We start from the raw sequence: 54191 nt of genomic DNA, 5'->3' as shown, positions 1-54191 counted from the left end.
GTGAGCAGAGGTCCCATAGAGCAGAGCTGGTGGAAGGGGTTGATTTTAATGCCAACAGAGCTGCCACAAAACACAGAGCTCTTGGCATCCACAGAGCTGCTTGGCCAGCCTTCAGAAATAAACCCATCTCACAGAAATCATAAAGGCGAATTCCTCTGGTCTCTGAAGGGAACATTCAGGAAGTGCCCACTGCCTTTGAACCCAAACATCCTGGAACTGTTCTCCTGAAGCACCAACACCTCAGTCCATTCCCTGAGCTGGTTTGTAACTCACCTGGGTTTAAATTCCATGAGCTGGTCTCACCTCTGCCTCAGCCTGCACAATCACCAAGGTTCAGCTCTCTTTAAGCCCCATCTAATTATGCAATTTAACTGCAGCAAGAACAACAGCTTTGCTGAATACGCAACAGCCTCCTCATTGTGTTTTGATGGGGGGAGACAGAAGGAAAAGGCAATTTCGTTTAAAGTTCAGGCATTTCTATGAGGCTTGTCCAATGTGAAGGAGACAGAGGCCTCTCTGTGTCAGGTGAATCTGGAGTCAGAGACATTTTCCTGGTGTGCCTCGGGTGCAGCCACAGCTACCTGAACACAATGGCACAAACCCTGGCGTTTTTCCTGCTCATTTTTCTTCAGGACTGTAGTTCATTAACTCCAGTAACGCAGTTTCATTAATGTGCATTAACCAATGACTTTCCCATTACTGCTGCTGTCTCCAATCAAAGACTCATTTATGGAAAACAAGGGCAGAGGGAACAACATGCTTTGGCAGCTGTAAGATCATACGCCCAGAGCTTTATACCCTCTGTCTTATATTTTTACGTTAAAGTATCACGAGCTATTACCATATTTTTCATTATTATTTGTGGCACTAAATACTGCAGCTCCCAGTGCCAGATGGCAAATATTCAGAATAAAAATAATGCAAGGCCAATCTTAGAAAGACTCAATGTGAGTGTAACAGCATGTATTCATCCTCCTTTCCTAATGCACATGGTTAAAATATTAGCAGACTTAAAATCTGGTTTTCCAATTTAGAGGAGTCACATATTACAGAATGATATGCATGCATATATACATATATTTAAATATGTACATATAAAATTTTTAATTTCTTTCCATTCTATTTGCATGTTTCAAGGGTCTTAACATAATACATGGACACATCATCTTTCACTCTTCAGGAGGTTATTTTAACCAGGAAAGAAAACCAAATAGTTTCAAAATGGAACATAAGCAAAACCCTTTTTCTAGAAATTGTTATTGGTACAAAATACTTTTTTTTTTAATATATAAACAGCTTGAGTCCTAAACTTAACCAGATGGAAACGTGCCTACAAAGCGTTGGATCTAATTCAGAAGAGACTGACAGCCAACAGATGAGCCAATTTAGCCCATCCCATGCCAAAAATGGTCAATCATGTTATCTTATGTGTGACTCGACTCTGGCAGATGCCAACTCTATCCAAACAACTTCAAGCATCTTTTTGGAAGACTGGATTATTTTACACACACTTTTAAAAAATCATAATAATGCTCAATTTTTCTGGAAACCTTCCACTTAGCTTCAGCATTTTCACAAGAGATTTTTGATTAATTTATTTTAAGGATGAATCCTTTTATTTTATAGCCTAACGGAAGAAATGCTTTCCAACCCAACAAAGCCTGATTAAAAAAATTACTAAATTGCAGTTCAGTGACAGACCCCCATTTGTTTAAATATTCATACAAGGAAAGCTCTACACCTGTGCAAATCTTCCTTAAGCCAAATGTTTGCTTTCAACAACACAAAGAATCATGACAGGAAGCACAAGTTAAAGGTCCTTCCTGTATCCTTCATTACCTTCCCCAAAATTAAGAATAAAGTAAAAACTAAAGGAGTTTTTTACATGCTGAGTGACTACAACTAAGGATTAAAAAAAAAATTAATTCATAATCTCTCAGTGAATTTTCTTTTGTTGCTTATCAGAAGACCTATCAATCACCTGCCTCCACCTTCAACAGGACAGGACTTCCACCTCAGTGTCCTCTGCAACCCACACACTCTGGGCAACACAGTACTGGTATACTGGTTTTTCCTTGCCCCTAATTTGAATAATAAAAAGGAAAAAAAAATACTTATTCAGTGATTACTCCATCACTGACAGCACAGGACCATTCAACCCCCCTCCAGTGCTAAGCCCTGTATCTGCTGTCAGCTTGGGCTCTGCTTAAATTCAGTCTGAATTTTACCTTCCCACTAGCACCCTGGGAGGTCTCAGGTGATGAGAGTCCTCTGTTAGACTGAGAGCTGCAGAAACCACTGCAAACACTTAGCAGCTCATCATCTTTCACTGGAAACCTTGAAAGGGCACATTTTAAAAGATGGACATTTTCAAATCCATTGTTTCCAGAGAACAGTGCCAGCTTTCCTGCCACACAGAGGGCAGAGGTTCTGCTCATAGCCAGCACTTTGGGTTGTCTTCTTGGCAATCACACACAAGGTTGCAATTTCATTTTCCATTTGTCCAGGAGGTAATTGCAATGCCTGTGTGAAGTGACCTTCGTGCACACGGAGCCAGGTAATTATCCATGGGACTTGCAGCAGCCTCTCCATTTCCAACCTTTTTATAGAGCCCTTTGTGATGGCAGGCCCAAGATTTTGAGATCCACAGACATTCATCTAGGCTGAAGTCAGGACATTTTTAGAGATTTTCCTTCTAGGACAAACAGATATTCTCAGCTGTGTGAGCATTTCCTTACATTGGTCCTACTCCTCAGAAATAAGATGGTGTCAGGGTGTGTTTGACCAAGGGACTTGGCTGCAGGTGTTCACCTTGGACTTGAGGCAACTCTTACAGAAAAGGTCACACACATTTGAAGGATTCACTTCTGCACCTCCCAAGCAAAAAACACTCTGGTTTCAGTGGATTGAAACACCAGGGTTTAGGTAACCACACCTTTCTTGCATCAAACTTGTCCCTAATTCATCCTAGCTAATGTATAGATTATAAAACCATGGAATCATGGAATTGTTTAGGTGGGAAAAGACCTTCAAGATAGAGGATTTATAGATTATATTGTTCTCATACATTGTCAGCCTTAAGGCTGGTGGGAAGGTATGGAGTCCTTGGAAAGAATCACAAACTGCTGGAGAAGCCTTTGGAAAAAATGGAAAAATTCAATTTTATCCTCTAGGTCGGTTTGGGTTTTTTAAATAACAGTTATTTCATTTCCTCTGTTTATGGATATTTAGCCAGTGGGTAACCAAACACTTCAATCAGCCTCAGCCAGGCTGATCCCAGCTTCTCATGGGCCCAGATGAGCTCTGGCTGAACAGCAGCTCAGCACTCAGTGCCAAGGGCTTCCCTTCGTACTCACTGCCACACTCACAGCCACTGCCCACCTCTGCTGTACGGCCTGCAGTGCAAAAACTGGGTCTGGGATTCAAAAACTCAGCAACAGTTGGGTGGTTCAGCAAGTATAGTTTTTTCTACAGCCATGGTCTTTTCTGCACCTATTTTAAAGAGCAGCACTGGCTGAATTGGTTGTTGTGTGCTGTCAAACCAATGTTTCCTTCTGTTCCTGCCACCACTCCCACAGGTCTTACAGCAGGTTCAGTAAGAACTTCAGGCCAAGTGTGCATTAAAACAAGTAGATGGTACTTACAAAATACTTCATGAACTTCAGCTGCACTGCAAGGAGCCCTGTATTCAGTCACAGGGCACAACAGACTCATCCAGGGAATCTTCTTTAGAAAGACACAGCTCTTCTCCTTGGCTGCTCACACTTATGCCTTGTGTGAGTTCCCCAGATACACAGGTGCACCTGTGAGTTTACAGCTCTCCTGCCAGTGCCCATTTCAGTTTGAGTCAGGGCTGAGTTGCTGTGAACCATGAAGTCATTAGTGAGTGTTCACTCCCCACACAGCCAGTGCTGGGCACCCCAGAGCACTCAGCAGCCACGGCTTCACCAGCCTCCTCCACCTCCTGCTCCTGCAGAGTTCATTGGTCATTGTTTTCACTTCATTACCTCCTGCAGTCAGGGAGGAACAATCTGTCCAGAAACTTCCTTTTAATCTGGCTCAAGTACTGGGATGTGATCATTTGTATAGAAATTCACCTGCATGGTGGCGTGGGTCCTCGAGGGAACCGCTTTGGGACACAACCATTCCTTCTCCATGAAATATCACTGGATCTTGCTGCAGTCAGTGGGGATAAAAACAAGTGTGTTTAACAGATGTCACAAACCGTTCCCAGGCTGTCACAGCTTTCCAACATTTTCCAGTGGATTGTTATTACCAGATCCCTGCAAGTCAGCAGCAAGCAATGCCGCCTCTGACTGCGCTCATCCCGCTCCGACTGATGACGTGAGCTGTCAGACTGTAAACTCAAGAGTTGTCACAGAGCTGTAATTTGCAGATTTAGTAAAAGAGCTTAACATTCCTTTGAGTAAAGTACTTAAGAGATGTATTCCATGGGATTTATGGGCTGTGAAAGTCTGTGTGGTTTTCAGCTAGAGCGGGATCTCCATAGGACAGCTCGAGTGTCACTAAAGCAGCTTTGGCCTAAATCAGAGACTGCCATTAGATGTGAGCTTATATCCACTGAAGGAATTTCCACAGGGACTCTGCTATCAAGTCTGAAAACAGCCCTTTGGAGGATTTGCTTTTCTAGATACCTACTGGAATCACATGGGCATTTATTTACTGGAACTTGACTGTTTCCCAGCAGGCTACATAGTAGTTAGAAAGTTTAGGGCCTTCAATTATATTAAACAAATCCCACAAAATAATCAACAAAACCCACTTTTTTTTCAGCTTCCAGAGCTGATCATCCACTAAAAAGTTTTTTTTTATGGCTCCCCTTTGTTTTCATGAGTGTTATTTGCATTTGACCTGCTGTCAATGATTCCTGGACCATTTCCATCAGGAAATAATTGCAGGGCTGCAGCCCAGCTTCTGTTGTTCCCTTCTCACTGGATATACTCAGTACATTTATACATACCAGGGCTCGATGGTGTGGCATTTCCTGTATGAACTGGGAGTTGAGATCATTACTCACCTGTGAATCACACACACACCTCCTGAGGGAAGATACAAAGTGTTGGAAACACCCCAGACCAGCACATGCTGGACACATGGCTGTTGTGCCAATAAATTCTTCCCAGCTTCGATGCCATTGCATCATGGACATATTCAGCTAAATCTGGCAGAATTAAAGTAATTCATGTACAAACCTAAGAGAGAAGTTGCACAAAGTCTCAGGAATATTTAAGCAACTTTCAGCCACTTTTTGGTACAACATATTTTGATTTGAGAATTCATTAACTGTTCAAAGTTCCAACTACCAGTTTTGCTGGGAGCATAGCTCAGGCAACAGCAACTATTAAAAATCCCACCTAATGGGCTAAATCTTGCTCATGCTGCTCTTCAGGAGGTAACATTTTAGCCATGGAGTTCTACATTTGGTGACAGAAGGTTTCTGTGGTTAGCTGGAGATTCCTAACATCAAAAATTCCAGGGACTGATAAGAAAGCAGAAGACTGAATGCAATTGCTCCACATATGGCAGCAGCACAGCACCCAAACACACCTTCAGCAGCCAGGTTTGTTCTCTGCAGCAGCACTAAGCAGGGTTCTTGTAAACACTGAGTTTTAGTGGATGTGGCATTCAAATGGATCTTTCCACGCTCTGGCAATCATGTGCACAGGCTGCTGTCTGCAAAGCTCCCTGAGCATTCTGGAAGCACAGCTACCTCACCCAGACATGCTGCTGAAAATGAGACACCTGGAGAAGCCCAGTACCACCTGAGCCCAACAGGCAGGAACCACCTGGGGCAGGCTGTTGGAGAGGCTGCTGGTTCAGGTGACCTGAAGGCCAAACTGGAATTTGCAGAGGCTGTGACACAGCTCCCCAAGCAGCATTTCACTGAACAAACCTCTCCCTGCAAGGCTGTGCCTGCAGATGTCCAAAGGCAGCACAGGAGCCTTCACAGTGCCCCATTCCACTGAGGGCACCTCTGGAGGCAGCACCTCTCCACAGAACATGTGGGATAAAGCCCAGCCCTAAGACTGAAGCTGCAAATGCTCCCTCCAGTTTATAGACAGGAAGTGTTTCAGGGAGAATTAGGGAATTACAGCCCCAATAAGGGGAGAGGGAGGAAGATGAGGCACAAGGTAAGGTCATGTCTAAGGAGGACAGATCAACTCTCACACAAAGCCCAAGGGACCCCTGCACATGGCCACCGTCATGCAGGGCCCAGATTAGCACTCACTGTTGGGAGTGAAAGGATTGAATGGAGAAAACCTTCCTTCTCCACTAACCCAAGCTCAGCACTCTGCATTTCCCTTCCTCTGACATTTACCTACTGTAAAAAATATTGTTTTTCTTAAAAAAGTCTCTGTACTGTACAACATGAGGTCATTAATTTTTACCCCGTAGATTTCAGAAACATTGTGTGTGTGTGTTACCATCATAGTCCTTGTGTGGGCTTTGAAGTGAAGCAATTTCCACAAGGCAGAAGGAACAACTCCAGCCTAAAATACTTGTGCCTTGTGCTCTTCCCCCTCCCTTGTATCCTGCCAAGTATCCTACGTTCCTGCAATCGCAAGTAGCGGCATTGACACGCGCTATCACTCATCACCTTTTACAGATTCTGCAAACACTGTTTTCCCCAGAGAACATTCCCTGGTTTTAATTGTAAATAAGCTGAATCTTTTATCTGTGTTCTTCAAAAGCCAGGAAGATTTTCAATTCACTGAAGAAATAAAGATTTTTACAACTCTGTGAGCAAACATATGAAGATGCATTTCCATGTTTTAAAAGCTCAGAGCCCATTCCGTAATTCCTCCACTGCTGTTCTTGAATGGTTCCCTCCCAACTACACACTGACCTTCACATTCCATTTTCTCTGACAAGTGCAATAGGCAAACTTTTCATCTGTTCAACCTCACTTTTCTAAATATTCGTTGGTGTGTACAAGGCCAGTAAAATCTTCAGCTGACACTTGCACAAGGCACTCAAAGACACCCCACCACCTGATTTACTCTGCTCCAGGCTCTTTATTCTTCGCCATAATAGAGGGGAAGAACTTGTCTCCTTTTCCCTCTCCAGTACAAGGCTGAGAGCTTTACAAGTTTATGTTGGTGTGACTTAAAATGCTTTACGTGACAATTTTATAAAGGGCATTAGAAACTGGAAATTAATGTGGGGGAGCTGAGATGTTACATGACTCTTTCAGCTTTGGGGATGCTGTTTTAAATTCTGCCCAAAGACACCAGTAAAGCATTTGGCTCTTTTTCTTTTAACTAATAAATCCACTGTGCCATCTAGTACAACTGACACTTCTCACCTGGAGGAGATCCCACACCCCAGCCTGAAGACCTGCCGCTGGAAAAGTCTTCTCTCAAGGTTTCTGCTGGTTTTCCAGGCTGGGTAAGGCTATTCCCTGAGTTTAGTCCCAACATCTGCAGAAAGGTTAAAAGTCACCTGGGAGGAATTTAAAAGATAGTTTTCAAGAACTAACCATTCAAGGATTTTCTTATAAAGACATCAGATTTATCCACTAAAGTCAAGAAGTAGATGAATTCTATCTGTTCTATACATTATTATATATCAATCTACAATTTACCTCTTGTCCTTCCATCTGTGATGTGGCCATTCCATTCATGTCAATAACATTTATGGAACACTCCTGCACTGTACCATTACAGGATTTGAAGGCAGAACAAATGAACACTTAAAAACAGCAGCTGAAAGTTCATCCAGTCAGACCTGAAACACCCCAGGCTGCTCTAGGATCTGCCTGCCAGCCATCCATCCATCCATCCATCCATCCATCCTGCACCACACCCTGTGCACAAGCTGACAGAGCTCAGTGACAGCAGGACAGTGGCTGTTGTGGCTCAGATCAATACAGTGCAGTAATTAATAATAATATAATAATAAATGTTTCCTGCATTCTGCTTTGATAATGAGCTATAGCTGCAATTAGAAATCCAGTCAGTGATTACACTGTCATGTCAAGGGTTCAAGCAGATTCTTAAAACTGCTCTACTTTGAGTGAGCACACGTTAAGAGATTACATTTGTAAAAACAGAGTGTTTTAAAAGCAAGACACAGTCAGGCTTCTCACCAGCACGTTCATTCCCATCAGGGGATGCAGCCAACACGAGCTCCTCACCTGCTTTTGCAGCTCCACACACAAAAGCTGAGTGGGGGCAGAATTCAGGTGTGATCCATGAACTCACCCTGATGGATCCCTGGAATTCAGTCACCTTATGCCAATCCACACCCCAGGATTGGTTACCTGCTCCACTGGCACCACCAAGCACCACAAACAATTGCTGAATTAAGACTCACATTCCACAGCAGTGACTGTTTCCTCTGGGGATTGCTGCAAAGCTGAAAGAGCTGTTGTGACAGGACAGCCATTTCTATTCACAAAGATAAATCCTTTATTTAGTAAGAATTATCTACACACAGATGAAGGACAGGAGTGGGGTAAGGAGTCTTCCAGCAGAAGGGTTACACAATCTCAGCTGAGCTTTGTGTTGTTCTGGAACATGTCACCTTCCTGTACAAGGTAAGTTTTACATTTCCATTCTGAAAAGAAGCTTGAACAAAATCTCAGTGTTGAGAGATGTAGGTGACTATACCTCCATGGAACAGAGAGCTGAGATAACCTGAGGCATCATCTGCAAGGCATAAGCTTTGAACATCCACTTGGAAAAAGCACAACCTCTCTGCCAATAACTCGTTAAGTTTCCTAACTTGGAGGTTAAAATAGCCCAAACTTTGTGTGTTGTGACTTGATACCCTGAGCTTAAAAAGTTTTTACATGGAAATTAGGATTGATTTCTCTAAGTTCACAGTTAGCAGATCACTACACACTGCAAGCAGCAGCCCATTTTTAAAGTCCATTTTCTACAAACACATTTCCTCTAAAAACAGAAAGTGAAGAGACAAAAAAATATAAATGTCTTTTTCTACTCTAAAATTGCAGGTAAAGATTTTATAATGGGAGTAGATAACTTGAATTTTGAACAACATCCAGCTAGGAGTCCAGAATTTGAAAAGCTGCTGTTTAGAAAAGGGATGTTTCAGTTTGCAGCAGAGCACAATTGCCAAGATCCACTGAGGCTGGGAGAGAGCCCCCAGACCAATCTGTCTCTGTGGGAATTGTAAGGCTTTTCTGAGAGGTGCCAGGCAGACTGTCCTAAGGGTCACTGAGTCTCTCCAAAGCCACCACTCTCCCATTCAGTGCTTTGAGCATCTGCTTCAGTGGTGACACTCTGGAGTCACAGTACAGGAATAAAAACCTCAAATTTAAATGAAAAAAAAAATAAAAAGAGCACAAGTTTGACTCTGCAGCAGACAGGAGACTCAGCCAGTAGTGCTGCAGCTTCTCCATAGCAATTCACCCCAATACAGCCACCACTAAGCCAAGAAAGTTTACCCAGCAATTCCAAGACATGAGGAAGTTTTCAATCATCTCCAGAAACTCAGTGCACTTCTTCAGAATACACATTTTAGTGTATGAGCAGGTTTAGGAACTGCCATTGTCCAGAGTTCCCTCCTGCCATTCCATGTGAAATTGGCCAGAGCTGCAGCACATCCACTGGCACCAAAGGGATGGCAGAGACAGGTAATGGCCTCAGACCTGCAAACCCTATGGATTTAAACAATTATTGATCACTCCTGGCATTAACCACCTGAAAACCACCCTCATTCCAAACCTGTACTGCCCAAGACTCTCAGTCCTTGCTAAGTCCATCCCCAGTGATAAATCCATCAGCTTTCATCTGAAATTGTCCCTCACAAACACAATCAGACTTGGCATTAAAGTGGGTTTTGATTCCAGACATTTCACAGACAATTCCTGATTCTGTGCACCCTGTAGGGACCTTCTGGGATGCCCAAGCCCAGGAACATGGAAACCTCTTCGCTGAGAAAAGCCCTTTCCCTCCACATTTCAGACCAGAGTAATTTCTTATCTTTGTGCCAAAAGGAAAACAATCTTAGGATTGCAATATTATTCTTTACAGCTTTTGCCTGTTACCTGCTGCATGAACAGCAGACAGATTAATTCCAAAAATCACCTCTTGCAGAGCAGGGGGAGAGCCACAGTTTGGGGTTTGTCACAATGCAGGAAAGGGAGATTCCTCATAAATAAGATTTTCAATAAACCTTTGCTATTTCTGGCAGCTGGGAGATAACTGCACCATTACAGTCCCCTCACTGCTGTCAGCAGCTCAACCAGGAGACAATTAAGTAAAATAAAGGGAAGGTTGTAAGCTGGAATTCTGCACTGCCACTACATTAACTGGACTTCATTTTGCTTCTGCACTCCAAGGATGAAAATTAAAGTGCTTTTAGAATCATTTTTAACTGGAGATTGATGCCAGCGTGGTTTTCCATCCATCATTTTAAGAGAGAGAAAACAAGTAGCTAGAAAAGGTTTCACTCCTTTTAAGTTATGTTCCTATTTTTAGTTGTAGGGGAGGGGTATAACAAAAAAATAAACGCTATTTGCAATTAAATTTCCAGAAGCACCAAATTCAACCCTTCCCTAGTGCCCACACTGAGAAATCTTGCATCTGATTTACAAATGTAATTATATCAATGTAATTATACTGGTGTAATTCCTCAGAAATAACAAAGTTGTTTTTCAGCATCCAAGAGAAAGATTTTAATTCTTAAATTTAACATGAAGAATTACACCAGGATAGCTCATGCTAAAGAGATGGTGAACTTCCCTGGAGAGACAAGGCCTAAAAATACAACCCTGTTGTGGTGGGATGACCCTGGCTGGATGCTGGGTGCCCACACAGCTGGGCAGGGAGAGAACACAACAAAAGGCTCATGGGAAAGGCAGGGATAGGGAGAGACCACTCAACAATTACTGTCATGGGCAAAACAGACTCCACTTGGGGAAATTAACTTCATTTACTGCAAATTAGAAGTGTGAGTTGGGTAATGAGAAAATGAAATAAAATCTTAAAACACCTTCCTTCCATCCCTGCTTTCTTCCCAGGCTCAACTTCACTTCAGAATTCCCCCCTCCTTCCAAGCAGTGCAGGGGATGGTCAGTGGAGGCTGTGGTCAGTTCATCACGTTGTCCCTGCTGCTCCTTCCTCCTCATTCTCTTCCCCTGCCTCTATGTGTTTTTTCCATGTGTCCTCTTGCCACAGGGTGCAGTCCTTCAGGAAAAAGTTGCTCCAGCATGGGCCCCCCACGGGGTCACAGCAAATCTGCTGCACCACCAGCTCCTCTGTCCACGGCTTCTGCCAGGAGCCTGATCCAGTGTGGGCTTCCCCAGGGCCAGAGCCTCCTCTGGGAACATCCCCCTGGCTCCAGCATGGACTCCTTTCTAGGGTGCAGGTGCATCCCTGCTCCATGCAGGGCTCCTTCCCAGGCTGCAGGTGCATCCCTGCTCCATGCAGGGCTCCTTCCCAGGGTGCATCTCTGCTCCATGCAGGGCTCCTTCCCAGGCTGCAGGTGCATCTCTGCTCCATGCAGGGCTCCTGGTGCATCTCTGCTCCATGCAGGGCTCCTTCCCAGGCTGCAGGTGCATTTCTGCTCCACTGTGGACCCCCATGGGCTGCAGGGAATCTCGGCTCCAGTGCCTGGAGCTCCTCTTGCCCCTCCTTCTTCCCTGCCCTTGTGTCTGCAGGGCTGCTCCTCTCCCATTTCCCGCTCCTCTCTCTGGCTGCAGTTGCTCTTACACTTACAAGGCTTTCCCTCCTTTCCCAATCTGTGATCCCAGCAGTGCATTGCCCTGTTGGTGAGGTGCTCAGCCTTGGCTCTGCTGGACACAGGAGAAGCTTCTGGCACCTTCTCCCAGACGTGACCCCTGCAGCCCCCCCAAACCTGACACACCCCCAGCGTCCTGCAGACCCCAGAGTCTGAGGTTTCCATCCACTGGAGAAGTTTTGGCTGTTGAAATGAGGAGATTATTACAGCAATGCTTTCAGCATTATCCAGGTCATTTTCTCATACATTAATGAGATAATAGAAATTTATGGAAGTCTTTATTGAATCTTAATTGCTCCCTAAGACCATGACTGAACTAGAAAGAGCGACTTCATTCTGCTTTGGCTACTACAGCAGATGGTGAGGATACAGAATCCTGAACTTAGAATTGTTCATTTTTCACCTAAAAATGCTGTTAGTTTTCCTTTAGAATAATACCAATCCATTTCCTGATAGTGCAGTATGAAAGGTGCTTCTGGAAGGTGAGAGGGGTAATTCCAATATTTAGTTTGCTACTAGAAGTCTAATGTTTTGTTGAGGCTGTTCTTACTCTCTACAAGGAAGATTTTTAAACCAGAACACCACTGAAGAATTTAAAAGGCATCTTCCTCACTAGCAAATGAGTTCAAATTAGCCCAATTACAATTAAAACATGACGCATTTATCAACCATCAATGATGAGAAATAATGTAAATCAGGGACAAATCTGTTTACAATTTAATAATCCACATCAGGCAACTACCAGGAGAATTTATCAATGCCTAAAAATTGCCATAAATTACACCCTTGGTTGGGAAGTTTAAAGTTTTTGAAAAAGCTCAGCTCTTGCAGATGCCACTGAATATTAGAGATTCCTAAAGATGCAAAAATAGAACTCCTTTGGTTGAAATTATGTCCCTCTGTGAAACTGTAAAATCCAAAAATTGCAAAACCCAGAAGTTTTTGAATGCTGACTTAAAAACAAGAGCTGTATTTCACTGTATTCTTGTGCATTTTTAACCTGCTATACAAGATCCAGGATCCTATTCAGCACGAACAGTTCCCACAGCCTTTCACACTGTTGATAATTTCTTCTTCTAGCTTCTTCCTTTCCTCCTCTTTGGACGTGTGGCTATGTCTCTCCTCCCAGTCTGGGTGGTTGTGACTGTGGAGCACTTTGCTGCTCTGTGTGTGCCACATCTCATAGTAGAGATTGCTGGGGTTTGCCAGGAGCTCTGCGTGCCTGCCACGTTCTGCGACTTTACCCTGCAAAACAAGGGCAGGAAGTCAGGAACCCACACTCCCAGATCTTTAGCAACAGGCCAGCCTATGGACCACAGTTTCACAGTATGGATTAGAGCAGTTATAAATGAGGAAGAGCTTGAAACAGCAAGGAAGGATGGACTGCACAGTGCACTCACTTGTGTGGGCACTGCCAGCTGAAACAAGGAGCTGTGCTCTTCTCAGACTGTGGGTGCCTTTTGTCCATCTGGACAAAATCTAAAGTAGCATGGAAAGTTTCCTATCTAAACTGGAGGAGTTATCTAAAGTAAAGTTTCCTATCTAAACTGGAGGAGTTATCTAAAGTAAATGTGGAATCTAAAGTAAATATGGACCTCTATAGGAGGAGCAAGGTGTTCAACTACTCCTGCAAAGTGACATCAATGTACCAAAATAAACACAGATTTATCTTTGCTCAGTAACAAACACAGGTGAGGAAGCTAAAAGAGAAGAGCAGACAGAGAGGGGTTTATATTAGACAAGCAAAGCACATCTAAGATCAAATCCTGAAAACAATTAGTGCAAACTGCTTTTATGGGTGCTCTGTAGCTTGTGTCACTGCAATCACCACCATGAAAATTGTGTGAGCTGTTCAGTTTTCTGGGCTGTTCTCAGGAGCAGAGATGATTTATTGACTATCAGCATGGAAAGGAAGAGTTGGAGAGGAGAATCCCATGAGAACTCCAACCCTACAGAGAAATACCATCACTCTTTAAAAACCAAACTAATTTTCTACTTTGAGAGACACATTCACTGACTTCAAATTAAACTGATACATTAATTCATTCTCCAGCTACTTTTCCTTCTCATTATACAGACAACTACATGGATTTGATATCAGTTCTAAATTCTGATTTACAATTAAATCTACCTCCTTGTGACATCTGCTGATGGACAAGCTGGGAAAGAATTTGTGTCTTGGCACTTCTATTAGTAGTTGTGCCAGTGGAATCTGAACAAACATACACTTGATCAACAGAACTGCAGAATTTACTTAAATTCTTTAAATGATTAATTTGGAGTAGAGAGCAGGTTTTGAATGTTGGCTTTTTTTTTAGTAAGTCTTGACCAATCCTAAAAATGGAACTTCTCTGCTCAGCTCTACAGCATCAGGATCTGTATCATTATTCCAACATTTACTCACCCAGGAATGATTCTGATTTTACCTCAGCAAAGGTGCTGGAATTGTGATTCCCTGATTACCATTGCTAAGTAAAACCAGGCACAATCACCCTGTGTCATCCCTGCTCCTGATCCTGAGTTACCTGGCTGCTAACACATCAATCCTGCTGGGATGGCAGAGGCACAAGGCAGTGCTGCCTCCCTCATCCACAATTCCATCCTTCAGCAAAGGAAGCACCCTGGCTCCCTCACAGTTCAAGGCTGTGCTTTTATTTTTAATTTAACAGTTACACTACAACACAAAACACGCTCTCAGGAAGCTGTGAAAAATTGCATGGAAAACAAAAAGCTGCCAATTGCCTTGTGACACGTTACAAAATGTTTGTGAGATGTTTTAACGTGCACTTGTAGGAAGGATACACCTTAGGAGAGGGTTTTTCAGCAAAAGCTGAAAAAACAAAGCAGATCAAAAACAAATAAAAACTCCATGGAGCACTGCAAGTGATTTATTCCACTACTTCATCCTGAGATTCATATAAAGCTGAGTTTTGTGTAGCAAATGTCACTATTTCATAAAGATATGGTTCTAATTGTCCCTGAAATCACTGAATGTAGTGTAAGAATAATTTATTTGCTTTTAGATGTGTATTTTAAGTCACTAAAGACACCTATGAGCACAAGCTTATAAATAGCAACTGATAAAAAAGAATGCAGAGATAAATTTAACATCTATTATCAGCAGATCAGAGCACTGTACTTTCAGCATTATCAGTTAAAAGAATAATTATGAAGTTATCTTAAGGACATTTGTTTATTTTAAATCTCTTGCCAGATATGGATAATAGAGAAAAAATGGACTTTGGGTGAGTATGAGGTAACAGCTGAACACTGATATTAGGGAATCAAATGTTGAGACATGTTGGTTTTTTCTTACAAAAGAAGCCTACAGAAAGGGAACAATCACACTTTTCTACAGGTACAACAGAGAATGGTGCTCAGATTTTTAACATAATGAGGCTGAACAATCCTGCAATAGTTCTGTCTGCATGGAAACGGAACACGCTGTCCTCTCTCCTTCCGCTGAGAGGAAAAATGGATGTATGTGAAAAACAGACACTGAGCAATGAGAGCGAAGCATAAATTGGGGGAACACATTAGGAAATTTCAGATGACAGAAGCATGCAAAAAATTAGATTAAAAACATGCAACAGTAAGGCATAAAAACAACAACATACAAGAGAGTCACACATGCCAAGCTTGGGATGGAATTTTCAAACATGTTCATTTCCAAAGAAAAAACTTCTAGCAGCTTGGTGGGAGTGTAACAATTCAAACTGGACACACAGAGTCCCTAAACCAAACCCTGACATGATGTGAATATCCCACAGCACCAGGGGAGCCCTCACCTGATCCAGCACGATGATCTCATCTGCATCCACCACCGTGGACAACCTGTGGGCAATGAAAATCGACGTCCGGTGCTTCACCATGTCCCTCATGGCTTTGAGAATGTTCTGCAAGAATGGAATAGACACAAACTCTTACACACTCCTGAGTGAGATGAGGAGAGATAAAATGCTGCTGGAAATATGCAAATTACTGTAAATAAGTTTTGAAAATCATATCTGGTACTGCTACAGCTTCCCAATAACAAACGGCCACGAGTACGTACAGGAGAAACAGAAGAGTCCCAAACATGAAATATCTGTGGTTTTGCTAAAGCCTCAAACTGAAAAAAAAGCTTGTATTCACAGAAAAACACAGCTATCCCCAGGGACACAGGAAGAGAAGTGTCACTTCATTTCAGGAAAAAACTTCCCCACGGAGCCATGCTACACAAGCAGCAAACAGCAGTAAAAGCATCTGAAAATAAGAACTCCTCGTGGTTGTAATATTAATGCTTTCCCATGATTGTTAAAGAAAAAAATCCCTCTCAGTATTATGCTAATGTGGAACAAGGGCAGAGCAATTCTGGGAATTATCTATCTATCCATCCAGTGTTTCCTATGTGAGCTCTATGTCACCTTCCAAACCACATCCCTCTGCAAGGAGCACTGACGGGGAATTTGTGCCCTCACTACCAGAAGTGAAGTGTCCACTTTATTTCTCTGAAAATTTTTGTCAGAAAAGATTTCCATTTCCAGGCATACTCTTGTGGAAAAGCCTCATTTTCATTTGCTGTCTTCCAAGTGATTTCTACTCTGAAACTTTCTGCTTTGCTTATGACTCTTGCACAGATACAGCAAATCAAGAGAGGAAAAATGTGAGAACTCAGAGTGATGTGGACATTTCTGGCCCACGAGGAAGCTGTGCTACATTTCAGAGCTGTGCTATATGGATGTACAGTTCATCCTCTGGATTCTTTGCATCTGGAAAATGAAAGCAATTTAGTGATTACAGGTCAATAAATTCACTCAATCTGCATAAGTGAACAGAGCCATAGCTTAACTCATTTTTGATGACATCAGTTTGGGAAATTACTGCTGGTGCTGAGAGTTTTGTGCTTAAACAAAGATGTTGTTATGAAGGCTGATGCAGCTCCTGTCACAGTGCCACCACATGCATGTCACAGCTCTTCCTGTGGAATGAGCACAAATGAACAGCAGCACTGCAGGTCACACCCACATCACCTGCATCTGCACAACAAACCAGGGGGGTTTGTCCTGCATTATATCTCAATTATTTAGAGGGATTTTTTAGCTGCACCAGCTTCAAGGTATGAATGTGTCAAGAGTGGAAACAGAAAATATCCCAGAGACAGCTGATATCCCTCACTCTCTCCATGGAGATGGACTGAGCATCTCTGCTCCACATTTTAGGACAACAGCTTCAACACAGCATCTCTTAATAATATTGAGAAAACACTTGAAAAAGAACAGAATTCTGAGAGGAAAAGAACAAGGAAAAGCATCAGAATCAAACATCATTGTATCACCTAAATTTTAGAATTTTTATCCCAATTTACCTCTTCTGTAATTGAATCTAAAGATGATGTGGCTTCATCATAGAGAAAAATAAGTGGCTCCTTTAACATTGCTCTGGCAATTGCAACTCTTTGCTTTTCTCCTCCTGAATGAGGGGGAAAGAGGAAAAAAAAGAAAAAAGATTAAGTTACAATTGTGATAGTCTAAATTCAACAGCAGACATGATTTTGAAGGGTTGGTTGTTGGGTTTTTTCTCCTTTTTTTAATAGACATCAGAGTCACTGCTGACAAATGTCTGACACGTTACATAAGATAGCACACAAGTTCCTGCTCTCTGGTAAATTTAGTGATTCAAGATTGCTCATCCTTTTGGAAAAGGACAGAGAACTATTTTATATCTGCTCCAAGGCAAGAGTCTGACACAGGTGAGTAACAATGCTGTACAGTTACTCATTCTGTACACCTGGGAGTAGGAGCCCATTCAACCTGGCCTAAGCTCTGCTCCATTTAGGAACTCTGCACACACAAATCCAGTTTTCTCTCACCACTGTTCTCTCCACACCTGCTGTATTGGATTTCAGGCATTTTGCTCACACATTGTGTCTTTCAGGTCTCTCCTTGATATTCATCCAACTTCCTACCCCAAAATGGCAAATTTCACTCAAGAACAGTTAATATTGTACTGCAAACCACCATCAGCCTGCAATCTACAGCCTGCTGGTTTCTGATATAACCCAGTTTCAGACTAGTTTCCTTCCTAAACAATTCTTACAGCCAACATCTACTCAAGAATAACTCAGGGCAACTTTTACAGACAGGAAAACAGGTGCGTTTGAGAACTTAAAATCTGCTAAACATTTGGTACGCGACGCAAACACATCACATTTGTGCACTTGTCCTCCTTTGTTTTATGCAAGACTTCAAAACATTCCATTTAATACCATTATATTCTTGTTAATGTTCCATTCCTATCAGGAGAGAACATGCTTTCATAAACCATTTAAAAGGCTGGTGGTAATGCTGCAGTTCACATTTTAAACTGTCTTTGGCAGAACTCGGGAGCAATTAGAACTGTATGATTTACTCAGTCTGTTTTAGTGTGCTCTCCCTCCCTCCCCTGTACAGCATCTTCAAAACTCACAGCTTGACAATATCCATGTTTGAAAGACATATTTCAGTAACCAGATCCCCCATATTTGCAGGGAATGTTGTTCCCCATTCACACTCAGGGCAGCAGCACAGAAATTGTTCCATTCACAGAGTCAGGGATTTGCAGCTCTGCCTATTACACATCTATTAGCCAACACTGATATGGGTTCTAATTGGAACAACCCAAACAACTTGTTTTTCACTCTTTACTCTTGATGAATCAATCCTTGAGAACAGTAAGAACTGCACAAAATGCTACATCACCACTTAAATTGGCAAATCTGTCATTGCAGCTAAAATCTTGTTTTTCCATTGTGCACACAAACCCCTGGATTTTAAAGAGAATCACTTCAATTCACGCAGCTTTTACTCACCCTATTCCTGCCACAAAGTAACACAACAAAGCAGGACTTTGTGTTCTCCTTAGACTTGAGGAAGCCTCACCCAACTTAAAAAAACCCCAGAAACTGATTCTGAAATGAATCCAATACATATCTTTATAAGGATTTAGGGAGCCAATCTACTATTGAGAGAACTATAGATTCCAATTAGCAGTAGCATTTTACACAGCCACTGAAGGAACTCAGAGCTTTCCATTTGGTATCTCCAATCCTTTGAACAATGACACCAGTTCTGAGAGCACTGGCCTGAGACTCCTGTACCCTGGCTGCACACATTCCTGAAGCTTGTTTACAACTGGGATTTGTCAATATTCACCTAATTGTTGAAAATAAGAAACTGAAGCTGTTCTTTCAGTGACAGATGCTTATTCAGAGCTCGAAAGAATTCCATTGTCTTTCTCCTGAGTATTTTACATACTCTTTCTTTGTTAAATACAAACAAAGCAGTAAAAGAACACAATTCCCTTCCCTTTCTCAACACCATCTTTGTGGAAGTACTGGCAGGTGGGTGCTTATGACCATCCCAGTGGCAGCACACACTGAAGGATGGAGGAAAGGCAGAACCATTTTCTGAAAGGCTCTGTTACAGGAGTCACGAGGTCAGAAGGAAACTCCAACATACCCACACACAATGCTCCAGACTCAGAAAGGGACACAGAGTCATGCAGGTTGGAAAAGCCCCACAAGACCATGGAGCCCAACTGTTCCCCCAGCCACCATGGTCACCACTGACCCATGTCCCCAAGTGCCACATCCACACAGCTGTAAAATCCCTCCAGGCATGAGGAGTCCACCACTGCCCTGAGAAGCCTGATCAAATCTTTGGATGAAGAGATTTTTCCTAAAAGCCAATCTAAACCTCAACATAAGTTCTAAGGCACGGAGCAACCTGGTCTAGTGAAAGATGCCCCTGCTCGCAGCAGGAGGGTTGGTTTAGATGATTTTTAGAAGATTCCCTCCAACTGAAACCATTCTATTCTTCTATCAACACCAAGACATTTCAAACCTATTTGTCAGTCAAATCCTCTTTCCAGCAATTATGAGTGTGGGGAGACAGGCAGCACAAGACAAATCTTTCATTGTTAGCACGACTCTCTTCAGTTCTGCCAGTACCTATTTAGCACCTTCTATTCCCTCACCCAGATCTGTGCTTCACATACTTTATTTCTCTTTTAGGTCTCTGCATAATCCCCTTCTGCAGCATGCACACTTTCTCCTGCACTCACGTTCTGGGTACAGCCTGTACCCTCTGACCCCCTTTTTCAAAGGCACCAGGACTCCTGACTGCAGCAGCTGCAGAGAAAGAAATCCCCCTCAGAACTGTCTCTGCAACAGGCAGCACCTCTGTCTGCACCCACTGCATCCCTCAAAACACACAAAGTGCCCAATTCTAGTCCACTACCCAAACAGATCATGAGAAAAATAATTTTTACTTAGATGCACCACCAGCCTCACTTACAACCTCAATTAACACTATCCCCTGAAAATACATTCCTTTGAACATCTTGCAGACTACAGCTGCCTTAAACTGCACACCTTCATATTAATATTCAGCCTTTCCAGGTAGGTATTTTGGGGAGGACATTAAGGGGCTGGAGAGTGTCCAGAGAAGAGAATGGAGCTGGGGAAGGGCCTGGAACATAAATCCTATGAGGGGCAGCTGAGGGAGCTGGAAAGGGGCTCAGCCTGGAGCAAAGGAGGCTCAGGGGGGATCTTGTGGCTCTGCACAACTCCTGACAGGAGGGGACAGCTGGGGGGGCCTGGGCTCTGCTCCCAGGGAACAGGGACAGGAGGAGAGGGAACAGCCTCAGGCTGGGCCAGGGGAGGTTCAGGTTGGATGATAGGCAAGATTTCTTCACTGAAGGGTCATACATTGGATCAGGCTGCCCTGGGCAGTGGTGGAGTCACCATCCCTGGAAGCCAAAAAGGAATGGATGTGGCACTTGGTGATGCAGTTTAATGGGCATGGTGGGATTTACTCACAGGCTGGACCTGATCTTGGAGATCTTCTCCCACCTTAATGATTCTGTATGATAAACTAAATAAACTAAAAGCAAACCTGAGGACTAAACTCTGCATGAAACTTTGAGGCAGCAAAAGGGATACAAAGAAGCTGGAAGCCCACCTGAGAGTTTGAGTCCTCGCTCCCCAACCTGGGTGTTGTAGCCATTGGGCATCCTCAGGATGGCATCATGGATCCCTGCCAGCCTGGCCACCGCGTACACCTCCTCTGCTGTGGCCTCTGTGTTGCCATAGAGCAGGTTGTAGTAGATGGTGTTATGGAAGAGAACAGCATCCTGCATTGGCGGGAAGCAAATTTAAAGAAGAAATTATGAACATCAGCTTCAGAACTGTCCCCTAAATCAGCCTTGCTGGGTTCAGGGTGTCCCCAGCAGGCTGCAGGGTCTGGATAGCTCAGTCCTCTTATGGGACAGACTGTCCCAATTCCCAAGCAGTTCTCAGCCACAGGCAACCTTAGCAAGCTTAAGGGATATCAGCTCTTTAGTGATTATCAGCTCTTTAGTGATTATCAGCTCTTCAGCTTGCAAGGTGCCCAGGCAGGCAGACACAGGGAAAGAGAGAAGGCCATGTGGGGTCCCACAATGATGTCTTTATTGGTTCTTCTGAGAAAGGTTCCAGTGACAGCTCTTCTATCAAAACCAGGCTAAAACAGCCCTTTATATAGGGTACAGGGGATCAGAAATGTTCCAATGGCAAAGGTTAAAGGAAAGTGACCTACAGGGTTACAGAGAGATAAGCAGGGGTCCAAAGGTGGAATAGGGTCTTTCTAGCCCATTCACCATGGCTTGGCATTTCCTATCTTTAGGTTTGTGCACACCATGGGGCCCTTGCAAAACCAGGGCCTGTTACAGTCCCCAGCCTGTGAAAGAATCCATACAGAATGGTTTGTATTTTTCTTTACACAGCCTGAAGGTAAAAGTGTTTGGGGACATTTCTTTTCCCAAAAAAGGGATTAATACATTTTGTGTCCTAAATATGTATGTCATGCACAGTTTCACCACTTTGCTAACTCATTACGGGTGGTAATCAACTATAAAGCTAAATCACTTAAAGCTGGAGGCAGTTTCTCATGGGGAGGCTTAAACACATTTCAGAAATTGGATCTATATGATGATGCATATAAAAACATAATATTTCCTGGGGGAAAAAAGTCTAGTTCCTTTGAAAGTCACCATGCAAAACCACTGCATTAGGAGTGGCCTTCACTGAACAGTGCCAGATACTGAGAATTACTGCTACAATAGACCAGAGTTACTGTTCCAATGGACTGTCTGGGGAGAAAGAAACATGGAATACCTGAGGCACAACTCCTATTGCCTTTCTCAGACTTTCCAAACTGACATCTTGGATGTTCTGTCCAGCAACATAAATGTTTCCTTTCTGAGGTTCATAGAAACGAAATAATAACCTCACAATGGTGCTTTTCCTGGAATTGAAAAGAATTGAAGTTAATGTTACATCCTGGTTTGCCATTTACAATCTCCAATCAGGAATGATGTACAAACAATAAAAAGCAAACACAAGCAGCACCACATTTAAGAAACTAAATTCTACGTTGATTGGCATATTTAGTCCATTTACCCACCCTGACCCACTACCTCCTACAATGGCCACTTTCTTTCCTGCAGGGACTTCAAAGGACACTCCAGCAAGGACTTTCTGCCCCTTCAGGTATTCAAAATGCACATTGTCAAAGGCAATGGAAGCAGTCTGGGGGGTGATCTGCAGGGGTGGAGCCAGCTCTTTGTCCTATGAAAAGAAGAATTCCACTTTATCTGCTGCCCAGAAATTATCTCCAACACTTCAACAAGCTCAACAGTCCCTTTCCCACCTCACAAAAAGGCAAACAGACAGTCCAGCTCAGATATGTGGAAAATAATCATATTTTGCTGCACAAGTGACATTGGTTTGTTCCTCCTTTTCCCCAAAGGAGGTAAAAATTCCTGCTGTAAACACTCTGCCTCATAACTTCTTTTGCAATATATTCTGCATCATTAATTACCAATAAAAATTCAAGCACGAGGCATGAATACTTAAATAAAAAAATCTCAATACAAACACAGCTTCCATGAAGCAATTTTTGCTTCTCTGCAAGAAAAAAAAAATCAACTTATTGCAGTAACTGCACTTAAAGAAGAGGCAGAACAGCAACCTCACACACAACAAATCTTTCATGAATAGAAATTAAACCTGGAAGATGAGAATGTGGTAAAATGATGGCATTGCCACTAACAGCCCTGTTAAATGCCCAAGTACTTTAAGAAAATAAGCTACTACTTACTTTAATTTTGGTATCTACACTGAGAAGTGTAAACAAGGTATTCATATCTATCAGTGCTTGTCTTGTCTCTCTGTACACTGTTCCCAGGAAGTTCAGGGGCAGAGAAAGCTGGAACAGCAATCCATTCACCATTACCAGATCTCCAACAGAAAGGCTGCCTTAAAACAAAAGGGGTGTGAGAGAATAAGGAGACTTGAAGGGTTTTCCTTTTAGGATGCACCAAAAGAAAGAATCAAGTCCATCAAACCTAATTTCTTTTATCTCATTTCTAAACCCAGATGTTTAAATAACAAACAAAACCCCAGAATCCATTCCCAGATTTTTATATGGGTGCCTGAAATGAATGGCAATATTTGTGTGGATTTCACTTTAAAAAAGATGCAATAGCACTGGCAAATAAGGCAAGCAGCACACACATCAGACTGTAAAATCCTCAGAGAGGCCTAAGGAAGTTAAAAGGGAAGGAAATAATATATGGAAGCACAAATCAGGAAAGACAATCTTAAGTACAATTACAGACAAATCCTAATGATAGATTCTGTCATGATCAAGAGAGAGCTTTCACACTGTATGTACCAGAGAGCTGCTGAAACACACTGAGAAGCTCTGGGCAGCTCGGTATCAAACAGGCTGATCAAGGGAAAGCTCAGGATGTCACAGCAGCTAAAGGTAAGTGGCAGGTCAGTTCAGCTGAAACAGGCCCAGAAAGATGATTTAAAGCCATATGTCTACCATCCTGCTTCAAGCTATTCTAAATCTTCCTAAGAACAGCTATAAACTGCACCTACTGACTGATCTGTTCAGTGTAACCCTTCCCTGCCCTGGCATCTTTAAAAAGGGCAAAGCAGATGCAAGAAAGAGCACATGGTATAAAGGTCTGCCCTTCAAACACTTCTGGATGTTAACAGTCTTTAAAGCATCATTATTTTTACTCTAAAACCACCTTGCTTTAGCAGAGCTTCATCCCAATTCTGTATTTGAAGTTTGTACTCTGTCTTCCTAATCAAGCAGGCTTTATTTTATGTAGTAAATTAGACAAGTGTAGAACAGATGGAAGCAATTATTTTAATAATGTGCCCTTATTAATGGAAGGAAAGTGAATTATTGGTAACAAAACTACTGGAAACAAAGCACAGGGGTATACATACATGGAGTCTTGCCAAAATGGTAAGGGAGAAGGGCAAAAAGAAAGGATCTTTGTACAATGTCCACAGAAATATTTTTATCTATAGAAGTGCCTTTCAAAAACCTTTAAGAAAAACTTCCTAAAGTGACATTTTCTTGGGATCTTTCTTTAACTGCTAAACTTTTATAATGCTTTTGATAAAATCATAGTATGATTGAGAGAGCCATTGAGAGAGAGATAAAATGGAATTAATAATACTCCCAAGAAGCAGAAATATATAGACAAAACTTAAAACTCTCAACCAAAAACTCTCAAAATGAACTATCACATCAACCCTCAGCTAATTAACACTAACACCTCTGTTGTGGATGAACTGAGGTAAAGGAGACTCATTTTAGGCTTTCAGACAGGTGAGTTACCTGCAATAATGCCCTGGCTGGCGAGCACCATGATGGCTGTTAAACCCACACTAAATATGGCACTCTGGCCAAAGTTGAGGAGAGCTAAAGTAGAGGTAGTCTTCAGGGAGGCTTTTTCATAGGTCTTCAGGAACTCATCATACCGTTGGGCTTCGTATTTTTCATTATTGAAATACTACAATATAAACAAAAATGGTAAATGTGACAGTGACAAACATGTTGGACTGGTGAAGTGGCTCTAAAATCCAGTATGAACATGCAGTGACACACACACACACACACACACAGCTCCTCTCCAACAGTTCTCACAACTGAAGGAAGGAATCAGAGAATATCCTGAGTTGGAAAGAACCCACAAGGATCATGCAGCCCAGCTCCTGCCCAGGACACACCAACAATCCCACCCTGTGCCTGACAGAGCTGTCTAAACACTCCTGGAGCCCTGGCAGCCTCAGGACCATGTCCATTCCTTGGGAGCTTGTTCAGTGCCCCACCATCCTCTGGGTGATCAACCTTCCCTAATATCCAACCTAAATCTCCTCTTCAAGACTAAGTTTACTCTTTGCAGAAATTGATGGTCAAGGTGATTCAGCCATGAAAGAAACTTCTCATTCTTTATTAACAAAGAGATTTTTCCCAGCCCCCGCTAACAACCTTCCCGCTACTCTGTCAGTGCCACGCACTCCTCTTCAAATGAATAATGCTTAAAAATATGCTATTGCTCCAAATATGCAGCCCTTTAAAGATGAATCTTATGACTCACTTCCCTAAGGCTGACAGAAGCAAGACAAAGAGCCTGGTAGTAAAGACTGGCCTTACCTTCACAGTCTCATAATTCAGGAGCGAGTCAATGGCAGCGTTACCAGCGTCGTTGTCAGCTTTGTTCATTTCTATCCGAAACTTTGTCCTGGGAAAGGAAAGGAAGGTTTCATCCAGTCACTGATGCATTAGGAATTTAGCTTTTCTATTTTTCAAACCCTGTACTGCATTAGTGTATAACTCTAAATTCTATATAGAGTGTTAGTTAACTGTCTTCACATTTTGGTCTGACAAAACAGTTCCTCTAGGCCTGAGATTCAAAGATGCTCTACTGCCTCAGGCCCTGAAAAGTATCAAGAAAAGTGTTTTGGGGGGGAGCAAACTGGGGGAATATGACTTCATTGCCTGAAGCTGGAATTGGAGGATTAACCCCTGATATGTAAATGAACCAAACTTGTAATTGTCTGAAAAACTCGTGACCATTGTCCATCCTGGGTGTGTCCTTGGTGGTTTCTGCACTGCCCAAGGTGAACCTACTGAAGGCCTTTAATAAATACCCACGTTATTCTCTTAATCCTGTCTGGCCTCTGTTCCAGGCAGCCACTGAAGGCACCATCCCAAGCTGAGGCTGAGGCATGGGAGCACCCTGAGGACTGTGAGGGCAGGGCCTGCCTTACCTCCACTGTGTGATTCCTATGGTGAACGCTGCGTAGGCTCCCAGGGTCCCCAGAGTGACCAAAGCAAACTCGGCACCACACTTGTAATACTGCAAGATTTCAAATCAAATAATAATAAAAAAAAAGAATCATCATTGTTTTCAAAACTTCACTGATGTCTCCAGCTAAGCTATTCTAATTTTAAGACAAGAAATGATGGTCCCTCCCAATGCAATCCCTGCTCTGAACAGCTTAAGGCTAAATAAAGGCTTCAACTCAAAAGGAAAGCAGCAAGAAGGATTTAGATGAAAAGATTGGAGGCAATAACCAAGAGCTAGTGTATATAATACTGCAAAGTTATTTTTCACATTATAAAACATAAATGCTGCTGATGCTTATGCTGCTTTCACAAAAAAGTATTTGTTTCTATGCTTTTTCAGTGGATTTTGAAATAAAGCTGGACTGTAGAAGAAGAAATAAATGGCCTTGCAAAACAACTTAGGAAGCATTTTCTGTACTTCAGGGCACATCAGGAGAGAAAAGCCCTAAGGAGGGTTGGCTGACAGCCAGCCTGGTCTGCAATTTCCACTGGTTAGAAAATGGAACCCAACAGGCATTTCACTGTTCCATTCAAACTTGATTAAGTCTTTCCAAAAAGGCCAATAAATAGAACAAGATTCTTGTTTTTAATTTAAACCAAGATACATAATCATGATTCAGATTTTTGCACCCAAATAACACCCAAAGATCCTGACTTCAAAGACAGAACGTGTGATTTATTTTGTAGAAGTTCAAATTTCAGGGCATTAAGCTTAAAACCTGCCAGGAGAAGCCTGTTTTCCAAAAGCTAATTTTCACTTTTAAGTTCTGGATAAGTCCAGATCAGTATTCAGGAAAGAACCAATAATCACTCCCTCCTCTATTCTGAATACACTGAACCACAACATTTTTATTCTGTTTCTTCACTATTCACCTGGATATATTTGACACTTGTGTGAACAGTTTACTTTTCTGATTTCATTTTTTCCAACAATTCTGTAGAAAAACATTAAAAACTGTCCACATAAATGCAACTGGCTGAAGAGAGGTTTTAAATGTGAAAATCATTTCAAATAAGCTTATTTAAAGCAACAGATACTTGAAAACTATGTGTTGCTCTCTTTTAAAGTAGTTGCTTTCACCTTATAAATTCAATGATTATTATTAGTACTCAGTAGACTTTGGTAAGAGCATCATTCCTAAATGAGACAATTCCAACAATGATTAACCACACTTACCAGAATTCCACTGACCAGAGCCACCTCAAACATTGTGGGTCCCAGGTTAAACACTAAAGCACTGAGAACAAAGCTGATGCCCCTGGTGCCTCTGTCGATGGTTTTTGACAGAGCTCCTGTTTGCCTGCTCAGATGGAAGGCCAGGTCCAGGTTGTGAAGGTGCAGGAAAACATTCTTGGCAATCCTCCTGATTGAATTTTGAGCTACCTTCCCAAATACTGCATTTCTAGCTTCATTAAATAACGCTGCCCCAGCTCTTGAGATACCATCTAAAAAGGAATGAAAAAGTTTACAAAATGAAAATAATTATATTTTCAACTTCCCTTCATGCATGAAATTACACTAGACTCATTCTTTATATATTTTCAACAATTTTAGTTCAAAGGTAATTTATACTTAATTGGCCCAAGCTTTATGCAATTTTTCATTTATAAACCATTGTGCACACATTTAAATCAGTTTCTTTTTATAGCTGGTTATAAGAAAGGGCAGGATTTATAATCAAGAATAATTTCTATAAGCATTATTTCACTTTTTAATTGGAATACCAGAAGCAAGGTCAGAGAATATTAGGAATAGACATCAACACAGCGTAACTATGAAATTGTTACAACACTCTGGGGGCTCTGGCAGAGCTGGGGGTGCTCACCTGGAGAGGAGAAGGCTTCAGGGAGACCCCAGAGCACCTTTCAGGGCCTAAATGCTAGCATGAGGATAGGTAGGATGGTGGAGGCTGATGACTGTACTTGGACAGGCCATATGGCTAGGGCAATGTACATGGATAGTATAATGCTTTCCAGACATAGCAGGGCTGAGATTAGGTGGGTTTGGTTCCAGGAGAGCTGGAGAGGGACTGGGGACAAAGGATGGAGGGACACGACACGGGGAATGGCTCCCACTGCCACAGGGCAGGGATGGATGGGATCTTGGGAATTAGGAATTGTTCCCTGGGAGGGTGGTGAGGCCCTGGCACAGGTGCACAGGGAAGCTGTGGCTGTCCCTGGATCCCTGGAAGTGCCCAAGGCCACACAGCTTGTGGAGGACAGCTTGTGCCAGACAGCTTGTGCCCTCGGACACACAGAATGGCTCCCACTGCGACAGGGCAGGGATGGATGGGATATTGGGAATTAGGAATTGTTCCCTGGCAGGGTGGGCAGGTCCTGTGAGGATGCCCAGAGCAGCTGGGGCTGCCCCTGGATCCCTGGCAGTGCCCAAGGCCAGGCTGGACAGGGCTTGGAGCACCCTGGGACAGTGGGAGGTGTCCCTGCCCACGGATGACATTTAAGGTCCCTTCCAGCCCAAACCACTGGGTGATTCTGTGACTCACAACCAGCTATGATGGCCAGCAGTGCAATGGGCAGGAGCTGTGAACCCCTCCCTCCCTGCAGCCCCTGAAGTCCCAGGCAGGATGTGGGAGTGCACTCACAGCCCACGAGGACAGCAGTTGCCAGGGTGGCCGCGGTGCTCGGGGCATCGCCGAGGTTGAGCACGTTCCCAGACACCTCGTTCAGGCTGTCCACTGCATATTTGAACATGAAGGGAACCAAAATATTCATGGCCTGAAAGCAGGAGCACACCAGTTAGACCATTTGCATTAAAACATCTATGGAGCATGACTATTTTTTTCTGAAATTGCTCTACTGTTATATTTAGTCCTTGAGCACTTAGTGCAGGTGAGCTGGCTCTTTATTTCAAGCAGGATGTTAAACCCTTGCTGCTGGGACTGCAGGGTTACTTTGTCTCTCTCTCACTGTCTCCTTTTAAATATGGATTTCTATCCTCAACAAACCACACTGGAAAGACCTTGAAGTGAGGCTGAGCTCTCAGGACAGCATGGCAAGCCCAGGAAATGAATCAAGCAGCAGCCACTGCATGGCACACACAGTGCTACTAAATTGTGTCATCATTTGGAGCTGTTTGATCTTTGTGGTGCTGGCAGTATTCATTGTGAAGAAGCTCTGTTCCACAGGAAACCACTCACTTTGCTAACCCTGGGTCACTGGGATGGATTAAACCAAAGCTCCAAGAAGTCAAAGAAAATAAACCAACCCCTCCTTTGTTTCTGTTAATACTCCCCTAAAATTTAAATAATGCTTCCCCATTTGCAACATCACTCTAAATATTAACTTGGTGTCAGCACAAACCCAGGGGTTTGGCACAGCAGCACAAAGGATTTTCTGTACAGTCTATAAGACACTACAAATTACTGTACAAATATTAGTTTTCAAACAAAAAAGTCACATCCACCACCTATCACCCAGTGTGTCAACAGTGCTGGCCCCTCTAGATGTGAAACCCCAAACAGATGGATATGTAAACACACCAACTTCAGCAGTTTTTTATTTGCACAACTGTAGCACAAGAAAAAATGGAAAATCTCACTGAAAACCTAAAATTCCTTGTTAACGCACCATTGTTACATTGCTCACTTATACCAACAAGAAAAGCAATTTACAGACAAACTTCACAAAATTAATTAGAATTTCTTAATTCAAATTGCTCCCAACTGTTGAGATTTGAAAATAAAGACACAACTATTTTAGCAGCTGAACAAATATGTTATGACCTACAATCTTACAATCATAGCAGATGTTAAAATACTTTACAGTAAGTTGAGTTTGCTTAAGGTTGGGCTTTTTTTTTAGTATTTGGAAAAAACTTGTGAGGAGATGACAAATTATTTTACATGAGAAGAAACAAGAAACAGAAACCAGATTGATACAGATATTTCAGCTCTCTCCACCAAATGTTTTGGATACCCACTTAGATCTCAATTGTATTTAGGGACATCTGTCAGAGCTGAAAGCCCAGGGAAAAAACTGCAGATTAACTGGATAAAACCAGATTTTGAGATAAAAGAGTGATAAAGTAATTCTTAAGTTCAGTCCAAATTCAAGGGGGAAGACAGAGTTCCAGAAGTTCCAATGACTGTCCCAGGATCCAATATTCCCAGTTTTACAAGTTATGGCAAATAGTGGAAGGTACAAACTTCACCAAGTAGAGTAACTGGGTTTTGAAAATATTTTTGTAAACTACAGATTTAAAGAATAAAATGTAAATGAATTTTTTGAATCTGTGCTGTTAAGTTTTTTCAGACAGTGTTTTAGGCTAAAGATTTAAATGCAAATGAGGAAGGAATTAATTTTCTCCTTTTCCCCCATGTGTTTCCTACGAAATACATTATAAAAAACACATCAAAATTCTCAACACAGCATAATTCAGATAACTCCTGAGAGGAGATACATGAGATCTGAGGGCACCTGGGTGAGGTTAGTGCTGGTTTGTTAGTGACTAAAAAGAGAAAGCAGCTGAAAGATCAGGTCCTACACCAAGCATTCCTCTGGAACTTGTCCAGAGCAGCCTGAGAGTTCTTCAGCCACAGCTCTCCTTCTAACAGATGGGAATTGTGGAAATCTCAAATCCCTTCCCCAGTATAACCAAACAACTCCACTTTGCCTTCAGAGATACTGAAACTCCATTCTGGGGTGGCATTTTGTTCTTGATAAAGATGAATCTACTGCCATGTGTGTTCCAGTGACAACCAACATGACAAAGTGCAGGTTTTCCTGGGAGAGACCTCTCAGGAGAAAATAAGAAAATTGTCATGCAGATGGTCTTCATTTGCTGCAGATTCTCACAAATCTCTCTGCAGGGATTTTATTCCTCACTAGACTGTGCTACACTACAGGTAGTTTTGAAATAGAACTACAGATATATTTAAAGTCCATTTAAAGAAAAGAGATGTATTCTTTAAACTGCTGTTCTCCACTCACAATTAATTTAACTGGTAACAGCCTACAATTTTGCAGAAATGTCTTCTTTTACATCAATATAATTCTTCCCAATAGAGTTTTAAATGAAATTTAAAGCCTGGTCTCAGGTTATAGTTGTTCTGACTCCTGGAGGGTAAAGCTTGAATAAGAACAAGGCAGAACAGTATTGCATTTCATTAGCAATCAAGACAGTCTGCTTTCCAGTAATTTAAAAAGAAAAAAGTTAATCTTACAAAGTTTATAGCAAGAGATGAGAGGCCATTATTAGAAACAGGCCTTTCCTACTCAATTTGTTAAGTCAATGAGATCACGCTCATAGTAATGGAAACAAAATTTCATCCTTCTGCAAAAATTCACAGTTCTCTCTTTGTATTTGCTGGCACAGAACAAAAAGCTTTAAGCACACCTTGGTAGACCATGAAAATCTACCATGAAAAACAATTGTCTTACACAATATATCTGTACAGGCTTCCCTCCTCTGCCTAATGCCTGAAAGCTTGATAACAATTCCCATTAAAAAGACTCTTTCAATATGAATTTGTACATTTTCTATTTCTGGGTTTGAATTAATAGCTTATCCTTGCTTGAATTTATTGGAAAGCAAATACAGCATCCCATGAAATCATCCCAACTCAATTGGCCACATTTAACAGCAGGTTGCCCTAGAATGAATCATGAGTAAATGAGTTTAAACATTTTTTTAATGACTGCACTGTTTTAAGCTGACAGTGCAGTATCATCTTTATTCCCCCATGGGACTACACTACTTTTAAGGCAAACAGCCTTATCTTTCATTTTGCTCTTCCCAGCATTTTTTGTTTAATAAAGATGATGAATTAATGACAGCCTGAGCCCCAACAAGATAAAACTGGTCCACAGTGAACTGTTCTTTGCCAAAAATTCAGTGAGAAATGCTGGCATGAAGATGACTGAATTTATCTCTGGACCAATATAAACATACACATCCAACAGCTCCATTTGTGGAGATACGCATAGAAATCTCCATCCCTTGTGGAGGCAAGACTGCTAAAGAAGCTCCAAAATGTGCTCCAGATGAGGGAAGAAGCACCTGCCTTCATGGCTTCATCAAATTTAATGATGACCTGAACTACACTTTTTCCAGTAGGGAAAAAACTCAAACTAATTTAAATACTTTTCACCTGAAACTCCTCAAAAAGCTCCCAATTTCTAAAGGTTTATTGCAATTATCTAACTCCATCTGAGCCCCCAGAAAGAGCTCAAACACCAAGATCATAGGAACATGCTTCACTGATCAGCTGGATATCGTTATCTTCGCGTGCAGGCAGAATTTGCAATTCAACTCTTGTGTCCTGCCTCCTTAGCCAACCATTCCTGCTCTGAACCTGATGGAATTAGCAGTCAGTAGAAATGCAGAGAGTCTGAAAGAATTCTTTGGCTCATGAATAACACATGCCTGGTCTGTGACCAGGAGGCCAAAACCCATTGCAGGCTGACAGAGGTGACAAGTGATTTTGTCATATTCATGTGTTTAATCCAGCTCCTCAGAAGCCTCAGCACTTTTCTCCTTGTGTCACAGAAGAAAAAGGGAAAAACCCAGAAAAGTAAGGAAGCATTTGCTATACAATCACCAGTAGAAAAGCCAAAAATGTAGGAAACATGGAAAAAGAAAATGCAGATATGCAGAAGCTGAGCAGGCTGAGCTATGTGTCTGAAAACACAGATTTTCCCTGTGTACTCCTCTCACCTGCCTTCCTCTTGCATCCTTCAGATCGTGTACACACATCTAGATAGCCTATAAATATTTAAAGTAAAAATTTAAAATGTGTCATAATAATACAACACATCTTGCAAGGAAGAAAAGACCTCACTAGCCCTGGAGCAGACTCCATCCTGTCATAAAAAGCCATCCTAACAGCTCGCTTTGAAGGCTCACAATACCACTGGCAGCTCTGTGGAGACAAAAAGGAACCAAAAATCACAATAATTTGTTCAATGACAGGCAACTGGGCCCCACAAAAGGAGTCAAGACAGATTGTAACTGCAGGCTCTTCAGTAACTGCACACAAACTGGCTTTTGTTTTGAAAGTGAATTTTACTGAACTGGAAGATTTAAAGAGACAAATTATTTCTCAAGCAGCAGCACAAGGAGAAATGAACTCCAGCTGTTTTGTGGGTAAGTAACCAAATTAAATTGGGGGTATATTCCTTACTTTTTTCCCCCATAGCTGAGAATTTCATAACCCACCTGTCCTCTGTGATTCCTTGGAGTTTTCACAGAATAAAACTGAAGCCACCTTACAGCCACTGTATTTTAACTGGAAACTTAGCGTTGTAAATTCATAAAACCTGAAAATCTTTTGTCAAATTCAGAAGGAATTGGCCAAAAGGTTGACAGAAGTGTTTCTTTTGAGGGAAGGTGACTTGCAGCAGCCATCATGACCATACAGTTCTCTATTCAAACCACCTCAGAACGAGGGGCCTTTTAGACAAAATCCACAATAAGGATGTAAATCCTTCAGACACAGAATTCACTTTGTTCCATAGTGAACAAAGAAATCAGGCCAGGACTGCAGTGAGGAGAAAAACATGCTGGTGTTCCTGTGCTGACACAATTATATAGCAGAAAAACTTTAACAAACAGCTTGTGTGGTCTGTGGAGTGCATTGTAATTAACCTCACAAGCAAGCAGAACAAAGGGCTCCCAAATGGGATAATGAGGAAAGCACACACAATTACACATGGTGCAGGAAAGACACAGGTAAACTACTTTGTACTGCATTTTCTCCAGGACAAAGTGACCTTTGGAAGGGCAGCAGATGTTCAGGGCTCAAAGATGTGGCAGACTCACTACAGCTCTGGAATAAACTATTGCACATCACTTGTGTCACACTGACACACACACACAGTATGTGTAAAGCATGAAGCAATTCAAGAAAAGTTCTTCCCACAAAGGAAGAGTGAGCACAGCTCCTAAGATGAGGGGTAACTCCTTAATTTGCAGTTATCCAACACAGCTTTGTAATGACAGAACAGTAGCAAAGAACAGCTAGAAGACATCCATAACATTTTTCACCCCTGCCAGTTATGATATTTATTTTCCATAGAGAGCTTGCTGTGTGTTTTTCCAATGAAATCCTTGTTTGCCCAAACAAACATTCTCACAAAACACTTCTGCTTTAACAAGCATCTCCTAAAACCTGGGCAAAGCTCAACAGGTTTTCTGCTTTTCTTCTGAGAGTCTGCTCTGAACATCAGGGCTTCTGGGTTGCCTTGTACAAATATAAAGTGGGAAACTTAAGAGAACACTTAAGAGATCCAAACACCAGTTACTTCCCCAAAGAGCAGTTCCATGATTTTCTGATGGGGAAACATCTCTCTCTCCCAGTAGAAATATAATAGCTTTTTTTTACACCAAATACTGAGCTATTTGCAAGAGTCAAGGTATCCTGGTCATCAATTTTGTTTTCTTAACATCCCAAAAAGCTGCTTGAAACATTAATAAGACTTCTTAAAGGCAAGGTACAGTGCTGCCACATGCAGGATTAGAGGCTGGATTCACATCCTCCATCATATGCGTATAACACTACAAATTAGAGAATAGGGAAGCGGGGAGAAGAACAGGAAAAAATACTTCAAGCATTTAAAAATTGTCTTCAGATTATTATTAACATTACTAATAGAAGTCTTTAAAAAGAAAGTGAGAATAATTTTCATTTCCACCTGGTAGAGCCACATCACAAAACCTCAAGGCATCTGTATTTTGAGCAGAGCTTCCCCCAGAGTTTAAAATGCAGTGGAAAGCATTGCTGTGTGTTTTGCCCAGGCACACACAAAGGGGGAAGCTCACTTGCACAGTCCAGTCATACTCTGCATGTCATCACCTGCATTATCAGCAACATCCTGAACTGCAGCACAACCCAAGTATCTGCTGGAGACAGTACCCACAAGTACCTGAGAGATAAAAACCTCTTGAGAAAGCACTGTAGACCAGCTTCAGCTCACAGAAATGAGCACATTTCTCTCCCAAGCAGTCCTCTTTTAACACCTACAGAGCTGAAATTTGTCTCTTCTCTCTTTTCATAACATGGCAATGGTGCTGAGTGCTAATATTAGCTTTATGTTTGGTTAAAATTGCTGTACTTAAAAGCAACCCAGCTGAGCTGTATGTCTCAATGGAATTCACAAAACTTCCTCCCAGTATTTTGCAATCAAATATTTCTTTTTTTTATTTAAAGCAAAAGGAAGTTAACATTTGCTCTTCTGAACTATTTCTGCAAGGTTTGCATAGAATTTGAATTATATCCCCTTTTAATCTGCAGAAAACTTAGCATGCCAAATTCTTTGAAAGAACAAATAAATACTAATGCTGTTGCAGGTAAGAATAGAGATCCTTTCACATAATGAAATAAAAGTAAGAGCAATCTTCCATTTCATAATCAAAGACTACATGAAAAATCATTTGAATGAAAGCAGGGATGTTAAATACAAAAGGTTACACAGCTTCTCTCAGGACACCAGAGGAGTCCCCAAAACAATTAATTCCTCTGTTATCTCATACAGAAATATCAACAGACTGGAGCTTAAATCCCCACACACAGCACAGCAAGACCTGTGAATAGGCACCACCACAGTGATCAGGGCAGAGAGCCTTGAAGAAATCCTGTCTGACAGCACCACACAAGGAGAGAAGAACAGCCTTTAACTCCCATTTCCTGTAATTTCTGAGGTAAATAATGAACCAGAAATGGAAAATCCTGGGCTAAACTAATGAGATCAGGGGAAACAAAAATTCTAGTTGTCATCATCACCTCCCCAAACACGCACATGGGTATTCCCTGCAGATACGCCCTGTTCCAAAATCCAATCTATCATTTCTCATATATGTCCCTGTGAAAAACCCAGACATCTTAATAGCATAAAAGCCTTTAAATACTAGAAAAGAAAGTCATTCCTTGCACAGATGAACAGCAAGTGTGGGAGTATCTGCTCTTACCTTGGCACTGGCCAGGAAGCCCAGGGAAAGGGCGACCCTGGCGCGCAGGTCGGGCCGGTCCTTGGGCCACACGTAGGACAGCATGGCCCGGATGATCTTCTTGGCATCGATCTCCTTCAGCTGGGGGAAGGACAAACAAAGCACTGCCTTACACAGAGACTTGGGAAGTAAAATAACTGTAAGTAAGAGTGTATTTTATACAGTTGGATCACTTCTGTATTTTATTTGATAGGAAATAGACACTTGACAATGCCTGAGACTAGGACTGCCTATTAACATTTCAAGGTGGAGAAGTTTATGTCCATGACATGCCGTTAAAATGTTCCATGTTCTCCAGAGTGCAAGGCTGGCTGGTTACAACTGAAACACAGAGAAAGCCACAATTCCCCATCTTTAAACACCTCACAGAACAAACAAACTGACCCTTCTTTTTTATCTCCTCAAGATTGCTGTACAAAAGTCAAGGGCTTGCTACTTCTTTTTTTGGAAGATGTTTCAAAAAAGCAGGAGAGAAATGCAAAAAAATTAACAAATTAACAAAATATCTAAGGCAAGAAGGAAGCCTGAAAGGTCCACAATAAACATAAATAGTTTGGAGAACATTCCCTGCCATGGAAAATCAGGCTTCACAAGGCAGAAGATGTACATGGCTACAAGTTGGCATTTTGTCACCAAATGTCACCGCAAATGTATTGGAACATTACACAGGATAAGCACAATGCTCAGTATCACTGAGCATTGTTTAAGGTATGTTTTTTGTGAGGGGATTCAGCAATATCTGCTACAGGTCGCCCTAGCTTGAACTCCTAGACTTACATTAAGAAATTGGAGAATTTGCACACATTTCATGCTCAAGATTTTGCTCTCTCACAGAGTGTGTCAAAAATAACGTGAGAAAAATTTGTATTTGCAATAAACACAACAAGATCTAGACACAACTTCAAGTTTTGACCTTTAAATGATGCTATCAATTTTAACTGAATTCTTAAAATAGCTTCTCCTCCAAATCTCAAATTTTCCTCTAAGTAAGAGCACAATCCATTTAACAAGACAGCTTGAAAAATATAACTTTTTCTGCTTTGTTTAAGTTTTGCTTTGGGATTATTTCCTGTTGTTGGGTTTGGTTGCTGTATTTTTTTATTTTGTTGGGGTTTTTGGTGAATTATTTTTTGGATGGACAGATGTTTATCACTGACACTTCTGATAATCCCACTGAACTCCCAAGCTAAATTATCTGCAGCCTAAACCACGTTTCCTAATTGAGAACAAGAGGATGTGCAGCAACACACAGCACAAGTATCAACAACTCCTTTTTCTGTGCTAGCTACACTGGGGTTAACTTGAAAGACACAAGGGTTATCTAAGAGAGAAAGGAGGGCAGCAAGGGCAGCTAAATCTCTCCATTTCAGGCAATATTTTGTAGTGGGGAGGAGGGAGGGAAACAAAAAGTTAGTGCACACCTTTCAAAGATGATTTTTGTGACAGAAGTCAGTAGGAAGGAGAAGTATTAGAATAAATCCTACTGTTTGAGGATAAACCAAATTAGAAAATAAATTCTCTGTTAAGGTCTGGGGTGAATAAGCAAGAAAGAAGAGGTCTGTTAAAAGGTAAAATTGCTGAGGCAACCAGGGAAGCCAATCCTATAAAGGTAAGCTTTTAAAGGCACCAGGAAATTCATCTCAGTTTTTCTAGTCACAGCTTCAAGCAAAACCAAGGCATTTTGTCATCAAATGTCACTGCAAATGTATTGGAACATTACACAGGATAAGCACATTTCAAAGAACTTTTAAAAAATGGGTATATGGAATACTTGCAAGTAGAGAGAGGATGCAAAAGTGCCTCTGTTGTGTCCTACCCACTTAAAAGATGGAGATATCTGCTGCAGCATATACATGAATCTTTCCATTTGAGCCAAGGATATGCATAAAAAGCAGTTCAAACATGTGGAAAATATCTTTGATCGCCACTTACAGGTTAAAAGGAAGTTAAAAAAAATTGGTACCACATTAACACAAAAGATACAAAAGTGCAATCAGAGCAGTTCTAATTATATGTTGCTATTGGCTAGGCAGACTTTGCACAGAAAACCTATTAAAAGGAACAAAATATATTGGCTGCAAACAAGGAATCTATTTCCTTTTTTCATGGCTCTGAAGGGTGACAGAAGCAAATCCATTTAGAAAAAAGTCAGGAGGCAGCCACTCACTTGCCAAAGGCCTTGCAAAGGAACAAGAAGAAATATCAAAGGATGCAAAATGCACACATATTACATCAAAGTTTACCATGAAATAAATGTTACTGTTGTACAGAAACATGAGTTAAAAAATTGTTTAAATATGCAAGTGGCAACATTAAGAATTAAAATGAGCAATCTGTTCAACGGACTCAGGCCTTTTTTGATTCTCTGAGGTACATAAAAAGGTTAAGAGATGAATTTATTTCACCTCCTTTTAAATGGTAGTAATGTTTTGCATTTTCTTTACAGGTCTATTTCTACAGAAATGCAAGGAATGGAAGGAAAAATATTAGAAATCTAATAAAGTAGGGAGCAATGAAGGAAAGCCTTTTCCTCTTCTTGAATGCAGCATGGTTTTAAAGCACTCTATGCAATACTGAAGGTGATCTGCAAAAGAATGACCATTGACCAACTTCCTGCCCCTTCTACCCATCCCATTCAGGTTCTGGACCTTTTAAAATACCTAAAGAGGGGGAAAAAAAAAGAAAGCCATAATTCCTCTTCACCATCTCCATGGTTATTGAGCACTGCAAGGCATCCACTGGGCTGCCCCTGTCACTTGGTGGATAAAGCCTGTGCCAGGATGATGAGCTGTCACAAGTGGGATACAAGAAAGTGGTAGTTTGACTTGAATTTAAGCTGTCACTGCTGATGAAGAGAGAAAGACACAATTCTGGCTCCCTGTGTGCTCCCTCAGGCAGCTCTATCATCCTTTCCATTGTACCAGCACAAGTTTCTCCCCCTGCAAAAGGTTATTCTCCCAACCAGCACCAAAAAATCCCCTGAAGCTGGTGAAGATCAGTTCTGATCTCAGTACTCAGCACAGCAGCCACTGCTGTAAGCAAAAGTTATTTTGGAATTTTAAAAAGTGTAAGTTTCTTTAGTAGTTCCATGTGAGATGAAGGTAATGTGCTCTTCACTCTGTGCTCATCCTTAGGGTTCAGTTCTGTACCTGCAGAAGCTGCTGTAAAAGGGGCAATTTAAAATGTCACTCCCAAAGTCAGAATAAACAGCCTGGTGTGTCAGAAAAAATCTGGAACAGGGAAAGGTGTAATAGAGCTGACAGATATCTCACCTGCAGTTCTCCTAAAAGTATAATCCTAGGGAAAAAAATGTAGTAAATGGGGTGCCAGTATTTTTACCCACTGAATCCAAGTGCAAGCACACATGAGATACAGGAACTGCACTTGGAGCAGCAGAGCATTTCCTTCCCTTCAGTTTTTCTGAGAAATTCCTGGCAAACCCAACACTACCCTGTTTTTTTCCACTCCTCACACATTTCACCTCTTCCACAGTTGGTCCTTGCTGCTTTCTCCTGGACAGCTGGTATTTGTTTGGTTAGACAACAGCCTTAACTGACCATGTCCTGTATTAACCACGTTTCAGCTGCATTTATTGCAATAAAGAAGTTAAGAGATTGATTTACACAGGAATAGCTGCAAGTGGAGGCTGAAGGGAGAATGCCAATGGAATTTTACACTGCCAGCAAATGAAAAAAATATCATCTGGCATCAAAATTTTGGGATAACATATTGCTAGTTAGTTTTAGCATTAAGGAACATCCCACATCCCTTAAGGTTACTTGTGTTGTGGTAAACAGAACCTTCCATTTCCTTTCTGACCAAAGAAAACCCTGGAATTTAAATATGTGAAACAGAGAAGGAGACTCAGGTTTGAAGTCTGTTTTGCCCAGGAAATCCCTGAAAAGAGCTTACACAAGGAGGGTCTTAAAATGAGTCTGAAGTTAACATTACATGCAGAGCCACTGGTACCACTGACTGGAGACAGGTAATTATTTTGTTTCCCCCTGTGCCTCATGCAGAAAAGATCACAGATGTTTACTAAAACAAGCTGGCTACACCTCAGGTTATGAAATTCCCTCTCACAATAAAACATACACCTCTCCTGACTTCTGCATGTAGCACAAGCAGGTCTGGATTCAATGAAGGGACAACTCTCAGATGAAAACTTGAAAGAAAATCCTAAACTGAACTCTTCAATTTCTTTACAACTGAGGCTGTAGGAGAGACATTCTCAGAACAGTTAAAACCAGCAGAGCAGCCCTAAAAGACCTGGATTCTGAAATTGAAGATTGTTTATCATCAATATGGTCTTCATTAATTTTAGGGAAGATTCCATCCAAGTTTGAACAAGTTGGAAGACCCGGATTCTGAAATTGAAAATTGTTTGTCATCAATGTGCTCTTCATTAATTTTAGGGAAGATTCCACCCAAGTTTCAACAAGTTACAACCATTCACAGAGAATGATTCTGCAAATACACAAAGCATCAGAAATAAGTGTGCCCAGGAAATGAGAAGATGGAAGTTCTGTACACTCAAGAGCTTTGATTTGGCAGTTTTAATCACACAGTTGATACTGTCCTGTTTTAACCAAAAGTTTGCCTCATTTTCTGATTGTAATCATTTGGTCTAATAAAAGATCCTGCTTCTCCTCATATACCATCATCATTACTTTAATGTGCTTCCTGAATAGAAATACAGTCAAAATATACCAAATGTATTCCCATTAATTCCAAGTAAAAATACACACAGTTTAATTGCTTCTCTCCCCTCCCGTTTCAAGTGTGATTTTACTAATTGATGCAATAACCCATGAGCTGATTCCTACTATCCTGTCTGCCAAGTCACGGGCAAATATCAGTCACAAACAAGATCAACAGACTAGTGAATGACAAGGAAACATTTTCCATCAAGAGAATCTAATCCAGGGCACTTTCAAGGGAGTGTGTAACAGTAAAATGGTATTTTTAAAAAATAAATTAAGCCCTTCAACACCATTATCACAGACATTTGGTGATTTAAGAGCTATCAAGTCTACATTGACAATTTAACAGTATCTACTACAATATTTATATATCTACCAAGAGAATTTTGGACAAATTGTAGCTTGAGGTCTTCAGTTTTTAGGTTTAGGTTTTTTGGGGAAGCTGATAGCGTTTTTTATTTAAAAAGCAATAATAACTGAGCAAGTTTTACCCCTTCCTTTGGATCTGTGTGAAGCCCTCCACCAGCATGGCCATGCCAACACATCCTCTTCTCCATCAGCTGCCACCTGGGCAAGATCTGTGTGAAAATGAAAACTCAATTTGCAAGAACCTCAGGAAACAGGCACATAAAAGCCAGCAGAAAGAAGAACTACTGGCTTGTTTTACCTCCTTCATCGTCAAACAGTTCAAACTTGTTTTAATAGAAGATCTCACCTCCCTCTAAAAACCTTGCCCTGCTTAAGAAAACAATAATAAAAAAGGGATATAATAATCCTAGCAGCAAAGAGCATGTTCCAAGCAGCCAGGAGGGAAAGATAACAGATCCTTAAATATTAAAAATCAACTAAACACAGGAAAACCTTGAGGTTTTGGAGGATAACCATACTTGGGCACAATAATATGTAAAGTGGAACACATTTAAGCAATAATACTCTCTCCATGTATGTAAGAGTAACTTTACTTGAGGGCAAAAAAAAAGAGATAAATCTGCTTCCCACTTGTCTTTCCTCCCAGGATGGGAATGGGAACATTATCCCATTCCAGAGGTCCTGCCCCTGCCTCCAGGGGCAGTTTGGAAAAGAACCTGCTTGTTAAAAACAAATGCTCACTTCTCTTAGCATGTGGCCAAGATACCCTGGAGAAAATTTCTGAATTTATTTATGCATGTAGATGTACTAAAAAATAACAACTCACTACCACCAGGCATTTTTCCAAGTTCAAAGTGCCTGCCACAAACAATGGACCTGTTAAAGCTTTTCAGAAAAGAATCTGCTTTTTGTTTAAAAGATTTGCTACATGTTGACAATTTCTAGGTTCAAGTTAGGTAAAAGCTCATTAGCAATTTTATTTTATGTATGTTGGTTGATAGCAGACCCCAGGGCTTCCCAAATCAAAATGTCACTTTTCACATTTTAAAGAAAAGCATCAAAAAACCCAATCTAAGTAGATTTCATGCTTTGAAGTCCCAATGACCCTCAAAAGATTTTAGCTACTTAAGTCAGTTATGAGTGGTTATTATTTTATAATTAAAAGCAAAAAAAAAAAGGCAAGAAAAACACATTTCTCACCTTCATTCAAACAAGTGTGTTACCCAGAAATGTGTCATAACTTCCACAAACAGGAAAAATTTCATCTTCCCTGTGTTTGCACTGGTTTTAAGGCAAGCAGACCTCATAGGAGTAAGAGCCTGACATCCTGATGAGAATATTCTACAACCTAAGCAGAATTTTGAAGGAATTAAGCCCTACATATTGAAGGAAAACTCAGTTTCCTAATTGGGTATTTTCTGTGCTTAATAAATGAATCTAAATATCACCACCCCAACCCCACACTTTGAAGACCTCTCTTTTGAAGTTATTGTGTTACCATTAGTTTGCAGAGATTCAAAAAGATTTCTAGGGGCAGAAACAAGTTGCCATTTAACTTCAGAACTGTCAAGAGTGAAATTAAAAAAAAATCAAAGTAACAGCAGTCTAAACTGAAAGATGCTGCAAAGGCTTAAGTTTCTCATGACCTGCAAGTTGGAAGAACAACAATTTATACCCACCTCTGAATGCTCCAATAATGGTCTTGAATAATTCCCTCCCAGACTGTGCCATGATCCTTGCCTGCAGACTGGTGGAATCTACAGAATAAAACAAGAGGAAAAAAAAAAAGAGAGAAATGAAAACAGAGTCATGCAGAACATGCACTTCACATTCAGAGAATATTCATCTAGTTTATGTAAACAAGCATAACATGAAAAGAAGGCAGATGGCTTTGTTTTTTAACAACTGACCACAGAAAAAGAAAATTGGTGGGGAGCAGCTGTAAAATAAATTACATTCACACATCAGAACTGCTCAGTGACAATGAAGTGAATTTCCCTTCCCTGCATCCCCACTCTCATCAGACTTTGTTTCTTCTGTACAACAAAAGCCCAGCTTTCCCTTTCCTCTCATTTTAATTTTCTCCCAGGTTGTCTTCTGAATTCTTTCAAACAGCCTTTTGTCCTGTTTTTCATTAAGAAATGTTATTTTTATGCTTATAGCTTCTGCCATTCCCAATTCCTCTCAGCTCAGCTCATGCCATGCTTGTCTCCAGAAGGCAAATCCAAGCTACAGCTTTTGCCTGGCAAGCACTGGGACCATGAGAAGTGTGTCCAGGTTATCAGGACACAATAAATGCAATATTCACAGATCCTGCCATGCACTTAACCTGTAATACACAGCTGGCACCAACTGCACCATGCTCCACATGTTACCTTGCCAAGCAATCCATATTTTTATGTTTTAAAGAGCCAAAATAGTTTAAAAGGAGCATTTGTTTTCCTCAGAGGGACTGGCTGGCAGTGCTTCCCCATGGCAGCACACAGGGACCTCTCCTGGTCAGCACTGAGGGTGCACATCAGCCCTGACACTCAGTATTCCATCTTCACTGCTCTGGGACAGAATTAACCAGAGCCCCTCTCACTCCATACAACAATCACAGCAAGAGAAAAGAGCCAAAGAGCTGCTGACCAGCCCATGGCAAAGGAAAAACAGTAAAAAAAAAAAAAAAAAAGGAACTTGAAAATAAAAAAAGTAATTTTAACCTTAAAAAACAGCAGCACCATCATATATTTTATACTTCACTTTAAACATCCCTTTCTTCCTAAGACACATATCTCAAGTAATAATTTCATGAGTCATTTCAAAGAAAATGAAAACCATTTCTCCACAAGTTATCACATGCACCCGCTATTCCAAATATTTCTATTATATGACATTATATACAGAGAAAGAGTGAACATCATAATTATACATTTTGCATTTAGTATAGCTAACTGGCCTGGGTGAACCATCCTGATACTTCCAAGACCTGGGTTAAACAAAGCAGTTGCATTTCTAAAGCACTTCCCTGCAGATGCACTCCTAACTCAACAGCTTTGTGTCAGCACAGAGGATTCCACCTAAAGCAAGACATTTTCCACAGGAATGTTGACAGTGCCACAAACAGAAAATATAATGGAAAAAAAATGCTTCAGCAGTATTGGAAAGTAGCTAATTATTGTTTTCTGAAGTGTAGACACAGGACATCATAGAAATGTTTTACTAAAAATCCATCTCTTTTGACCTCAAAGTTCTCAGAGTTCACTTCTGACTGAAATATGAAGCAAACAACATCACAGAAACTGAAACAGCAGCAGATTTGGTCTCAATTACTGCATTATATAAATAGCCTGATTTCTTGACTGATGCTATGAACTGTCATGGGGTTAAGTCAGCAAAAACATTAAAGGTCTTGCACAAGGTACACAGAAAAACCTGTTCTTATTTTCAGTCTTGAGCCTGGAAGACTGGAAGTTTCAATCCTCTCTCAAGCTCCTGCTAAAAACAAATCTGAGCAGAGAAACAAAGAGTTAAACAAGGTGAACAATTTCCTTCATGGTAATTCCTCTGACCATCACAGTACAGAGAGCAAAAGTGCCCAGATGAGAGGGGCTGCAGCTTCCCTTGCCACTCCACACCTCCTGCAGGAACACTGAGGACTCCACTTTCCCTCACCAGGGCTCCCAAGAGCTTTAAGACTACAAAGAAAAGCCATCCTTTAATCTAATCACAACACATAAAAGAAGCAGGTTATTGCTTTAAAGAACCAGGAGCAAGTCCTGCTTATTTCAGAATTTAAGAAATAATGCAGGGAACTCAAATTCTGGCATCTCCTAACTCCTGAATGCCTGACTCTGCACCATTATGTTCTTTTAATGTATTTTTGGATATGATTCTATAAACTCTAAAGGATGAAACAGATGTCTAGTACTGATTGCACATAAAAGTCATGTTGTTAAAGTGTCATGACTGTGGGTAGTAGTTTAAATACTACAAATGCAAACAAACAACAGGGATTAAACACATTTGTGCAAGGTCAAACCCACACTTAGAAGCTTCTCTCTGGAATATGATACGTTGTGTTCCAGACATGCTGCACTCATCTCATGGGGATTTTTTTTAAACTAACTGAAACAGAAAAGATAACTGAAGGTGGGATTCAAGTTCCTCTGCCGCATTTAAATCCCACAGTTAATTCTGATGAGTTTACAAGGCAAGAAAAGAAATTAGGCATAGGAAAGAGTGGAGGGAAAATGAGAGAAAAAGGTGAAAATATTCTGGTATAAAGATAGGCTAAAGTGTCACCAGTATGAACAATACAAACTTAATTGGAGCTACAGTGGCCAATGTGCAATTGCTCTGGGCACTTGGATGGATGTGTACAGAGCAAAGGAAGGGACCTTAAAGCTCTGCCATGGGCAGGGACACCTCCCAGGACACCAGGCTGCTCCAAGCCCATCCAGCCTGGCCTTGAACGCTTCCAGGGATGGAGCATCCTTCCTCACAGCAATTTCAGATGTCCATTTTTATAGGCAGATATATGGGATTGCTGCCCTGCTCAGCAGCAACACCTCTCTTAAGGGGTTTTAAAATTCAGGGCATTTCAAACAGCCCCATACCAAGCAGGTACTTGCAGTGAGGATTGCCAGGGACTGTCCAACTGCACCTTCAGAGGCCAGAGAAGAGAATTTACCAATGCATACAAACACATGAAATGTCTGGACAACAAACATCAGTGCCATTTTACAGAACAGACCAAGCTCCAGGTGAAAATAAATAAATTAAAATATAAATAAATATAACAACAATACCTGAAACTTCTCTTGCAACCCCTGCCAGAGCAAGGGATATTATTAAGTTATGCAGAAGAACAAGCTCTTTATCACTAGCAGCTGGAAGGGCAAGATAATGGAAGGAAAAAGCCTCTATTTTGTACTGTAACAGTTACAATAATTTACACAGTCCTGCTTTCTACAACTGCCAAAGTTCTCCCTGAAAGAAAACTTCTCAATGTATTTCTCTGCTTATAAAGATTCCTAGCAAAATAATTATCCTTAGTTAAAGGCTGTTTGACTCTTCCATTCAAAAGCTATTTTCTTTCCATTTAGCTAATTTAACTAATTTTTAGATTCATTTAATTTCCATATTTACACTGAACAGAATTTGTCATTGCATTTATTTTGAATATAGGCAAACTTCTACAAAAATCCAAACAAACAACCAACAAAACAAAACAAAACAAAAACCAAACCAACAAACAAAAAACCCCAAAAAACCAAAAAAAAACCAACCAAACAAACAAACAAAAAAAAACCACCACAAATTTCCTAGGAAAAAACCCAACAGCAATTGTTCAGTTACTCATAAAGTTTATCAAGCCAACGTGCCAGTTCTCTACTCAGCAGAGATGCTAAATTCCAAACACAAGTTCTGACATGATGAAGCCCTGCATGCTCCAACCACAGGAGGGTGAACTGAAGGAGCTGTGGTTATGGAAATTCAAGCTGATCTCAATATTAAAAAATGAGGCCTGATCCCAGCTCCTGAAACCTGTTTTTCCCCTCCATAAATTTAGATTTTTTCCTCTCCAGCATATAAATGTTATGTGACTTAGTATTCAGAAAAGCAAGTCTCTAATCAAAACTACTGAAAAATATAAGTGTGAGGGGGAAAAAATACCTGAATCTGTATTGCAATAACACCCAAACAACTCTACTGTATTTGACTCTCATGGTACTAAGTGACATAGAAAATACATATATTGCATACAATTAGGCTTACAATTAATTGCAAGCTTTAAAAAAACCTACACCAGACATGGAACTATGAAGACAGATCAAGTACCACGTGAAATCAAAGCAGAGTAGAAGGATGAGAGCCAAGTCTTTGAAATTAACTTTTTCAAAAAGAATGGTTACAACTTTGTTCTTACAGTCATTTTACCAGAGCTTTTTCCTGTCTTTAATCCCATTTTCCCCCAGGAGTTAAGCTGTGGCTGTACTGTTCACCAGCTGGAGCTGTAACAGGCACAACTCTTGACTGAGCCAGCTCTGGTGCCACAAACCTCTGCTATTTGTGTAATTACATCAATTAAAGCAGAACTGTGGCTGTGGAGTTCACTCCCAACTGGGGCTTTACCCAGCACTGAGGAGCTCTGCTGTAACTGTGCCACAGCAGGTGAAGCCCTTCCTGTCAGGAAAACACATCTTCCTCTGTCAGAAAATTTGTCTAAATGGTTGAAAAACCATGTCCCAGAATTCTGAAAGGCATTATAACCAAAAAGTCCAGAACATTTAAGTCTGAGCCTCCTGTTAGAGTTTTTGTTTAATAAAATAAATGCTCTTGCATTTCATTAAATCTATCAGCCAAACAGAACTTGATGCAAAAGTGAAAATTCATTACCAGACCATCAAAAAATGCATTCATTGACCACGTTCTAACACAAAAATGCCTAGAAATTGAAAAGCCAAAGAGATGAACACACATACACACACACACACACACACACATATATATATATATACCACAGATGTAGTATTAACTTTCTAGTTCAGTAAATCCACATTTAGTGACACGTGGCAATTAAAACTGATCAGCAGGGACTGGCATTTCTCACATGAAAATAAAGTCATTCAAAAGGAAAGCAGGACTATAATTAATACTTCTATTCATCACCATGATAACATTGCTGTTTGTTCCCTAACAGCTGAATTATGTCTCCAGGAACACCAGACAATACTGAGTATTCAGGTGTATTTTAATGTATGCAAATACATGGGGAAAATATTTGATCTGCATCGACTTTAGCTCTCAGCCTCTTGCACAAGTTTCAAAATTAAAACATCCAAAATTTGCCCTTTCAGTCCTGCTCACCTCATCTAGTACCATAAAGTTGACTGTAGTCCCTGACAGAATTCTGCCTGTCAGGAAAAACTAATCAAGGCGGGTGACAAAGAAAAGTTACTCATAAACAGCAGTAATCTGAGAGGCTAAAAAAAGTTTATTATCAAACAGAATTACAAGCTGAGTTTATGGAAGTTCATTCCCTCAGTCTTTGAGATACACTTCCTTAATCCACTTTGAAAAATGCACGTGAATTACTGAAAGCTGGACTTAGTTTGAGATAAAGTACTCAACACTTTACTTGTAATAAAAAATAATTCGCTAGGACATATTACAGTGTTCCACAGCTGACAGAAGGGATTCCAACTCCAACTGCCTGTCCGCACGTAGCGGCGGAATCAGCCGTGAGCACGAGTCAGTCACTACACAGCATTCAGCATCCGCTCAGAGACACGGAGGCCTTTAATGCTCGTCCCCAAAGAGAGCCCACGACACCGCCGGCCGCTCCGCACGGGTGTCCCCGCGGGTCCCGGCCCCCGGGAGCCCCGGCCCCCCGCGCGGCGGGCACCGGTACCGGCCAGGCAAGGACGAACCGGGTGGTGCTCGCAGAGCCGGCGGAACAGCGCTGCGGGCACCGGGGCGCCCCTCAGCACCCACCCCTCAGCCCCTCAGCACCCACCTCTCAGCCCCTCAGCACCCACCCCTCAGCCCCTCACCCCCTCAGCGCCCACCGCCCACTCCTCATCCCTCTCCGTCCCCGGCATCCCCTCAGCCCCTCATCGCCCGCCCCGGCGCCCCCACACACCTGTACTCTTCCCGGGGCGGCTCGAGGGCCTCGCCGCCCGCTCCCCACCGCTCCTCCGGCGAAGCAAGCGACGGTGGCGGCGGGCGGCGGGCGCAGCAGGGCCAGGGCGAGCAGCAGCCGCCGCTTGCGGGAGGCTGCGGCCGCCAGGCCCCGCGGTGCCCCCAGCACCGCCATCTTGCGAGGGCCGGGGCGCAGGGGATTGTGGGACGGCGGCGGACCCGCGGGAGGGGCGGGGCCGGGGGGGGCGGGGCGGGGGCGGGGCGGGGCGGGGCGGGGCGGGGCGGGGCGGGGCGGGGAGGGTCTGGCCGCCCCGAGGCGAAGTGGCTCGCGGTACCATGGAGGGGTTCGGCTGCCCTCAGATCCGTCGTGGCGGGCAGAGAAGGGCTGCCCTGGGCCTCCCCCTGGCATTCTGTGAGACGGGCTGCCCCATGGTGGCCCAAGATGGGCAGCCTTGAGCACCACCATAGCACTCTGACACGTGCTGCCCTCAGCCCCGCCATGGCACCCTGAGAGGAGCTGCCCTCATTCCCCATGGTGCCGCGAATGGAGGTATCCCAAACCACGGTCCCTGAGGGGGCAGCCCTCAGCCTCACCATGGTACCCAAAGAGGGGCAGCCCTCAGCCCCACCATGGCACCCAGAGCAGGGCAGCCCTCAGCCCCACCATTGGAGCAGCCCCCAGTCCTGCCATTGCACTCTCGGAGGGGCTGCCCTCTGGCCCATCATGGAGCCCAGAGATGAGCAGCCCTCGGCCCTGCTATGGTATCTCAAGTTTCCCTGAGTGCCACCATGGCACCTCCCAGAGGAGCAGCCCACAGCCCTACCAAAGCACTCAGTGAGAGGGGCTGCCCTCAGTCCCAAACAGCCCCAGAAAGGGGCTGCTTTCAGCCTTGCCATGGCGCCCTGAGGGGGACAGGCACACCTCTGCCCAGCTGGGAATTAACCAGGCCCTTGTAAGCCGGAATGAACAAGGGAATGAATGAAGGGCTTTCATACCCTTCTCAGAAGCCTTTCTGTTCTGACTGTGCAAATAAAAGCCTTCTCTTTGAGGCACTGCACTGTTGGAATATGGGTGTCCTCAGCACAAACTGCACAGTTGCAGTCTGTCATGGCTCATGTTGGTCAGCAGCTCTGTCAGTACTTCATGCAGGTTGCTCCTTCCAAGCTGCTGCTAGCACTCCCACACTTTGTCCTGATGCAGCTGGACACTGTCATCACTGCAGACAGAAAGAGGTGCTTGAGCTGGCACACAGTCCCTCTGGATTTTGGGTCCCCCACAGAGCAGCTGCCCAGGCAGTTTCCTTGCCTGGGGTGCAGAAAAGCCCTGGCTCCAGCACCATGAGGGAGCACAGGCCGGAGGGGAAGGTGTGGATAGCATGTGGGATGATACATCTCCATACAGACCTAATCCTGTATTGCACACCCTTCCCAGGGTTAAATTCTGAGCTACCTCAGAGGCCTCCTCCAGCCCACACAGCTCAGCCGTAGTTCCTTTGAGCCAGAATAATGCAGCAATAGTACAGTTCCTAATTAAACACCCACTTAGGAAGATAGAGCTATGCCATGGATTACATTTCCTGTGGCCTATATACTCCCATGTGATCGGCATGCAGAGCTGTCAGAAGGCTGTAGCTCTGTGTGGCATTTCTAATCACACAAAGATTTCTTCAAAGCTACCAGAGCTTGACTGCCGATGCTCTTGCCTTGAGGGAGGGTTGTAAGCTCATTTGCAGGGGAGAAAGACAGACAGACAGAAAGGAAGAGGACAATTGGCTTTAAGTCGATTTTTAATGAGGCAGGATTTCTCTAGTCTGTACTTTGACACACAACTTTGCTCCTGACCAGGATCCACTTCAAACGACAGAGGCGACATTTCTCTGGCACTAATCTAATTCTTCATCATAATTGCATTTGGCAGAGCTGGGTCTGAACAGTGCCGCCCCGTGGCATCGTTCTGAGGGATAAACAGGAATTCTGGGCTTCTGGCTTCCATAGATCCGCTTCCTTCCCTTTGCTCTGCTCTGCATGGAAGTTTGACCAGGCAAAATGGGATAATCACAGCTCTGTCTGGGATGGCCTGGAAAGACAGGCTGGCCAGCATGGCATCATCTCTGGAGTGATTTCAAATGTTTCTGAAATTTCCCCACATGCACTGCTGCAATGGTTTCATGCAGTGTTTGTGTGCACATGTGGTGCTTTCTGGGCCAATCCAACATGCAGCACAGCCTCTCAGCCCTGTAAATGTGACCAGTGCTTTGACCATGTCTAGCTCTTTGGACACGTGCTGCATGGAACATCCTGCACAGGAATAACAGCACCCTGTGCTGTGGTGTCACAGGATCTCACAGCTCCAATGCCTCTAAGGGAGACTTACAAATCCCTCAGCAAATGTTTATTGTCAAACCACACAACCCCTGCATCATGTCAGCCTTGTCATTGTTGGATAATGTACCATCTTATTTTTTCCAAATGTAATATATTTGATATGAGTGTTCTCCCTGCAAATTTTACTTTAGCTGTTCTTTCTTCTTTAATAACCCTCCCACGCTACTGGCTTTATTTCCTCCTGCTAATATTTCAGTCTTGTTTCCAGTTCTGATCTTCTCTTTCTCCTTTTGATACTACTTTATTTATGTGATCCCAGATTACTGATACCTGTACAAGGCACTGCTCAAAGCCTGAGAGACACCCAGGGTGAAAAGAGCCCACATTCCTGTAGAAGTAACAACCTCTATCCCAGAGTGACTGAACCAGGAGAATAGAGCTCATGATAGACACACAGAAAGCCAACAGAGGAGTTTTATGAACTTACACTGTTTAAAGTAGCTCACCACAAAATAAATATCTATTTCTCTGCAGATTTAGCTGTGGAAGCAGAGGATCTCCTTGGAGACAGACAAATCAATGCCTGCTCCAGAGCTGGCACTCTGGAAAGATGACAGAAGCAGCTCAGTTGAAGAAATAGAAGCTCCAGTAATGGAAATAACTCGCCACAAAGGAGATTTGTGAATAGAATCCTAAAAGATATCTAATCTGGCCTTTTTCCAGGAGCTATGTAGACAACAAACCAGGGCTTGAGACCAAGGTCAGTGTACTAAATGAGAACATGTTAGTTTTTTGGCTAGAAAAGTTTACAGAAGCAGCTCAGCAACACAAATACAACACCCATCTTGTGGAGATGAAATAATATTGTATTGAGAGTTTCTTGAAGTTCTTAGCTTCTTTCTCATGAAAGGTGCTTAATATGATTCTAGCACTGTAAAGAATTTCACTTCTAGCAATAAGTACTTATATCTTCTAGAAGTAAGATTTATAATTAATAACATTCCGATAAAATGGAAAGAATCAACACTGAATTCCAGATAATCAGTATGCCAAAAGGAGGGTGAAACCTCTGTTCTGTATGGTAACATTGACAGTTCCAGCTGTGGCAGGCATCAGCCTAAAAGAAAGTCCCCCAGGGCTACGGGAATCCAAATCAATTCAGGAGTCAGGCTAGAGGAAAAAGAAAAGCATAAATATTCAAACATCTTTTAGAACCAATGATATTGGAAGGGTATGAACACAAGGAGGGGAATGCTTCAAGAAAGTACATGAAGCAAGAGGGAAAATTAATGAGAACAAAGCAATGCAAAGAAAATAAAAATAGAAAAAGAGGACAAGGTTAAGGGCAGATAGAAGCCCTTTTTCAGAGGTGTAAAATAATTTTGGCAAGTAGAATGCATGCTGAAAGGCACAGTCCTCTTTTGGATTTAGCAACTGTTGCACTTATTTCTAGAAAAATATGAACTACTAATCCTGAGACCTTGCATTTAAGAACTGAGCAGCTGCACACACTTTGGAAATGCAGTGTGAATTATATCTCATAGCCAATTAAATAAGTAGCATAAAAGAGCTCTATTTTAAAATGTGTTTGATTGTGTTACAAACGTGACATGTCCATTTGTTTTCACTGAAAATGTGGTCAGGCATTGGAAGGAATCTCCCGGGACAGTGGTGGAGTTACCATTCCTTGAAGTGCTCAAGAAACAACTGGAGGGGCACATCAGCCCAGCACAGAGCAGAGGCATCCAGCCTTGCCCAGGTCATGGATTTCCTGCCTGTGAGAAGATCAAACCTGCAGTGAATCCACAGCACTTTGTGGCTCTGTGATGTCCTGATCCCTTTGCCTTCTCCAGGTTTTGTTCCAACCTGTGCTCTGGCTCACTGCAAATACACCAGGCCATGCTTGAGACTTTTTGGCTGCTATGGGTTGCTTTTCTTCTTCCCTTTTTCCCTTTGTGCCCTGCTAATCCAGTCACCTCCCCTGAAGTGGCCGAGGTTGTTATTCCTGCCAAGGGAAGGAGGGCACACAGAGCCTTCTGTCCCCAGAGCGCTCGCCTTGGCCCAGGCACAAATGGGAGCTTTCCTTTCCTCCTGCTCAGAAGGCACCACCAAGGAGGGGTTTGGCCATGGAAACTGGTAAGAGAAATGCACAATATAAAGGAAGATTTACAATCTAAAGCTGAAATGTTGGAAGGAAGGTGGGAGAAAGGAAGGAATAGGCAGGGACACATTTGGGGGCTCAGAGCCCGTGAGCAGCACAGTTTAATGGGGCCAGGGGAGCCTCAGAGGCTGTGACCCTGCTGGAACTGCCTGACTTGAATAAGGAGGTTTTTAGCCTTGTGAGGCAGGGTTGGGTGTCTTTGGGGTGTTTGGTGGAGCAAGGAGCTTGTCAAGGAATGGAGAAGCCTGGAAACTCCTCGGGGACCCTCCTCACCTTCGGTCCTTCCGCAGCTCTGTCAGGCACGTTGGAAATTTGTCTTTCCCACAAGGTCAGCGACAGCCTTGAGCATTTGCTGGGTGTGTCTGGAGCATGGGGGCAAAGAGAAGGTGTGGGCTGAACATCAGCTCTGCTCCTGCAGCTGCTCTGAGACAGAGCTCAGGGGGATGCAGACAGCCAGGAATGCAGGGGGCGTCTGTCTGCAGCAGGGGGCTCAGCCTGCACTGCTGGTTTGGGTGGCTTGGGATGGTTTTCTGACAAAGCTGTAAGGCTTGACAGGTGTGCCACAGAGGAAAGGAGAAATTCAGTGTGTGCAGCTCATGGTTCCAGCTTTCTTCTCCAGGAATGGCTTTGGGCTCAGTAAGGACTCACTGTTTGCAGGCTCAGTGTTATTTCCCACAGCACACTGTTGCTTTTGAATTGCATGCCAGGATCTGGGAAGGTAGGAGGAGGAGAGAGGGTGAGCCCCTGCCTTCCTTTTCTCAATCAGTTTCTCTTTTTCAAAGGCACTTTTTGGTATTGAAAGCCTTCTTTATATATATTACTGCTGCACATCTATATGCCTGTCTGTGTAGAAAGCTGCATGGAATAATTGAGTTTTACACCTTCCAGAATTGCTGCCACTAAATTTCTTAAATTCCTCCTTTTATTACTTAAAAAAGGGAAGATTTAAGAATTCAGAAACAACACAAACATTTCCCTACCTGAACCTTCCTGGTGATCAAAATTGGAGAGGATTTTCCAAACCTGAGTTCTGACACAAACACCCACGGGGGCTTTTTGTACATCCCCGTGTTCCTTTCTAGAGTTGTCCT

At 42.3% G+C, this 54191-nt stretch overlaps 1 protein-coding gene across 1 annotated transcript; it reads right to left on the bottom strand.

Annotated features, from left to right (window-relative positions):
- Positions 1–12430: 12430 nt before the first annotated feature.
- Positions 12431–48799, bottom strand: ABCB7 (ATP binding cassette subfamily B member 7). The gene is made up of 16 exons (XM_030967546.1): positions 48616–48799; positions 42665–42742; positions 41108–41194; positions 35875–35994; positions 28553–28685; positions 27127–27395; positions 25871–25959; positions 25254–25341; positions 24435–24609; positions 22890–23047; positions 22194–22357; positions 21905–22034; positions 20712–20883; positions 17078–17181; positions 15519–15626; positions 12431–12975 (listed from the first exon to the last, which is right to left on the bottom strand). The coding sequence occupies exons 1-16, from the start codon at positions 48787–48789 to the stop codon at positions 12757–12759; spliced, it is 2268 nt and encodes a 755-aa protein (XP_030823406.1). The 5' UTR covers positions 48790–48799; the 3' UTR covers positions 12431–12756.
- Positions 48800–54191: the final 5392 nt, after the last annotated feature.

Source organism: Camarhynchus parvulus, chromosome 4A, assembly GCF_901933205.1.
Source record: "Camarhynchus parvulus chromosome 4A, STF_HiC, whole genome shotgun sequence".
Lineage (NCBI taxonomy): Eukaryota > Metazoa > Chordata > Aves > Passeriformes > Thraupidae > Camarhynchus > Camarhynchus parvulus.
This window is presented reverse-complemented; position numbering and strand designations above follow the sequence as displayed.

What these genes read in the sequence shown, in the direction of transcription:
- ABCB7 (XM_030967546.1), bottom strand. Translation starts at nt 48,789, where the DNA reads ATGGCGGTGCTGGGGGCACCGCGGGGCCTGGCGGCCGCAGCCTCCCGC. An exon ending in CCGCCCCGGGAAGAGTACAG is followed by an intron (nt 42,743 to 48,615) that starts GTGTGTGGGGGC and finishes TTTATTCTGTAG; the next exon opens with ATTCCACCAGTCTGCAGGCA. An exon ending in AGATCATCGTGCTGGATCAG is followed by an intron (nt 12,976 to 15,518) that starts GTGAGGGCTCCC and finishes CTTGTTTTGCAG; the next exon opens with GGTAAAGTCGCAGAACGTGG.